The sequence below is a fragment of the Adiantum capillus-veneris genome, chromosome 28 (genome assembly GCF_014529385.1).
Source record: "Adiantum capillus-veneris isolate H3 chromosome 28, ASM1452938v2, whole genome shotgun sequence".
Lineage (NCBI taxonomy): Eukaryota > Viridiplantae > Streptophyta > Polypodiopsida > Polypodiales > Pteridaceae > Adiantum > Adiantum capillus-veneris.
This window is the reverse complement of record NC_140958.1, coordinates 53714042-53774989: the sequence shown is the minus strand read 5'-3', so window position 1 is coordinate 53774989 and position 60948 is coordinate 53714042. Positions and strand designations below refer to the sequence as shown.

The window sequence follows — 60948 nt, the reverse complement described above, 5'->3', positions numbered from 1 at the left end:
ATCTTGTATGCCATGTATATCCACTCCTCCAAAAGAAAAACCATTTATATAGCCTCCTATACTATCTTCGTAGGTAGATTAAAGGCTATATTGGCATAGGAATTCTGTGTACATTAAATTGTTGCATGTGAAGCAGTAAAAGCTTCTTTGATTTTCGACAAGTTAGTGATGGCAAACATGTTTTCTTTCTATTTTTTAGAACAGAGGCATTGAGTGACACTCTACATTTTTCTTCCTAGGTCTATCAGAGTTATTTTTTATGCACAATCTCTCTCTCTCTCTCTCTCTCTCTCTCTCTCACTCACACACACACACACACACACACACACACGATGTGCACATACATACCTGCTTCACATGCGAAGATGATGTAAATATAGCAACTTTATCCATGGTGCATTGAAAATCACGAGCAACAAGGACACATTTAAAAGCTCGCCTCTACCTCCAAAATTCTTCTCTAGGATGGCCCAAACTTGATATGCTCTGATGGCCTTTTTGAGAAATTGCACATAGTTAATGTCATAAAGAGATGGCTAAAACTTATTCATCCTTAGGTTGAAATGGGGATAATGTTGTGGTGGAATGTTGCTTTTGTGCCCTCTTTTATTGTACGTGTATGTATAAGCATCTTGGGCCGTACGCTTGTAATCAAAACAAGTGACAAGGATACCCTAAAACTTGTTCATCGTGGCTTGAAATTGGGCTAATGTTGCAATGGAGCTTTTCTATCCTCTTTTGTTGTAGGTGTGTGCATATGTATCTTGGGGTGTTCACATCTAGCAAATTATCCATGCAATGAACTCTCTACTAACATGCGATGAGGTAATAGAATAAGAACCTTTGTTGAAAAACCATCATCTTTTTCCAAATTGCAATTAAAAGCCCCCTTTTGTACATGTAATCCTATAGGATTTCAAAAATATTAATCAGATAAAATACCCCTTCTTTTGATCTCTCATGGTATGCTTATATTCTTATAAGTTACCCCTTGAGATATGTATGTGTATACGTTATCACAGGTTTCACAAATGGATAGTGTAGAAAACCCTAGGTCAGGAGGATGTCTTTTGAGTAGAAGAATGCAAAATTGACCATAAAGACCGGTCTGGTGCACCAAAGTAACCAAACTTGAACGAGGCCCCATCATAGACCGAACACTCTCACAAGCTCATATGGCCATTTGACCAAGGCCTAGGGGTTTGGTGTGTGTGTTGGGGGGGGGGGGGGCTCTAGATATTAGTCTCAATTTTTGCAATGTATCGAAATTGAGTTTTGACTTCACAGAAGGTTTCTACATAGAGGTTATAGACAATGTACCTTGTTGGGATCATGTGGAAACATCAAGTGATGTCTATGGTACTAGAAAACATTTTGGAGGTGTTCACAACATTATTTTTGACCTACGGCCAAAAATCGACTCAAAAGTGATCCAAAATTGACAGAGTAGATCCATACAACCTATGGAAAAAGTCCATGCACTTCGAAGGGGGAAAATTCACTACCACCAAGAGTCGGGGACAAAACTCCCAAGATTAGAGCGCAAAGTGGGGGGATCCACATCAAGTGAACAAAACCAAGTTCAAAAGGGACTAAAGCTTATGTACAATACCTAGTGAACACATTTGTAACTTGAAGAGTAAGTTTTTGCAAAGATTTTTAAGCCTAAATATTATTCATGCTTATTATCTCAAAGAGACCTATGAGAGGGAAGCACAACTAGAAGAGCACCATGTGGCTATCTTCCACGGAAGGTTCAGAAGTGATGACAACCAAGCAATGGAATTATAACTTTTGTTCAAAGAGATATACGTTGTGTCCAAGGCCCAGAGATCAGAAAACAAAACCACAGATTGGGACTCCTCCCATTCTATGAGATGGAGCCTTGTAGAGTGGATTTACAAAGACCATATGAACTTTTGAGTTCTATCCAAGAAGATGGTACGACCAAAATCATAGACTCTATAGGGCAAGCCACATAAGTCAATATCACCAAACAGCTAGTGGTAGATGCTTTAAATCTACCCACAGAAGGTGTCTCAATGAATTCTAAAGAAAAGAAAAGAACAAGCGTGCTCACCAAAAACACCGTAGCCACCACTTTTGTTGAGATGATCCATAAGCGGACAAAAGACCCCACACCCCTCTACCATCAACACTTTCACTTTTTAGCTAAACGGCCACCAAGGTACACCATCCCCAATCACATCATGGCATTAGCTTCTACAACCACACTAAAGATAAAACTACCAATGACAATTGATCATGCTTTGTATGTGCTCAATACCTTAAAGAATGCTAAGAAAAATAGTGGAGTCTCCTACCTCAGAGCCCCAAAAATTTGATGAGGATTGCATACCATGTTGTGGGCATGACAAATAACCTACCATCGGCACCGAACCAGAATGCATGGCTTATGTCTAGAGTCAAGAATGAAAAGGAAGAGGCTGAGACAGCTAACTCTGATACAATCTAAAAGAAAGCTTAATGGAACCTTCCAAAGGTGAAGGTGAGGATAGTGATGAGGAACAAGAAGATGAAGGAAAAGACCTCATGGATCAAGCCTCAAAAGAAATCGTTGGAGGCACCCAAGGACCTGATACAAAGGAAAAAGGAAAAGAAGTTGCAAATGAAGTATTAGGAAGCATTGGAGGCTCTTCACAAGCAACAGAAGGTGCAGAAGCCATCCGAGTACCTCGCAATCAAATAGTTGTGTAGAGGATGACCCAGGCTAGGAGGAGGAATGTTAGCATCGGGCTAATAGAGCTACCATTTTTAGAGTCCAAGGATTGTAACATTATTTTGTTATTGAATGTAACCCTGTTGAGTCCAAAACTTGCACCTTCTTTTATTCATATGGAAAGGTATAGCCAGTAGTTGGGACTATGAGCTTCTAGATTGTAGTTAATTATTAGATGTAATCTCCAATCCCATTCTACCCCAATTTTGAGTGAGATTATCACTTTACAATCTTGACTAAGGCATAAAGGCCAATTTTTGTAAAAACCTTATAAGTTTTGGACAATGAAATATATGTTGCTATCTATGAGCTCCGTGTCCTCTCCCTCTCTCTTTTGATGCTCATATCTCCCTTGTGGATTGTCTGTTTGAAGTGCCGTATGCTTCTACGAGTGAAAGCTCTACGTAACAACATAAGTCTATCGTAATGATTGTATGAATTTGTTCTCGCTAATTCTCTTACCAATTAGCTCATAACTCCAAGATTTAAGCACAAAGACTACATTTTAGCTATAGGAGCGATATTGGGGCATCAATGCTAAGCTCCTAGATGCATTCTATACCGAAATTGACTAGGTGCATTTTAGCTATAGGAGCGATATTGAGGCATCAATTTGCAAGAGGAAGATGACATAGACACTTTTCTTGCTAGTATCAAGGATATCAACGAGCAACTCATTTCTACAGGTGAAGCTATTTCTAACAGTTCACTTGTGAAGATTATTCTCGATGCATTGCTAGACTCTGGCGAATTATTTTCCCCAATCACTTCCTAGGATTCGATCCTGGCACCTAGGCTTTGAGAGGCATGTGGCATGTCCACGTGCTAACATGGGTTTGATTGAACAAAGGGGTAAACTTACTCTCATACATTAAATTGACCTTGATAAAAGTGAACTCAAACAAGCATCACCCATTGAGAGATCACATGCCCACATTTTTTGTGTTGCAAGCTGCATGTTCTAGACCCCATCACTCCCACTTCATTCAGTACGCCATGGGAGATAGTGATGAGGTTCCCCCTCTACTCTCACAATTGTGTTTTGATCACTATTACTTTCTATCGTGTGTGGAACATATATAGCTCCTTTAATGGAATATCCATATGTGGTTGGTTCTATGTATGAGTCTAGATAGAAATTTAGGAGGTGTCACACCTGCGAAGGCATGGGTTGGCCATGTTAAGTCAATGGTAAAAGTAATCACACGTATGTTAGATGGGAGACCTTGCCCCCTCGAGCCAACTTTGAGCGAATCTAGCCAATTTGCAAAGGGCAATCCAAGATGCGGCCTAATGGGGCTTGGATTCTACTAGTCAATTAAATAAACTTGGATACTCTGTGTTTAAGCATGTGTGACATTTTGCCCATGCCAATTCATTAGAGAAAGCGTGTTGTGTTTTACATAAGGCCTAGTGTGACAACATCTTGGCTAGCCACAAGTAAAATGAGACTCAAGCGGGTCTTGAGTGTGACATGGGTTCTCTCTCTCTCTCTCTCTCTCTCTCTCTCTCTCTCTCTCTCTCTCTCTCACCTAGTAGACAAAAATTCACTCTTTTGATCATAATTTCTTCATTCGAACTCTGAATTGGGTGATCTATTCTCAATCAAAGAGCATGACAACCTTTACGCATTGATGTAAAAACACACAAAAAAATTGAGCAATGAAACGCTTTGCTATAGCATCATTTCAAGTTCACAGAAGTTGACTGTCATCTCTTCTTCTGTGATACAATGTCTTTTGACACTCACAAGGGTTCTTCTTGTTCAACAAAGTCCACAATCATTGTATAAAATGATCATAAATCTCCTAACAACAGAGATAGTAACACGACCACTCACCAACAACATTGGAAACCATGATTATGGCATACTTGGTATCGTTGCAAGAGATGGTAAACAAGCAAGGTGAAGACTTACAGGCACTTTCAATGGAGAATGGCACACTAAGGGTTCTTGTTGTTGAGCATGAGCATCTCAAGAGGACACTTGAGATGTAAACAACACATTTGATGCAACTTGAAGAGGAAATTAAAGAATGTAAATGCTCTCTTGAATACTTGAATTCTTTGAAAGAGTGCATGAGCAAAGTGGAATATGATCATGTATTGAAAGAGGATGAATTTGACACAAAGAGTCAGGATGTATGCGACATAAAAAATGAATGCACAAACAAGTCTTGAATGCATGTGAATATCACTATTATACAACAAAATGTGTGTTGCAAGGCATATGAGGATAGGAATAAGAAAAACAAGGACATGTCTTATAAAAAGAACATGCTTAAGGAGGAGGCAAGTCCCTCAAGAAAATAGGAACACGTGACCTATGAGTGTGAGTTACAATTAAAAATACACTTTTAGAATTGCAATGGATACCCATGGAATATGGGGGTTGGTATAGATGAACTAACTAGAAAAGGCAATGTACTTCTCTTGTTGAAACTTGGGAGCATGATGCACAAAGGATTAACACGTTGAAGGATTATAATATACATTCATTGATGTGGTCTAAAAATCTTAAGCAACAAGGGCAAGGAGGGGTAAGGAGGGGTAGCATGTATGATTAAGAAAGGATTGGAAGATTTTGTATCACTTGTCAAAGATGATAAGCACAAACGTTACGTATGGCTGAATATTATGCCACAAAAAGGAGCACCCATTTTTGTAGCCGGTTGCTACATTCCTTACCGTAATTTTCTTTTATGCTTGCATGGATAGAAATCAACCATTTGTTGGTTTAGAGGAGAGCATTGCTTATTTTAAAGGCAAAGGTGATGCTATTGTCTTTGGGGATATGAATGCCCGCACAAAAACATTGCAACATGATACATAACAATTTGATATGTCATTCATTTCAAGGAATTTGGAGAAATTTCACTTGTATATTCTTGATTCAATGGATGAGAAAGATCCGATCACTATAAAAAGTTACTTTTACACTTGTGCAATAGCACGGGTATGCTCATTGCCAATGGTGTATTTTCCTAGAGTACAACCGATGGATTCACATGTAGAAAACACAATGGGGATAGTGTGATTGACTATATGCTACTCTCCGAAGCCATCATGTATCACATAAAGAGTTTTAAGCTTGGCCAATGAACTTTGGAATTAGACCATAAGACCTTATGTATTGACCTTACATGTGGAGAAACAACTAAGCATGAAAATCTAAGCCAAAGTGAATCAAAGTTATCTCATTGTATATATTTCAAATGAGCATCAATGTATATTGAAATGGTTGAGCAAAAGTTATGGATGACAAAGCTTCAATATGATCCACCTATGTGAAACTAAATGGGAAGCTTTCAAGAGAGTTATTTGTTCTTGTTCCGAACAATGATTTAACATAAAGCATGTTTATGGAATCAACAAAATGTAGATCATGCAAAAGCTGGTTTGATAAAGAGTGTCAAGATGCACATTGGTGCTTTTCTACAACACCAATGTATTACGGCTTGGGAGGAATCCGATAGGCTGGGCTTCATACATTACACCATCCATATAGTCCCCAACTACAAAACCATGTTCTTCACCAAAAGAGAAAACCATACTTATCCTTATATGCTTGAGCCTATCCCCTTGTTGGGTATATGCACTATCGCAGCCATTCAGCTTAGCTCCCGATTCCTTCAATGTGAGATAGGACACTGGGGTATGGGGTATCAAGAGAATTTGCACGTAATGCTCACTACAAGTTCGAGAGCCTGAGTACCGCACTACTAGATTGCTCAATTTTTGCTCACATCTCAATTTCAGAGAGGCCATTGGGGCTATGGAAAAGAGTCAAATCGACTCTGCATGTTATGCTCACTGGAAGTTCGAGTCTTAAGTACCACACACTACTAGAGTGTTCATCTTTTACTCACATCCAAACTTGTGAGACATGGCGTTGGGACAATGGAGAAAAGTCGAATCTATTATGCACATTATGCTCACTACAAGTTCGAGAGTACCACATTCTACTAGAGTGCCCAGCTCAGCTTTTACTCACATCCGAACTTGCTTCCCTCACATTCTTAGCCGTGACTTAGACTACACACTTTTCTCTCCCAACCACATTGCTCTCTCCGTTGCGACTCTCATCACCACAATTCTGGAGCATTGAGAATCACCTATCAAGCCCCTACATACTACATCACATATATGTTTGGTCCCATATGTCATATTTAACCTCCAAGGACGATAATAAAATCTCTCTCTCTCTCTCTCTCTCTCTCTCTCCCCCTAGGGAAAGGCAATCTCTTGAGTTCTTCACCTTGATATGAAATTTTCTAGGAGTTGAATTTTCTCTCTATGTTTGTGGTACTTTTAAATGTGATGCATTTACGTGATGGAATAATTGCCTGTGTGTTTTAATTTTAGATTTCCATGATGCTAGAAAAAATGAATGTGGTTGTAGTGCTAAGTGGAGAAAGGTAAAAGGATAGTTGTCTCTAGGATACATTGTGAAGTCCAAGTTGAACACCAAGTGGTTGGAGAAGACTGACATGATAAATAGCTTCAATTGTTGGATAAGTGTCGTGAGGCCTTTGGTTTAGAGCCCACCATTAGAAGGGTTTTACAAGATGACAATAGAGGAGCAACTTCAACCGCTGTCATCAAATCAACAAGATTGCGAAGCATGGAAAGTCACTTGGTTGTGTTCTTTGAATACTTAGCCAAAGAGGCTTGCATTTTTCATGTGAAGAATGGACATGTGAATTATAGTGCAACAAAGTAAACTCATAGATGTTGGAGATTCATGAGATTGGATTGGATATCTCAAGGGACTCATTAGAGATGAATGATTGCAAAACTTCAGTACAATTAGTACATCTCACATTATCAAGCAATTGGAGGTGCATTATATTGACTAAAAAGCTAAGACATGATCAATAGTTTTTACACTTATGTGCCACTAGTAAGGCCGGCAGGCTTCGCCCGCCTCTCTCTCTCTCTCTCTCTCTCTCTCTCTCTTTGCGTCGCTGTGCTCCCGGAGCTGCAGGCCACATCCGCCACTTGAAGGAGCTTCTGACAAGTGGCAATGGGAGGGAACCGGAATTCCCTTCCCCATTATCCTTAGTATAGATATACCATGGACATGTTTGAATGTCTAGTGTAAGGGACGGGTACTATCCATGTTAATTGTTTTCTCAATTGTTCTATTTTAGAATTTCCAAAAGTTGGTGATTTGTAAATGTTTGGATGTCCACTACACTAATATACAAGACGTGGCACTGTTGATATTTACACTCTGGCTTTCTAAAACAAGCTTTAGTAAGTTTGGCATACGTTTGAATGCTTCATCATTTTTTCTACTTGTGGACCTACCTTGCATGTGAAGCCTTGAAATCTTCAAGCTTCTTAGTTCCTAAATGGGTTCTTCAGTTTAGTGCCTCACATGATTTTCTTTTCATTTTGATGTTGCGAAATGCAGACGGGTGTCTTCGCCTTTTACAGAAGTAAAGAAATACTGCTAATACTCTCCGTAGAGGACCAAAGTCTCTCCTAATGCAAATAGTCGATATTTTGAAGTACTCAAATCTTTCCTTGAAACGATGTTCTTTGGCTAACTATCAGTTGGAGCGATGAGGAGGTAAAATCTAAGGCCTTTTGTAGGCCAACAAGAGTTCCAAGAGTTCCAACACTTTACCAAGGCTTTTGGTAGGCCAAAATTTTGAAAAAAGTTTTTAATGATAGTGAGGATCTACTTTGGAGATTTCATTTGTGTCAAAATGACACACGAAAAATAAAAGCAAACATAGATGCTGTTTGTCTCTTCAATGCTCGGGTAGTCCTACCTTTCAAAAAAGAAACAGCAGAACGGGGACTAATGAAAGTCAAACAAATGGATACCATCACCATTCAGACTTCTTTTTTTTTGGCTGAAGGATAGTCAAAGGATGTTTGCTGGTTGGGGGGGGGGGTAATATAATCACATAGCTTATAGCCGCATTTGTTGGGACGGTCGTAGCGGTGGGAGAGCTCTACCAAACAATAAGACCACACCTCAAAAATATTGTTAGTGAGTCTATGGTGAGGCCACCAAGGTGGATAGACAGATGATGGAAGAGTCCTTAATGCTCATTTTGCCGTCCTCTATGATTAGAGAATAACCACTAGCTCCTTCATATCCTCCTCCCATGGCTATAGGAAGCCATGGCAGCATTAGCCGTGCATAAAACCTACCCTTACATTTATTTTTCTATGCTCTCAGCTAATATAAAGAGGGGGTGGTGTGTGTAAAGCCTTCTTATATAGGCTAGAGATGTGAGCATGCAGATGGCCACTTTGGATGAAAATAAGTGTATTGCAGAAAGTCATTTCTGATAAGTGTCAGTCGGTAACTTTTGAGAATTAATCGTGTGGAATAAATTAAACTTGCAATTACAACTATATGCCCAGTAGACTAAATGAATTATCAATTAATTTCCATAATTTGCAAGACATCATTAGCTTACACCGGTACGGTGACAAACAAATGAACCCCCTTCACATCTTGAGGGGGAACTGTAAGCCTGATTACGCTTCTGAGTCCTCATTTCCTTTAAGCCATGTCTCATGGATGTGAGTCCATTGCAATGTACTTGAACTTGCCTGGGTAACACACAGAAGGAACAAGGTTGCATGTGAGTGCTCCAGTTATAAACGTATGGAATCGTCCAGCTTTAAAGAAAACCACCTATACCTCTGTTTCGATAATTGCGGTCGTCATGCGGCAGGTCAGTTTCGAAGCTGCAATAGCGTGAAACAAGCTAAGCATGAATCCTTCAGATGCAAGTGATGATATATATATATATATATATATATATATATATATATATATATATATATATATATTGACATATTTTTATGTATAGTTATATAGAAGTCGATCTAGGCCCGACGATGATGAGAGTGGAAGTACTCTCGTTATTGACGACGATGCTAGTGACTGACTGAAATTGACTGCTACAGAGAACAAATGGAGGTAGTGCAACATTTCTAGGCACCGCACCGATAGCTCAATTGGATTTAGTCCCTCGCTTCAAACTAGGTGGTTAGGGTGTTCAAGTCCCCTTTGGTGCTAGTTTGTTTGTGCAAGCAACAGACTTTTTTTGTACATACATACATTTAATTATATATTTATATGTGTCTACATGTATACTTATTTGTTTATAATTATTTTTATATTTATAAAGCTAGGCAGAAAACTTGCACTTGTATATGATCCACATTCATGCATGCATCATTTTGCGACATAAAGACAATCCAACAATGACTACTATGCAAAAATTAGAGCTTCAAATTGTATTCTCTAACCTGCTCGTTTCCAATTGTCGAATCTAACCAACCAACTCCCATTGCCCATATGCCTAATTCGAACCCGGTCCACCCAGGTCTGATAAAGTCCTGCTCTGTGTAGAGCATGATTCCTTCGCAAAGCCTTGATTGCTTCACTGGCAGTCATTTCCTCCCCAGTAGGCAGTACCAAAGGGTTTGTGTGGAGCTGTCCAAGAAAGAAAAAGTCATTAACCATGACTGAATAGGCTCCTTATGAAAAAATTGCTTCAGAAAGCTTTGGTTAGGCAATTAAAAAGAAATAAAAAGTCGAGTCACCAGAGAATCTAGAATAGGCTTTGGAATCTCTACGCTTGTTTCCACGTCACCCCGCTCCCACTTCTCGCAGAGAAGATGAAACTCTACGATGAAATGTGCCACCTGCACAAACTCATCTTTGTGGCCACTATTATCCAGAAGATGAACTTTATCTCTAGGAGAGGAATTGGGTTGCAGGTCAAAGTGATGCATAGCTTGGAGGATTCCTGCAGCACACCTCTCAGTTGCACGGAAGATACGGGGGTTACCTTGGGCATTTTCTGCATACCACTTTAGCAATTCCTCTTGGGCATTTCCAACCTGCACCATTGCACAACTCATGAATTAGGCTCCCAACAGAATTCTTATACCAACATCTGGCAAAACCTTCGCTATCCCTCTTGAAATATCCCCACCCCAATGCAATTCCAAAACCCTTCAAACTTCATGCTAAGGATGACATACTCGTACGCAGTGTTTGGAAATTTCATTTTTTCCATCATATGCAATTCCTATTTATGAATTTTTTAAAAGGAATTTTTCTATTTGCGCTATTTTTTACTATTTCTATACTAGTTTCCCCAAAATCTTGGCAGGATCTTGCTGTTTCCTCTTGCTCTCAGCCAGCATTTTTATGTTTCAAAGCGGCAGGATTGTAAGCAGAGACACTTTTCCCAAACACTACTTGTATGCAGCTACCTTAAAGGATGAAAATTTTGGATTAAGAAGCCAGCTTACCATAACTCCATATACATCAGGGACGCTGAAAAGCTCTGCATCATTACCAGAGTCTCCACAAACTAGCGTGGCATATGGGGACCTCCCCTCTGCTTTAAATTTACGCAGAAGGTAAGCTAATGCCTGGCCTTTTCCCGCACCTTCAGGAAGGATGTCCAAATCAACTCCTCCACTGTAAATGAGCTTCACTTTCAGCTGTAACAAACAGTTTTCCATTCCAGAAAATTCAAAATAAAACAGAGGCCACAGAAACGAAGACAAATGGTAGCAGCTTACCCCATGCTCCTCAAATTTGCAAGCAAGCCCTCGTTTCACTTCATCTGCATGCTCTTTCTCTACATAAAAGCTGACTTTATGTGGCCTTTGCTCTGATTCCACCTGTGACCAAATAAACCCAAAAAGAGTTGTCAATTTATCCTGCAGCAAAAGCTGTGGGTACAGCTTTAAAAAAATCCCTCCTCCCAATCTTTAATTTGCCAGTATTACAGACTCAAAATATCAGACTCCATTAATATCGGCGAAGCGTACACCAGACAAAAGAACAGAGTCAACTATTCACACGTCCTCATGATGATAGCTGGACAATGAGCAGCTATAACTGTCGTCAATATAATGATATGACGTCTTGTTGAGGGGCCTAAGAGACTTTAACTCATCCTGGCCCCTCCTCTACTAATCAGATTTCAGTGCCGATCCGCCAACCATCTTGTGGCTTCCTAGCCTTGACTCCTACTGGTGAAGGTCTAGGCCATTGGGATTCACACTGGCCATGCATTGTCCGGGCATTTCTGATTTCAAAAAGAGGGTTCCAACAAGTAAATAAAAATCTAGGGAAGGAAACCAGCTTCGTGTTTGTCACAATCTCGTGACATATCCCCCCGCAATCTCATGACATACCCCCCTCTTGAAATCGCAAACGTCCTCAATTGCATGCATGCAATACATGCGACGGATGATCTAGTGTGATTAGCACCCTTCTATCATCGCATGTATCCGCAAGAAAGACTATCAAACATGTGTACAGAGGACTTAATGGAATCTTCACACTTTGGTCATTTCTGTCTATCATAGAAGTGAGCATTGTACCTTTAACATTGGTCAGGCCATGTACACTTCTATTGCACAGAACCTGTGTGTACATGGAAGTGCTAGCTCCAGCATCACCCCCCTTTTGAGCATGTGTCAAAACCCTTGCTCTACTGAAGTGATCTGAGTGGGAATATGAGGATTGTAAACCAAAGGCTTCAAGGTAAAGTTGCAATACATTTGGTGACTCTACAAGTTCACTCTCTTCCATCCACTTTGCATCCATAGGTGGATACTTCTTGAACTTCACCAAATAACGTCTTGCAACTTTTTCCTTAACTTTTCTATCTATATGTGCCAAAATCTGCTCAGGTAACAAGATCCCATCAAGTTCCTCAACTTCATGTTGATTCGACTCGCATATCTGTCACAAAGTGATGACGTGGCCACGGACAGCAGAAACCCTAATTTCTGCCAGAAACCCTAAAATTCCTGCAAACCCTAATTTCCGCCAAAAACCCTAATTTCCGGAAATCACGGAGGTGTTATTAAAATTTATTATATAAAAAAAAAAATTTGGGAAAATTTTTAGCGACGCAAATCTCTGCTTTTTCCTATGATTTGGGAGAAAGAGAGAGAAAAAGAGAACTTGCTTTTCTATTAGCTCTCATTGAGAGAGAGAATCTGCTTTTGCTTTCAAGCTTTTGGGGCTCTGCTTTTGGGCATCCCTTGTAACCTTTAAATTAGTGGTGAGGGCCTCACTTCTCAGAGCATCTGGACGTAGAGTTTGAGAGTGAAACCCTAACCGCTCTCTTGTACTTTGATGATTGATTAATATTAAAAGAAATACCGAAAAGGGCGCCAGTCTTTGGGGCCAATATCTCTAGGCACGGAACTCGGTCGTGCCAGTGCAAATCTATTGTGATCTGTGAATTGTTTTGAAGTGGTTATTTGGTGCTGTCGCGGTTGATTCTTGACTTGGAGTGTCCAAGTCTGTTACAGTGGTATCAGAGCACAGCCGATTTCTCTTCTATGGGAAATCCGATCCCCAATTTTTTTTTCCGCGGCACCTATGGCTTCAGGCAATGATCAGTCGACTCCCTCTGCATCTGGAGATGCGGGCTTGGATCACAACGAAGATTCAGACAGAGAGTATGGCCCGCCTCGGCCTACTCAGGCGGAGCAAAGAGAGATAGAGCGTCGTCGATTGATTGGCGATGCAACAAAGATGATGCTCAATTTTGCCAAGGATCCGAAGATGGCAAAATATGTGACCCAGACCTCTTTGGAAGAGGTACAGATGGAGTGGCAGAGAACCACAACACCACTCCCGAAACCCGCTCTCAAGAAACCTTCTGCCTCCAAGAAATATACGGAGAAGGAACTGGAGAACGTGGTTGATGCACGGATTGCTCAGCTTTTTGACGCGCAAAAGAAAGGCAAAAAGCAGAAGAAAGGCACTAACTTCCTGGGATATTTGGGTCGTCGGTCGACTTTTGACAAGGCAAAGAAACAGACGAAGTGTGTTCCATTTGAAGGAGTACCCAGTTCTTCTTCTTCTTCTTCTTCTTCTGATAGTTCTTCTAGCTCCTTGAATTCGAGCGAAGAAGACAGAAAAGGTAAAAAGCGAAGCAAGAAAAAGGCAAAAAAGGCTACATCTCGCCCAGAGACTGACGGTTCTATTGAGGACTCGTCTACAGACATATACCTTCATAAGTTCAGAATAGTCTGAACTCACGAATTATAAGAGGGAATAAAGCACTCATAAAACTATAAAAGCAAGGGACACACGAAAAGAAAAGAAAAACAAAAACAAACAAACAAACTAACTAAATCACTTTGACAGCTCAGATTCCGATGACGGAAAGTTTTATGCGAACAAGAAGAATTTTTACAAAGCTAACCAGTATGACTTTCTCGAAGATAAAAGCAAGAAAGTCCGAGCGTTTAAGGAAGGTGGCCACTCAATCAAGTTTGATACTTTTTCAGGATACTCAGATGCTTCGAAGGCTTTGTCTTTTATACAGCAGTTTGACATCGCTTTCGCGGGAGGACGCTATTCAGAGCACTCCAAGATTCGGAGAGCTACCTCTTACCTTAAGGGGAATGCTCGTACTTGGTGGTCCACGCTTCTTTTAACAAGAGTGCGCCAGTTAAATGGCTGAAATTTAAGAAGCTTTTTATTTCTTCTTAGTTGACACAAGAATATGAACGAGATGTACGAGCTGCTTGGAACCATCTTCGGATGACCAAGAGCGATACAGTAAATACTTACTATGAAAGATTCTAGAAGAATATGAACGAGATGTACGAGCTGCTTGGAACCATCTTCGGATGACCAAGAGCGATACAGTAAATACTTACTGTGAAAGATTCTGGAGCTCTTTTCTACCCGCCTCTTCATTCAAGAAGATCTCGTTCAGAGAACAGATTGAGCAGTTTACCTTGGGTCTACCTACAGAGATCCGAGATCACTGCTTGGAACAGAAGTCATCTTCTATTCAGGAGTTGATGAGTCATGCGAAGCGGGGCTTTGCCATTCACTCTGGCAGTCTGACCTACCCCACAGATGAGGCCATGACACAACGAGCTGAACAGACTTCTGGGAATGAAAGTAGAAAGAAAAAGAGCAACCCATAGAAAAATGATGCACGACCCAAGCTTACTCCTGAGGAGAGAGCTTGCTTCATCAAAGAGAGGAAGTGCTTTGGATGCGGGGAACAGTGACATATCTCCGCGAAGTGCCCTACTAAGGCACAGAAAGAACAAAAGACGACGACAGGCCTGAGAGTTCGAGAGCAACTGAGGAATGTGGCAGAAAAGGCAGATAGAAAAGCAGAACTGGTACCACATGGCGTGGGACCTGCACCAAATCTAATGAATGAAAGTACAAACTTTGTCGCTTTTGGGGCAAAGTGAAGGATCAGGAAGCTCTTTTGAAGGAGCCAAGGCCAACTTCTTTTCACTTGGAATTGGCGGCTCGATTTGGAATTACGCCCGACAGAATGACGCCACAGGCGGAGGTAGTTCGACTGGCACCCGGATGGGATGTTGCCATTACACCGAGCATTGGCAAACTTTGTTTGCAATGACAGGGGTGTTCAGGGCACGCGAGTGACGTTCTACTCACGATCCCTTGGTACCACAAGAACTATGCCGTGGTTGACTACCGGGCCGAGAAAGCGACTTTGATAAATGAAGGGCTTAGAGATTGTACTTGATGAACTTCAGTTTCTTACTCATTCTTTTGGGAGAGAACTGAACGATGGATAAAGGTTGAATATGTTTTGACCTGATCAAAAGAACGCCAAGATTTTTCTCCACACTCATGCCGATTGCTTTTCAGAGGACCTGAAGATCAAACCATTGATTTGATACCTGGAAGCATGCAACCGAACCGGCCACCTTACTGTGTGAGCCGAGTACAGAATGAAAAGATTATGAACCCAGTGAAAGACCTCTTGGAAAAGGGTCTTGTCCAGCCTGTTACTTCACCGTACTGCTCTCCACTGTTGTTGGTTTTGAAGAAAGACCGATCTTGGAGAATGTGCATCGATTATAGAGCTCTCAACAAAATCACCATCAAGAACAGATTTCCGATTCCTAGGATCGATGATATACTCAACAGGTTACAGGATCCTCGTGCTTTAGCAGGATTGACTTGAAGAGTGGATATCATCAGATCAGGATAGCGCAGGGAGACGTCTACAAGACAGCTTTTCGGACGACTTTTGGGTTATTTGAGTTTCCGGTGATGCCTTTTGGCTTAACCAATGCTCCTGCGACATTTAACAGGATGATGGACAGGATTTTTCGAGAGTACAGGCTATTTGTTGGCACTTTCTTTGACGACATCATTATTTTCTCCAAGAATGAGGCAAAACACAGAGATCATCTGCTTCAAGTCTTTCAGGCATTACGATATCACACATTAGTGATTAATGCAAAGAAAAGTGAATTTTTCCTACCAAAGATACACTTTTTGGGACACATTGTGTCAGCACAGCAGGAGTGCAAATGGACCCAGCCAAGATAGAGACTATCCGTGATTGGCCCGATTTAAGGAATGTCCATGAAGTTAGAAGCTTCTTGGGACTGTGTTCGTACTACATGCGGTTCATACGAAAGTTTGAAGAGGTTGCTTCCCCTTTGCATATCTTGACACAGAAAGGAGTACCTTTCTCGTGGGGACCCACAGAGGTGACTGCCTTTCAGACATTGAAAGAGAAATTGACTACAGGACCAGATTTGACTTTGCCGGACTTGCAAAAGTCATTTGAAGTATTTTGTGATGCTTGTGGTCGTAGTCTGGGTGCGGTCTTGATGCAAGAAGGCCATGTCATACCTTACGAGAGCCGTTTGTTATCTAGGCCGGAGATGACAGCACAGATCTATGAGAAAGAGCTTTTGGCGGTTATCCATGCTCTTACTCAGTGGTGGCATTACCTACTCGGAGCGAATTTTACTGTCTTTATAGACCATCAGAGTCTGCGCTACTTCTTGTCACAGAAGCAGCTTTCGGAAAAGCAGATGCGGTGGGCGAACATCTTGTCACAGTTCCACTTCTAGATTGTCCATGTGCAGGGACAGAAGAATGTGGTGGCAGATGCTTTGTCTCGGAAGCCGTTGGTTCTGGCTATTTCCACGATACATCATAGGAGCTTCGAGGATATGGTCGATCAGTATGCCACAGATACAGATTTTGCAGATATTTTCACACGGATACGGGATGGGGAGACAGTAGCTGGATACTCCCTTCAGGAAGGCTACTTGATGAAAAAGACTATGTTGTGCGTTACACAGCCGTTGAGGGAAAAGGTTATGACTGAATGCCACTGTCCACCTTTTACGGGTCACCGCGGCATTGCTACCACCATGAAAGGGGTAGAGAGATATTTCCTTTGGCGGAGACCCAAGAAGGATGAGGAAGACTTTGTGCGCAGTTCCTTGGTATGCCAGAAGGTCAAGTTTGACAGGCATAAGGCACAGGGATTGTTACAGCCTTTACCCATACCCACCCGCCCCTGGGAAAATATTGAAATGGATTTCATTTTTTTGATCTCCCGAGAACACATAATGATCACGATGATTTTCCGATTACATGGCACGTCTGAGACGATTGTCTCCGACAGAGACCCCAGATTTATGAGTTTGTTTTGGAAGGCAATTTGGGAGAACATTGGCACGCAGTTGCACTTCTCGTCATCGTTCCACTTGCAGACTGACGGGCAATTTGAGATTGCCAATTCAGTGATTTTAGATTTATTGAAGTCTTGTATCTCGGATCAGAAGACTCAATGGAAAAAGAACTTACCTTTGGTGGAATTTGCCTACAATAACACGATACACTCTTCGACGAGGAAGACGCCATGTGAGATTGTTGAAAGTGCTACGAAGGTTCCATCCTTCCTGAGCACGAAAGATTAGATATTTGAAGCGGATGAATATTTGCAAGATTTGGATACGGCTTTTGCCAAGGTTCGCGAGACTTTGCAGGAGTCTCAAGAACGACAGAAAAAGGCAGCGGATCGCCATCGTCGCGACTTGAAATTGAAGGAGGATGATTGGGTACTCTTACTTTTGAGAAGGCACGCCTATGAAAGAAAAAGGGAAAGGAGAGGCTTTTTCCAAAGCTTAGTATGCGATACTACGGACCTTTCCAGATCACTGACAAGATAAATGATGTCTCCTTCCGATTGAAACTGCCAGATACTTGGAGGATTCACAATGCATTGCATGTGAGTCTCTTGAAACCTGTTAAGGGTGATGTGCCTGATGATGGGGAGCCTGATGAGCAACCCGAAGTGGAAGAAAACAAGGAGATCCTTGTTCCTGAACAGATTTTGGCACATAACAATACGAAGAAAGGTAAAGTCCGAAGGCGGTTCTTGGTTTAGTTCAAGAACTTTCCTGCATTTGATGTGAGGAGGAGGACCTAGCAAATACTCCTCGGATTGTGAAACTTTACCTCGATGTTTTGGTTTAGCATAGTCTACTCCAAACGGAACCAAGAAACTCAGCTTGGCCGAAGATCTGGTGCACTGGGATGCACAAGAGGGGAGTTACTCCGCTCCTTTGTCAACAGATGCCTCGATTTTGATACTAAAGTCACTGATGTCTCTTTGAGCTTCAGGGATACTGAGAGCTGACAGTATTCTGCTTGATGACTTTATGAAATGGAATTCCTGATAATGATACTGATTTTGTTCTTGACTTCTTGTGAGTGTAGGAACTGATAGACGAAATGACTGCAGCATTTTGGTTTGATTGATCTCGAATAGACATGGTTGCAATAGGGGTTAGTCAATCGGACATCGTTGAGGTCCCGATTGGACCTAGATGTGATTGCTAGCTACATTGCCGATAAATCATGGTCTAAGATCCGAATGAATGTTGAATGTCATGTGATGTCTGGTGATGTCGTGTGATGTGACTGTCGATTTTGTACATGTGCTAGATGTGTGTTCCTAGTACGTAGGTACTAACAGTCAATGTCTACTAAGACGGATTATGGCTTTTGTCGGTTTTGCAGGTGTAATCGCGGTCGATTACAATGCTTTCAAGAGGGGGGTATGTCACAAAGTGATGACGTGGCCACGGACAGCAGAAACCCTAATTTCTGCCAGAAACCATAAAATTCCTGCAAACCCTAATTTCCGCCAAAAACCCTAATTTCCGAAAATCGCGGAGGTGTTATTAAAATTTATTATCGACGCAAATCTCTGCTTTTTCCTATGATTTGGGAGAAAGAGAGAGAAAAAGAGAACTTGCTTTTTTATTGGCTCTCATTGAGAGAGAGAGAATCTACTTTTGCTTTCAAGCTTTTGGGGCTCTGCTCTTGGGCATCCCTTGTAACCTTTAAATTAGTGGTGAGGGCCTCACTTCTCAGAGCATCTGGACGCAGTTTGAGAGTGAAACCCTAACCGCTCTCTTGTACTTTGATGATTGATTAATATTAAAACAAATACCGAAAGGGGCGCCAGTCTTTGGGGCCAATATCTCTAGGCACGGAACTCCGCCGGGCCAATGCAAATTTATTGTGATCTGTGAATTGTTTTGAAGTGGTTATTTGGTGCTGTCGCGGTTGATTCTTGACTTGGAGTGTCCAAGTCTGTTACAATATCCTCCGGCACATCTCCCACAAAAGGTCTTAGAAGACTCACATGAAACGCATTATGAATCTTCCAATCATCTGGCAATTTCAGCCTATATGCAACATCCGTGATCTTGTCAATTACTTGAAAGCCCATAGTAGCGCATTCCAAGCTTTGGAGACCACCTTTCCTAGCCCTTCATCTTCTTTAATCTTGCCTTTTCAAATCGCAATAGTGTTAAGAGTTCAGGCATCTCTCTTGGTTTATCCAATTGGTCCCAATTTCTCCCAAGGACAAGTGCTAGGGAGTGAGGGTTGTTTTGAGGCTGTGCCCGGCCCAGTGTAAGGTAGGTTTCTCATGTCGGGTTGTGTCTAGCCATGTTTAGCCTTGGGTTTTGGCTCTAATCCATGGCCATTAGGCTCCTGCAGGGTGGGAGTATTTTTCCCAGTCCAGCCGGTATTTTTTCATATAGCCCACAAGGCTTCTGGTGTCCTTTTTTTCCGATTTTCCCATTTACCAAGTCGTGGGGACTGGTGGACAGCTCGCCGATGTTACAAGACTGTGACAACCACTATATATATTTGATGGTTTCTTTCCCTTGATCTTTTTAAAATTTTTGGGACTCTCTTGTTGGAATCACAAATGCCCGAACATTGCATGGTCAGTGTGAAACAGTCGTTGGCCGAGAGTTTCACCTGCAGGAGTCAAGGCCAGGCAGCCACGAGATGGTTGGGCTGATCGACACTGGAATCCAACTAGTAAAGAAGTGGCTAGGCTCAGTTAAAGTCATTTAGGCCCCTCGGCATGACTTTATAAGTTGGTGGGTACTAGGAATTAAACCAAGAGGAGCAAACTGGACACATGGCAATAGGAGAGCAACTTGCAGGTTAGCACACACTCACATCCCATTTGGGGGCATCCAAAAATGAAGAGGGGCTGATTTTGAGTAAGTGTGCTACACAATGTGTGTGTGAGTAGTGGGTGCAGGTGCTCACAACTTTAATGAAAAGCTTGCCTTCTCCCTTGTCTCATGCAGCCGATGATCTGCTCTCGCGCATCTCTCTCTCCCCTTTGCTCATATGGTAATGCCCCACTAGTAGGGCTTCTCAGATGACCAAGTACAATTCTGGGAGTTTTGTGCGCGTTTGCCAAGGCTCTTTAAGAGCCTTCTGTACAGGAACTGGATTAGCTAATTTCTAATCCCCTATAAATACGCATAGTTCCATCGGGAAGGACTGCAAAAACGGAGAGTTTTCTCACGTGAAAACTCGTCCAATTTACAAGGAAACTGTCCCATTGCGTGCGGGAGCTTCTGAGACATGTGTAGACGTGTTTTTTCCACTTAAAATGATGTGAAACAGAAAATTACAACCTGCTGTGTTTTTCTACAGGTTTAGGGTTTCACACCTAAACTGCAAGGTACTGCCACGAGAGCCTCGAGAAGGCCTTCGGTGCTTGTACAGGACAATTTAGAGAGATTTCCCACGAGGAATCTCGTCTAATTCAAAGGGCAAGTGACCCTACAGGTGCGGAAGCGTGAGGGCTACGCACAGAAGTGATCAGCAGCGAATTGGAGCACAAAACAAAGAATTACAGCTTGCTGTGATTTTTTGCAGGTTCAAGGTTTTGGCCAGTTTTGATGCCTCTAGGTCCTTGGAGCTTTGGGGAAGCTAGAAATCACCGAATAGGTGTTTTGGTGGAAATTGGGGGCCAAAAACAGAGAATTCAGCGTGCTGTAATTTCTCGTCAAGTTTTATAAAGTGCTCTAAAATGCATGGAAAGTCACTGTTTACTTTGGATTTTGTCCGTGGAGACTTCTATTGTGGTTATGCTGCCGAAATCGCATTAAAGTAGGGGAATTTCAGCCCGATAAAAGTGGGACGGCTTGTAGAAGTTTATAGATTTTTCTTGAGTGTAATAAGAATAAAGAAATACCGAAAGGGGCACCAATCTTTGGGGCAACCAGGGTGTCCTTGTCTACTCAGGAGCGCTCTAGCTACCCAAGTTGTGAATTGTTTTGAAGTGGTGAATTCCAGATACAGGTCATCTCTGACGTTACTTTGTGTCGTAAAGTACAGATAAAGTTAATCAAAGTAAAGTTCGCGTAAAAGATAAAGTCTACCGTCCCTACGGGCCGGTTTCAGCCGACCTGGGATGTGGGGAGTATATAGGCAAGGAAGGGGCACCCTGGGAGAGTAGTGTGTGCACACTCTGGGGAGTACAGGGCATCCCTAGGAGGCAACCCTGGCAGGGGCAGTGGGCAAAGGGTGCATTCAACCCTAGCGTTTTTCCCATGCAGCCCTGGGTAGCACCACAATCACGCAGTGGGAAGCAGGCATTCCTTCCTTGCGTTTTTCTCCTCAGGGCAGCCTGTAGGTGGACGATCTCCTACAGAGGTAGAGCATCTCCAATGAAGACCTCGGAAAGCAGAAGATTCCTATTCCCTCTAGAGGGCAACCATAAGACGGCAACCTTGAGCGTTGATTCCTCTCTCTCCATATCCACCTTGTTGCTGGAAGGAGATGCAGTTCAGTATAGCCCATGTCGAGACCATGTCAGTGGTCTCGTGTGCAAGAGCAATTGGCAGTGTTAATAGCACTCGCAGTTGTGTGCACCTCGGGTCTATCCAGTTGGCATGTCAATTCTATGTCGGACCACCCTTGCTCACTTGTTTGAGCAAATTGTTATGACCTGAAACACATATTTAGTGGCCTAAGTGCAGATGACTCGAGACTTTGATCCCGGGAAGGAACAGGGGTCCTGCCTCATGCCAGCCTATTAGGTGAGCAATACAATGATGTGCACCGCCAACAATAGGTACGTCTACCTCATGTAAGGTGTAGCGGAATGAATGTTGTTCTTTCTCAAGATGAGTGCTCCGAACTGTGCTCAATGTTCCTTTTGTTCTTATGGAAGGGAGAGCCTTTCGTTCTTAATGAGAGAGTGCAATGATCACAAACAAAGTGAATGGACACTATGCGTGCAAGTGTATGAGACTGAGAGATAGAGAGAGAAGAGAAATACGACACCAGAGACGTTGTAAAACCCTCCTCCGAAGGCCCCACTCTCGTCGGCGAGAGTGGTCTACTATTGATTGCACAAACTGGTACAATGGGGATGCATGTGACTGATGCAAGTCTAGATTAGGTCGATGTCCACGACGGGGGTGACGAGTCCCATGTTGTGGCTGAAATCTGATGGTCTTATCTGCTGTCCAAAAAACGCTGCTGGCTGAATTCTGCGGCTGCTGAAAACGCTGTGGAAAACGCTGATTTTTGCTGGTCTTTATGGCTGAAAATCTATTGCTACTGTGGGGCTGAAATGGCTATGGAAAGGGGCTGAAAACAACCTGCTGAAAATCGCCAAGGCTGAAACTGTGGCGATCCTTGCTGGGATGAAAAACGCTAGACTTGAAGGAAGCTTGGCGATGAAGGGAATCTGGAAACGCTAGGCTGCTGGTACTTGTTGGCGATGTGCTTGCTGATGAAATCGCCAATGGCTGGTTGATGAAAAATGCTAGGAAAGGGAGTCTTGCTTGGAGGAGAAACCACCAAGGGTTCTTGCATGAGAAGTTGCCTGTTGAGCGATGGAGCTCCTGCTGCCTCTTCTACCAATTAGTGCTAGTCTAGGTTTGCTTATATACAAACTTACTCAATTTGCCCTACCTATTTTCCAACAAAAGTCACTTAAAAATAATATGTCAAAAATGTCAAAAATAGGGAAAATAGGCTAAATGCACTGGAAAATTTCCCTGAAGGATTCTGATGGATTTTGATGGGAATGCTTATGATTATGTTGTGTGCAACTAGAGGATATGCATCTACACTAAGTGATTGAGCATGCACGGTCTCGGAACAGACTCACAAAAGTGCCAAATCACCTCTAAATCTAGACTGACTGGACTGACTGAACCCTGATCATGTTGTAGCTTGTCCACGGACACATAGGGTTGGATGTGTCACGTGACATCCCCTCCTTTTCAAAGTGAGGTACTGGTACCGAACTGTATGGCGTCGAGGGAGATCGCCAATAGCATCCGGAATCTTGGAAGGGACTCTTCGCCGGCCACTCTGATGTGTGAGTCGTGCGGTACTTGAACTTCATAAAGGTCTGCAACGCTTGCTTCTTTGGGCCGCGCCGAAAGCGACACAAAGTCTTCTGTGGCTCCTCCAATGCTTCAACTTCGTCGAGAGTCATGTTTCTTTCTTCTTCAAGAATCTCCATGGCTGATAATTCCTGAACCCATTTCCAACACAAAACCATGAACATACCTATTCCATGTAAAGTGACTGGAAAAAATCTTGTCCTCCTCAAAGACCGTGCATGCAATGTAGATGAACAAAGATACGGAATGCCAAACCGTTCACCACACACACGCAAACAATAAGATCGAATCTTTCTCTTCTGAGCTAAAGCAATCAACTGTGGTAATTCACAACGGAAATGCCCATGCTTGGTGCTCGTACTTTCATGTGCTCTTTCTACAACTGTGTCATGCCAAGGAAGAGACATGGAATGTGACTTCCTTGAATGCATACTTTTCAGCCTCATGAATAATCCGCATACATTCGTGCTCATTCATGACTGAAACGTGCTCAACGTACAATATGTCATGCCTAGGAAAATAGATCACATAAAGACGCTGACTAAAATACAGGAAACGATCACGAATGAAACACTCATCATGCGAACACACAATACTTCTTGTGAGGGTTCTTTGGACCTAGGCTTGAGAGCCAAGATCGGTTCTTCCTGAAGGGGTGCTTTGGACCTAGGCTCGAGAGTCAAGATTGGTTCGTCGTGTTTGATCAAATCTTCCTGTGGGGGTTCTGTGGACCTCGACTCTAGAGCCAAGATCGATTCTTCGTGATTAATCGAATCTGCAACGAGGTTAGCTTCTCTAGAAAAAGCATCAACTAACTCATCATCCTTGTGAACAATCACGTCATCTTCATGCAAATCATCATGCTTGTGAGAAATCACATCTTGACCATGCAAATCATCATGCTTGTCCTTGTCATCCAAATCATCGTGCTCATCGTTATCATTCAAATCATCATGCAAATCATGTGTGTCTTGCTTTGGAGAAGAAGAGACTGAGAGAGTCTCCTTTTTCCGGATCTCTTGCATGTGTCCCTGAACTTGAGAAAAGAGTCGCAAGAACTCTTGCATGTGTCGGTCCCTCTGTTCTTGTCTTGCTTTGGCTGCCTTTCTTTCTGCTTCTCTTTTTGCTTTGCTTTCTGCGTGTCTGCGTTCCATTTCTGCTTTTCTTTCTGCGTGTCTTGCTTCGCGTCCTAACTTCCTTTCCATAAACATTTGGTCCAAGGCCTCCATAGGAGTTAGTGCAATCCTTGACGTAGATGGGGAAGGGGGAGGGTCGGAAAAACCTCCTGCTGGGGAAAATTCTTCTTCGCCTCTCTCATGCACATCACCTCCAAGCGAAGTATCCATTCCGCTTCGAGTGATGACCATTCTGAAGTCGTGGTCCTTGTGGGTTCTTGTGGTCTTGGGTTCTTAAGTTCACGAGGAACTTGGGTTCTTGAGTTCTTGAGGTTCTTGCGGGTCTTGAGGTTCTTGAGGTTCTTCTTTCGCTTGCAATCAGTGTTCGAGAAGGATCTTCTCTTCACCCAAGTTCTACTCTTTTCCGCGACCGCACCCCTTGGCGGCCTTGCGCTCACACCAAGGTTGCTTTTTCCCACCTCACGTCGATTGGCCGGCCGCTAAGTGCACAGTCCGCTCTGAAAAGAGGCACAAGGGGAGGCTAGACAAGCCCTTCTTCCTTGGGATTCCTGTCACTCTTCAAAAACACAATTAGGAATCGACACGCCCAAGCGAACTTGGGTTCCTACGACCGCAACAAGCAAAAAAATTCTTGTGATTCTTGTGGTTCTTTCCTTGAGTGATACTGAACACTGCCAAAGCTCTGATACCAATGTAAGGTGCAGCGGAATGAATGTTGTTCTTTCTCAAGATGAGTGCTCCGAACTGTGCTCAAGGTTCCTTTTGTTCTTATGGAAGGGAGAGCCTTTCGTTCTTAATGAGAGAGTGCAATGATCACAAACAAAGTGAATGGACACTGTGCGTGCAAGTGTATGAGACTGAGAGATAGAGAGAGAAGAGAAATACGACACCAGAGACGTTGTAAAACCCTCCTCCGAAGGCCCCACTCTCGTCGGCGAGAGTGGTCTACTATTGATTGCACAAACTGGTACAATGGGGATGCATGTGACTGATGCAAGTCTAGATTAGGTCGATGTCGACGACGGGGGTGACGAGTCCCATGTTGTGGCTGAAATCTGATGGTCTTATCTGCTGTCCAAAAAACGCTGCTGGCTGAATTCTGCAACTGCTGAAAACGCTGTGGAAAACGCTGATTTTTGCTGGTCTTTATGGCTGAAAATCTACTGCTACTGTGGGGCTGAAATGGCTATGGAAAGGGGCTGAAAACAACCTGCTGAAAATCGCCAAGGCTGAAACTGTGGCGATCGTTGCTGGGATGAAAAACGCTAGGCTTGAAGGAAGCTTAGCGATGAAGGGAATCTGGAAACGCTAGGCTGCTGGTACTTGTTGGCGATGTGCTTGCTGATGAAATCGCCAATGGCTGAGGTTGATGAAAAACGCTAGGAAAGGGAGTCTTTGCTTGGAGGAGAAACCACCAAGGGTTCTTGCATGAGAAGTTGCCTGTTGAGCGATGGAGCTCCTGCTACCTCTTCTACCAATTAGTGCTAGTCTAGGTTTGCTTATATACAAACTTACTCAATTTGCCCTACCTACTTTCCAACAAAAGTCACTTAAAAATAATAAGTCAAAAATGTCAAAAATAGGGAAAATAGGCTAAATGCACTAGAAAATTCCCCTGAAGGATTCTGATGGGAATGCTTATGATTATGATGTGTGCAACTAGAGCATATGCATCTACACCAAGTGACTGGGCATGCACGGTCTGCGAACAGACTCACAAAAGTGCCAGATCACTTCTAAATCTAGACTGACTGGACTGATTGAACCCTGATCATGCTGTAGCTTATCCACGGACACATAGGGTTGGATGTGTCACGTGACACCTCAAGTGCGGCCGGGCACAACCACAAAACAGCCCTCACTCCCTAATCTGCACCTGGGAGATACCAGAGCTACCACCAGACAGGAAGTTGAACTCTAACAGCATGCCTTCCCGCAAGAGGAGCAAGCATGCGGTTGTTGGATCCAAAGGGGGAGCTATTCATTCCCAGCTTCTTCTTCAGAGAGAAATGTTTGGAAAGCAATAGCATCTTCTTCAACACTTCTAGAGCAGGTTTCTATGACTGTGTTTTCTTTGAGGAGATGGATTGGCAGATTTGCTATGCCTTTTGCAAATGCACAGCTCTCTTGGAATTGTCGACAGAGCTACCTATCCGATGGGTAGCATGTTGATGATTCGGTTGCACTTTTGTACCAGATTGTAAATTATGGACGACGAGAGGGGGATCTCTTTCCTTCTAGAAGGAGAGGATGTTCTTTGATTTACTCTTGTCCATCTGAGGATAGAAGTTCCAATTCCAACTTCAGTAGTCTCTTGCTCATCCGGTATGCAAGAGTTTAAGTGCATATTCCAGTGCATGTGTTGGAGTTGGTTTTGACAGGCAGAGGGGGAGACTTCTATCTCCAACACCAATTCTTGTGTGATCATCCCACTTCTTTGGATGAGGTTTAGAGGTGGAGCATGTGGTGCCAGACCCTTAGCCAACAATGACAACAGTTTGAGGAGGCCTTGTTGGAGTGTGGACTTCTCCTTTCTCCATGTTCTCTCCTTCCCCAGTGGTAGTGTGACCCTGCACATTTGGTCATTTCTTTGCCCTCTTGTGGGCTTGTCAGTATCAGTTGTGAGACAGTTTAAGATCCTTGTGAGCTAGTCTACACCAGTTTTGGGACAGGTTTGCAACCTTCTATGGCAAACTTTTCTTGATGTTCCACAGCAGATTTGTCAAGATCCTTTGAACGACAGGTTTGCACGTAGTGTCGACAGTTGGTGGGGACATCTTGTTCCTACCCCCGCAGTCAGAAATGTTTGGATGCTTCTTCCATACATCCCTTTGGAGAGCTCCAACCTTGGGGGCAACCCTTTTCGAGTGCAGATTTGGCCGCGGCTAGCTAGTATAGCAGGTTCTTCCCTTGCACTCTTTTGCACAGCTTTCTGGCATGTTACAAATCAGCCCCAGCGTTCTTCACAAGCTTGTTCCCCGAGCCGGCTCCTTTACTCTTTCTTTGAGTATTGGAGTCATGTTGTGTATTGAATATTGATTGCACAGTTCAATAGTGGGTATGTTCTCTTCAGCACAAGTATAAAGGACAGTTCGGATGAGGATTTTAAGAAGCAAGTTACAAGAGTGGGAGTATATCATATGTGATCTTCTGAGTGTGTATGCAGTTTGGCATATTATATTGGATTGTACCTACAGGTTTGATCTTGGCAGATGCAAAGAAGTGGCGTATATTTGGTTCCAACTTATGAAGTCTTGCCGAGGGGCCTAAGAGACTTTAACTTGGCCTAGCCACTTCTTTCACACTGGTCATGCAATGTCCTGGCATTTGTGATTTCACAAAGAGGGTCTCAAAAATTAAATAAAAATCAAGGAAAGGAAACCGACAAATAAGGTTAGTGTTTGTCACAGTCTCGTGACACTCGCTAAGAAGTATCGTCAATGTCCACGCTGGTAAATAGTCATACTGGGCATCTCCGATGCCAGCTAGAATAGTCTGCAAAGCCTCCGTCGATGTCCTGGTGGCCCTCGTAGACGTGGGCATCTAGCTCGCCCAATCTCAATGGCTCTGTCAGTCAATATACCTCTGGTATAGGTGGACTTTGAAGTCTACTGTGAAGCGTGCTCATCTAATTGTTGAGTCTTTGCTCTAAAGAAGTCACTGATTTCCCTCTCTGAATGTCTTCCACTATCTAATCTCATCAAGAGACTCTCCTTGTGTCTGCATAGCTCTAGCAAAAAAAACCCAAGGCATCTCTGATCCATTGAGATATTCATCTACAATTGAAAACGTCTTTTCGCCTTCAAAGTCTTCACTAGCTTTCTCAAAGGAAGTTCCATCTTCCGAACCATGGCAAAAAGGATGACACAAATGAGAGGGGACGCTGACATTGATAAACAAAGACGTAAAAAATAGTGTATAGCAATAACAAAGTACCAGCGAAAACAAACATAGGGCCTTTCCAAAAGTATGAAGTCAAAGACACTAGGGCAGCTTCTTAATCATCCAAGTTCTCAATGTTGTAGCAGTCATCATACGCGTCGTATCCAAGTTCTTGCACACCGCCCTCCAAAACAAACTAGTTATCCTCGAGTCTCTTTTGGCACAATAGACTTTGGCATCCTACGATATCATGTGCAATGTAGTTATAAAATTAATGTCTTGACCTCTGACAATGTATTACAAATGTTTGAGAAAAGGGCTATCTCCACTACTCAAGTTCTCTTCATCCTTTCATCCACAAACCATCTGGCAATCAAGTATTATGGATTGCATGGTGTTAAGACTTGTTGAAGTGCTCTATCTCTAGTCACATGTTCGAGTGGAGCAAGTATCTCATTGGTGGAGTTTGCCTACAACAACATAGCTCACACAACTACTGGAAAGGCACCTTCTGATAGGTCAAGATTAGCAAAAAGGCTCCACCTGTGTTGTGCGCCAAGGATAAGATCTTTCAAACAAATCACTTTGTTGAGAATCTGCAGACTTCTTTTGCCAAAGTTAAGGGGCTTTGCAGAAGTCTCAGCATAGGCATAAGAGAGCAACAGATTATCAATGTGCAGCCGATGAACACAGGAACACGAGAGAGAGAGAGAGAGAGAGAGAGAGAGAGAGAGAGAGAGAGAGAGAGAGAGGGCGACTCAATAACTATGAAGGCATAATGATACAAGATGACTAGTGAGTGGACCAGCCCCCGGGGCTACACTGATAAAGTGAGCCACCTGGGTCGGGCAAAATCTCTAAAAATACCTTAACACAAAAAATCCAAAAATCTAAAAAATATATAAAATGGGTAAAACGTCCGGTGCAAACCCTATAAGTGCCTACAATCTCTACCAAAAGGGTGAAAGGGTAGCCAACCTGCAACCAAGGGCCTGAATGCACGTGAGGAAAGCCATACAAAAGTGAAAGCGTCTGGCAGGTGAACATATAGCTCTAACACCCCCCCTCAACAACAGATGTTAAGAAGCTGCGGAGGAAATTCGGAGTCTCGACAAAATCTCGAAAACCAAAATGAGCACCAAGAAGCTGCAAAGGAAACTCGGGGTGTTGACAAAATTTGGAGAGTCAAAAGGAACACCAAGAAGGTGCGAAGGGAACTCGGAGTACTCGGAGTCTTGACAAAATCTGGAGAACCAAAATGAGCGCCAAGCCAAGAAACGATGAACCGTCCACAACGCCAAGGGAAGATGACCATAGTGGAGGTTGCAGAGATCAAGTCAACATAGAAGCTGAAAATAATAGCCAAAATATGGAATAAGTCGCCAACAAGGATGAAATGGAAGTGCCAAAGATGAGCATATCGTAGCCCATTGGCTAATAAGTAAGCAGGTGGATCACCTCTCTCTCAAGCGAGCTGATTAAAGACCCCCCCAAGGTTGGAGGTCAAACAAGGGGGTTTAATCCCCTCATGTATACAGAGCACCCATGTTTCAGCAACAACATTGTAATGGAGGGTTAAAAAAAATTTAGCTCTGTTATTGACACCCTAAAATCATAGTTCCTTTGATGCTTTTTTGTAAAGAGAAAAGTCCCATCATGAGTGTAATTCGTCCTTACAAACCAACCCTTTTACAAAAGCTCTCTGAGATTGAAAATCCAATTTAGCCCTAATGGTCACCTATAATGTCACATTACAAAATATATGATGCTACCAAGCTTAGTGTCAAACATACTTTTGCCCTAAGAATAGAACGCTTCATAAGCTTACCTATCAGATAATATGTGACTTGATTTTGATCAATTCATTAAAAATAAATTGCCATACACCTATTCCACACCCCATCTTGAAAAATTTTAGATTTCTGCCCTATCACTTTGTGCGATGAGAGGACTACAGATGAAAGAAACTTTGCATGATGAAGAAAAATAAAATATCTGTTGTCTGCTTTTTTTTCCACACAATTTAATGCAGGGAGGTGGAATGCTCATCTTCAAGGCTCTATAGGCTAACACCAAAAAACGAAATGAACATCTACGAAAAGTCTAAAACAAGTATTGACAAAAGACATCGACCTGAACTCGTAGTTGAGGAAATTTAGATGCCTCCTGCACAACAATGTTGCGGTTCCACCCTTGATTGAGCTCCTGCTCCCAGCCCTGATCAGGGGTCATGCTATCACCGTACATGATCTCTGTGCCTACTGACATAATGGCTATGTTGGGAGTGAGCAAGGGTTTCTCCCTTCTGAGCTGCTTGTAAAGAGTAGGGGACCTTCCGGTGGAAAAAACCAGGAGAGAGTCATGGCAGTAGTCTGCAGCCCACAATGCATTGAACCTCAGTATGGAAGTGTTGTTGTCATCATGGTGGTCTACCTGAAAAACTCAGCACAGAGCAAAGGGCAGAACATCTCTCTCTCTCTCTCTCTCTCTCTCTCTCTCTCTCTCTCTCTCTCTCGTGGCGTGGAGTGTGCATGTGTGTAAATTCAAATGTGGTATATACCATGGTATGATCCAAGTCGGAGACGATCATGAAGCGAGGGTTGGAAGGGAGAGCCATGGCTGGGGGGGAACCACAGTTGCTCCTTCTCCAATACAAGATGCTGAAGACGGTGTGTGTATAGGTAGGCTATTCCTGAAAATGCGTCTCCTTAACACGTGGCCGTGGCTCCTGTCCAAAATCCGAAGTAGAGTTCCTTTTCTCTCATTTCTGGACACGTGTAAAAAAGGCTGCCCTTTTTTGAGGAGTCCAATAATTAATTGGATTTGAACTCGCATATTCGACACTGCTCTCAAAGGGTACGCACAATGACTCACAGCTTCCCACCACATCCCATGAATCCGCCACCACAACCTGAGTGGAGCATGCTATGAGTGTGGAGGTAATCAACCCATGGTCAAAAATTTCCGCGTGACTTTAAATATACTCATCATATTGTACATGTTTGCTTCATATCTGGCAAATTGCAAAAAACCAAGCTCCATTTTCACTACATCAAGACACTAGTAGATGTGTTTCGAGTTCAATTTTTCACCTCGGTATCTCTCACACAATGATCGTATGAGCAAAAATTTAGAGGATGCAACGGCTGATTGCATGGAGTCCTACTCTCACGCACAAGACGTAGCAGCTAGAATCTACGAGCCACGTCTCCTTTTCTGGAAGTTGCGGCTCACTTTCGAGTGCATGTGCGAGCCCTTTCAGCTAAAGAGTAAAACATCTTTTAATGCCTTAGAGGGCTCCCCCATAGGCTCGCTAAGGGTGCAAATGGAGGGCCCTCAATCACCAAAGTTGCAGGTTGCGGCCTCATAGAGAGTTCTACTTTTGAAGAGTGTCGCTACACAAAACTCGAAGCCAAGCCCTACATTTTTTATGGGGGATGGTTGAAGCACCCCCTAGTTCATGATATCGCCAAGTTGTAAAAAGGTTTCACAGCATCTTCTAGGAAAGTTGAGCTTAGTTCACTAGCTGTTGCATGTTCATTTCTAGAGGCAAGTTTGTTGATAGAGAGTATGGACCTGCGCTCAAACTTGTGAGGGACCATCTGTTTGCTGAAGGGCCCTCGAAATTGGGGAAGCCCTTTTAGAGCACTCCCCATAGACCTTTAAAGGAATCTCTATTTAAACGTGAAAATGTGCACACAGCATAAAAGTAAATTGAGTGTTAAACCTCAAGCAGCCGACTATATCGGCGCATCGCAAGTGTGGCGGGTGGTTGAGCCACCCTCCAACAAACAATAATTTAGCTTGCCAATAGTCATTGCCTTCAAAAATGTAGGCAATGAAGGGTGTGGGCCTTCTTTAGAAATGTAGAGAGTCCTCCAAAGGCGCCTTTAGAGGGCCGGGGTAGCTCTCTCATTGTCGTATCACACTTCAATAGGCAGACATGACATGCTTGAGGGTGACATGTTCCTACCACATTGTAGTTGATCGATAAGTGAATCCTAGCAACCGTTATATTGGCTAGCCACCTCAATTCTTTGAGGACTTGCACAAGGGTGCCCTCCTCGCCCATCCTCCCAAGGCTGGTTTAAGTTATGTTGATTTTCATTGAAGCAAAGAAATTTTCAACAATACTTTAGTGCTTCCATTGTTATCTATGACAACATGAAACCTTAATTAGCTTTAGTTTGCTTCATACATACTAGTATGTGACCCGCGCGTTGCTGCGATCAAAGAAACATCAGCTCTATTCTCATAGGGTTGTCTTCTCTTCCAAGTGGAACACTATCAATACTCTCTTCCTACAAACTTAGTGCGTTGATTCAGTAGGAAACAAGAGGCAAAAATATCCAATAGAAAATTATGAGTAGGTGGAGTGATTTAAGCTAAACAAGTTGCAAATTATGTACAAACTATGCCAGAAATAAAAAGCCTATAGCCTAGGAAAATACCTCTTTACTTATTTATGCTTAGGGATCTATGTACACCTGAACATTAACTTAGATTTAGGGTTTTAGCCATAGAATATGTAAGTACTTCTTATTGTTAAAACATCAATTATCCTTCTTATACTTCTCAAGCTCTTCAGGTGAGAGCTTATTTTGCCCCTTGCTCCTCTTTCTCTTTTTGTTTGCCGTTGCAATTTTGAGAATTGCACTCATTGGAGGGAGTGTTCGCACTCTTCCTCATATGCTTTATCTTTATAAGGTATCTTGTTGGTACAAAATATCTTGGTAGCAACCATGGAGTGGTGGATGACTTCTAAGATCGTCTTAAGCTTTTGCATATTAACATATGTGCACATATCCTCAAAAATCCTTGCACAATATTATTTCTTTTGCTTTGAGAAGTCAATTCTTTTGAAGACAATGGCTTTGAGATGGCATTTCAAAAAATTATTCACATACTTTTGAATCAACTCCCGCTTTCAAGCTTATGAGTATGCCAAGTCATAAGCACGTCTTTTTTAGCTTTGTGATTCAAAATTGCAGCATAATAGCGATTCTATGTTGCACAAGTCTTTGGATCGGTCCCTTGGGTTTGTATGCTAGCCCACCATTGACGAGCATACTTTTGGAGGTACATAGCTATATGTGTCATAAAATCTAATATCTAACCAACCCAAATGATTTTCTCATATTAAATTGATCACTTAATGTGGGAGAATAAACGGGAACAAGTGTTAAGATATAGATATGTGCTTATAGATCTATCTCAACACGGGGCCAATAGTAAAGGGGCCCAAATGGGAGATGGTCTATCAAGAGCAAGGCTAACCAATGGAGCATAAGACCTTAGGGTTAGCTTCATTGAAGACCTCCAATAATGTGTGAAAAAGTCCTTTGACCTTAGGTAAGCTAGGGAGGTGGGAACCCGGCCCAAGCTCGAGGTGCTTGACCTGCTTGAGGTGCTTGTCGTGCTTGAGGTGTTTGTCCTACTTGAGGTGCTTGATTAAGGTGCTTGAGGTGCTTGACTTACTCCATGCTTGAGGTGCTTGACTTGCCGCTTGATTAAGGTGCTTGAGGTGCCTTGTCATGCTTGCCTGAGATGCTTGTGGGAATACCCCCTAGTCCAAGTGCTTTGTCATGCTTGATGACTAAGGTGCTTGAGCTCCTAAAGTCAAAAAGATCCCTACAAGGAGGGGGGCGAGCCTACAAGGGGGGGGGATGAGAGAGAATACACACACACACACACACAAGGGAAGCCCCAGCTTGAAGAGGCAGCAAGGACACTTGTCAAGTTCCTCCTCATGTTGCCCTCATGGTGTGCATGAAGCCTATTGGTTGGCCACCCAAGGGGTCCAATGATAATTTAGGATATTTAATTAATTGATTTTGCATTTATCAAGTCCTCTCTCTCAAAGGGGAAAGGGGGACACTTGTCCCAAGGCTACCCCTGTTACTTGTAATGGCTCCTGCTTGTGATTGACTAGGCCTAGAGGGGTCCAATGAGCTTCAAGCATGAGCTACAAGGGGGGGTCGACCCAAGCAAGCTAGGGGGGTGCTTAGGGGGTATACTCACCCACACACACTCACAAACACTCTCATTGTGTGCTATGCAAAGTGCAAGAGCTCCCTCTCCAAGCAAGTAGAGGTTGAGAGCCTACACCAACACTCTTGGCTATGGAGTGCAAATCCAACCAAGAGCCATGCTTCAATGCTTGAGCTTGTCATCTCCTTCTTCTTCATTACTATGCTATTATGTATGCTAGCTCAAGAGTTATGATAAGTGAGGAACTAGCTCTTTCTCGTATGAAATGTTTCTTCTTCCTCTTCCCTACCCTCATTCCCTGCTAGCTCTCTCCACCTTCGAAGGTGTTTGAGGTCTTGGGACTGAGGCTTGGTATAGTTAAAGCTTTCTTCAAGTTTAGGTTATGCTATGATGGTGATGCATGAAGCTTTCCATCTTCATTGCTTCACCTAGGTCACAAGGAACACAAAGAATGTATTGTAACAAGTCTCTCTTTATGGGAGAAATCTTAATACAAATGCCTATTGGAGGGGGGACCGGCTCCACATAAATCCGGTCCTCAACTGTTGTCATGTTCTCTAAATTCTCTCTCTTGCAAAAGTATTGTCTATGCCAAGTTAACTAATTGCTATGATTATGTTACTATCTTCAATTATGTCTACCCGTTATGCTCACAAAATCATTTCTTGAAAGTATTCTCATTAAATTCCGCTACTCTCAAATTGAATAGGCAAATTCCATTACATTGGTATCAGAGCATTTGGTTTCTCTTTTCTTGCTTAAGAAGAGAGGTCCTTAAGTAGCCTATAAATGGTTGATGTTGCTAGTTATAATAGAGTAAGTGGAAATGGGATCTAATATCGGTTTTGTTAAGCCCACTATGTGGGGGATGGTGCACACCTCGGGAGCTTTGGACTTAATAATGGAGTCATTTTAGACTTGCCTACGGCTTTACCATTATTGAGCCATAAGAAGTCCGAAAGGAGCTAGCCCTTGGCAACTCTGCTATGTTAGACCTACTCCTCTACTCTCTATAATTAACCACTTTGAGCCGTGGGTGTAGATACTTAAGAGCCGATTTTCAAAGGCTAAGAGGAGTGGCAACTAAGGTTTTGTATTGCCAAAGCATACACTAAGTATAAACATAAATTTTGTTAACATGGCTGACAATAATCAAGAGAGTAGAATGAACATTGATAGCTTTGATTTTGCACATGAAGGTGCTAATGATGATGCTCCCATGTTTGTGAATTATCTCGTCGCTAGGTTGCAACAGGCTATGGGCAACCCTGTTTTGCAAGCCGAAGTTACTCAACAACTTCGTGCTTATGGAATTTCCCTTCCTCTCCCAGAAGAAAGAGAGCTTAGGAGGCCTCTTGAAGAGACCCCCAAAAGAAGACTCTCTCCCATTCGAGAGGAGGAATCCAAAGAGAAAGAAAGCAATGACAGTCTAAGTTCTTCTGAGATGTGGCTCCACGAAGACGGCGGTCTAGACGATCGCCTACTCCTCCCAAGAGGAAAAGAGCAACCTATAGTCCTTCACCTCATCACTCTGAAAGGCAAGAGAGGAAACAAAGGAAGAAAAGGGCTAGGAAGAGGTCACCCTCTTCTCCTTCTTCTTCACCTTCCTCCTCTTCCGATGAAAGTTATGGCTATTCTCCTAGAGGATACAAGAGGGGAGGACATCGCAAATCATTTCCTGCATGGCAAAGGTCACAAAAGCTAAAGAAGTTCAAGGAGGGAGGAAAGAGTATCTCTTGTCTCACCTACGATGGAACCTTTGGTGCTACTGACAAAGTGTTGGCCTTCATCCAGCAATTTGATGCAGCCTTTGGGGACGAGGGCTTCACAGAGTCCTCCAAGCTACGCCATGTACCTATACACTTCCAAAAATCAGCTCGTCAATGGTGGGCTAGCCTTCGTGGCAATGGAGAAGCCCCAAAGACATGGAAAACTCTACGATTTTCCATCATGAAGCAATTTCTTCCAAGTGATACTAAAGATAAAGTTCTTACCGAATGGCGCGGCTTGAAGCTTCTCTCTCATGAGTCTATCAACAAGTATGTAGACAAGTTTTGGGATTTACATCTCAAAGCTACTGTCTTTCAAAAGATAGACTTTGTCGAACAAAGACAGCAATTCTGTGCGGGATTACCTGAAGAGATGGCCGAATACATCAACTCTCAACGGCCCGGTACTATTACCGAAGTAATCCACCACACCATGGTTGCTTCACGCATCAATTTCCATCAAGGGGCTAGACGTAATGTCAAGCCCATGGAAAACAAAGATAAAAATGATGCAAAGGGGAAATCCAATGCTCAAAATAATTCCCAAGGCACTTCCAACAACAACAACAACAATCGGTCCAAGGAGAAGGGAGTTTACAAAGGTAAAAACAAACTCTCTCCTGAAGAGCTTGAAGCTTTTCGCAAGGACCATAAGTGTTTCAAGTGTGGAGAGCAAGGACATGGCTATCGTTCTTGCCCCAAGAAGAATACTCGCAATGAGACTCCTAGGGCTTCCACCATCGAAGCTCCAAAAGAGGATGGTCATTGCAAAGGATCATCACTTTCCTATGCGTGGGGAAAGGTAAGAGAGCATGATGCCTTCATCTTGTTTGACCCAGGCTCTACTCTCAACTTCATATCAATAGAGTTGGCCACCAAGTTGGGCATTCAAGCTTTTGAGATGGGAGATATAGTAACAGCCGATGCAGCTTTCAAGGGACAACAAGCCTCTGTTACTCCCTTGATTGGGAAGTTGAGGCTTCATGTCCAAAGCTATGTCGACAAAGAAGACTTCTTCATCTCTCCTCTCCAACATCAGGATGTTATCCTAGGGGCACCATGGTTTGATCGCATGGCTGCCAACATGAAGTTCCCTGAAAGAAGAATTTACTTCACCTACAAGGGAAAGAACATGTATATAGATGCTAGTGAGCGTGGTCACACTATTCCACTTGTAAATCCTCTTTCTTTTGATAAATCAATGAAGAGCTCAGTTTCTGCGTACATGATTTATGTCAAAGAGTCTCTAAAAGCTAATAATGTTTCATCAAATAAAAATGATAGGAATGAAGAAGAGTTAGACTTGTCTACTTTTCTAAAAGGATTCCAAGATGTGTTCATCGATGATATCCCTATGGACCTACCTCCAAAACGAGGGGATGATGACCATCGAATTGAGCTCCTTCCAGGAAGCTCACCGCCTAACAAACCTCCTTATCGAGTCTCACAAGCTCAACAAGAGGAGATTATGAGGCAAGTACAGGAATTGGTAGACAAAGGGATGGTGAGGCCTAGTTCCTCTCCCTTTTGTTCTCCAGTCCTTTTAGTGCAAAAGAAAGATGGTACATACCGTATGTGTGTGGACTACCGAGCACTAAACCATATCACTATCAAAAACAGATTTCCCGTGCCTCGGGTAGAAGATCTGTTTGATAAGCTACAAGGCTCTACCTACTTCAGTAGGATTGACCTTAAGAGTGGCTATCATCAAATAAGGATAGTGGATGAAGATATCCTAAAGACTGCGTTTCGCACAACATTTGGTCTTTATGAATATCTAGTCATGCCTTTTGGCTTGACTAATGCACCAGCTACTTTCAATCGTCTCATGAAGAAAATTTTTAGACCATATCGTAAATTCACTGGAGTGTTCTTTGATGATATCATCATCTACTCCAAGTCTTTGGAGGAACATAAGCAACATCTCCAAGTGTTTTTTCAAGCCTTGAGGGAGAACAAACTTTTTCTCAACCAAAAGAAAAGTGAATTCTTCCTTCAAGAGATTCAATATCTAGGTCATATTATCTCTCACGATGGTATTCGTATGGATCCATCAAAGTTAGAGGTAATAAAATCATGGCCTAAACCAAGGAATCTACATGAGCTAAGAAGCTTTATTGGTATGTGTGCATACTATAGACGCTTCATAGCAAAATTCTCTCAAGTAGTAGGACCACTACACGACTTAACAAAGAAGAACGTTAAGTTTGTATGGACTGCTAAGGAGCAAAATGCTTTTGAAAAACTCAAAGAGAAGCTTACTTCCCAACCAATCCTCGTGCTTTCGGATCTCTCAAAGCCATTTGAGGTCCAATGTGATGTGGTGATTGCTTTGGAGCGGTTTTGCTTCAAGAAGGGCATGCCATAGCATATGAGAGCCGAAGGCTCAATAGTGATGAACGAGTCTTGGGCATTTATGAGAAAGAGCTTTTAGCTGTTCTACATGCCCTAGACACATGGAAGCACTACCTATTGGAGACTCCATTTATCCTCCGAACCGACCACCAAAGTCTCAAGTATTTCATGACGCAAACCAAGCTTTCCGACAAACAAATGAGGTGGGCAAATTTTCTTTCGCAATTTAATTTCCATATTGCTCACATAGCTGGTAAGCACAATCAAGTTGCCGATGCACTTTCACGACGACCAAAAGTTAATGCGGTGTCTATAGCTACTCACAATGATCTATCCTCTATGATAGATGAGTATGCTACTGACCCTGACTTTAGAGACATAATGTCAGCCCTTGCTTTGGGGAAGAAAGAGGAACCATTCACCTTGCAGGATGGTTATCTTCTCCACGGAAATAGGCTATGTGTTACCCATTCCCTTCGTGAGAAGGTTATGTATGAATCCCATGCTCCTCCATATGCAGGGCATAGAGGTATTCAACCTACTCTCCGAGGAGTAGAGACGTATTTCTATTGGCCTACCATGAAAGTGGACATACAAGAGTATGTTTCAAAATGTGTAGTATGCCAAACGACCAAGTATGATAGAGGGAAGCAACCTGGATTACTCCAGCCATTGCCTATTCCAAATTCACCATGGGAGAGTATATCCATGGATTTCATCTTTGGATTGCCCAAGTCTATCCATGGGAATACAGGAATATGGACAATAGTCGACAGGTTTAGCAAGCAAGCACATTTTATTCCTGTCAAAAAGACTATTAAGGCACATCAAATGGCAACTCTCTTCATATCTCAGATTTTCAAGCACCATGGATTACCCACATCCATCGTGTCAGATAGAGATCCTAGAATGACCAGTAATTTCTGGAAAGGTCTCTTTGAAAATCTAAGAACAAGATTGAATTTCTCTTCGGCCTATCACCCACAAACGGATGGCCAAAGTGAGATAGCCAATCTTACGATACTCGATCTACTCAAAACTTATGTTACCGAAGTAGATCAACGCTCACAATGGGAAAAGTATTTACCGCTAGTAGAGTATGCCTACAATAATACTGTACATACTTCTTTGGAGAAAGAACCTTTCGAGATCATAGAGGGAAGACCTAAAAGTCCCTTGCTACTGAAAGTACATGGGAAGATCTTCGCCGCCGATGAGTATAGCCGTGACCTACAAGAATCTTTTCAAAAGATTAGGGAGGCTATAGCCATCTCTCAACAAAGGCAAAAAGCTGTTGCTGATAAGCACAGAAGAGCCTTAATGTTCAAAGAAAATGATTGGGTCTTACTCAAGTTTCCTAAGGCTCGATTAATGCAAACGACGGGCAAAAATCCTACGGGCCATCAAAAGTATTATGCTAAACTAGCAAAAAGATAGTATGGTCCTTTCCAAATCTTGAAGCCTATCAATGAGACGGCTTATCAACTCAAGTTTCCCAACCATTGGCTTATACACAATGCCTTTCATGTAAGCCTACTTAAGCCCTACAAAGGAGAGCCACCAATTGAACCAATTATTGAAGACCCTCCCGAAGTCGAAGACCAAGAAGAGGTACTACAACCCGAAGCTGTCCTTCGGCATGAAGACAAGGTACTACGACATGGTAAGATAATCCGACGGTATCTTATTAAGTTCAAAAATTATCCTTTTGAAGATGCTAAATGGATGCAAGGAGTATAACTTAAGGATAATATGAACCTTGTCAATGCTTACAATGCTACATTAGAGTAAGCAAATGTACAAATTTCTTTTAAATGACTCATGTTTTTGTCTTATATGACTAGTCCTCTTTTTAATTGTGCACAAATTTAACTAGTATGCATGCTTAGAATCATGTTTGTGATGACGACGTCTCTCAAACACCAAGTAGAATTTGTCACTCTACTTTGGGAGAATGAAATGGACTAAAGAGCAGCCATGCTTGCGGCAGCTATGTCTCCCAAGCACCAAATGGATTAGTCATCCATCTTGGAAAGATGTCGTAGGGTAAAAAAGGGATCCTCTACCCGCTAAGTACGATTGACTAATGACTAAGCCTTTATCTCTTCTACCTCATAGTCGAGGACGACTATGATTTCAAGAGAGAGGTAATGTCATAAAATCTAATATCTAACCAACCCAAATGATTTTCTCATATTAAATTGATCACTTAATGTGGGAGAATAAACGAGAACAAGTGTTAAGATAGAGATATGTGCTTATAGATCTATCTCAACACGGGGCCAATAGTAAAGGGGCCCAAATGGGAGATGGTCTATCAAGAGCAAGGCTAACCAATGGAGCATAAGACCTTAGGGTTAGCTTCATTGAAGACCTCCAATAATGTGTGAAAAAGTCCTTTGACCTTAGGTAAGCTAGGGAGGTGGGAACCCGGCCCAAGCTCGAGGTGCTTGACCTGCTTGAGGTGCTTGTCGTGCTTGAGGTGTTTGTCCTACTTGAGGTGCTTGATTAAGGTGCTTGAGGTGCTTGACTTACTCCATGCTTGAGGTGCTTGACTTGCCGCTTGATTAAGGTGCTTGAGGTGCCTTGTCATGCTTGCCTGAGATGCTTGTGGGAATACCCCCTAGTCCAAGTGCTTTGTCATGCTTGATGACTAAGGTGCTTGAGCTCCTAAAGTCAAAAAGATCCCTACAAGGAGGGGGGCGAGCCTACAAGGGGGGGGGATGAGAGAGAATACACACACACACACACACAAGGGAAGCCCCAGCTTGAAGAGGCAGCAAGGACACTTGTCAAGTTCCTCCTCATGTTGCCCTCATGGTGTGCATGAAGCCTATTGGTTGGCCACCCAAGGGGTCCAATGATAATTTAGGATATTTAATTAATTGATTTTGCATTTATCAAGTCCTCTCTCTCAAAGGGGAAAGGGGGACACTTGTCCCAAGGCTACCCCTGTTACTTGTAATGGCTCCTGCTTGTGATTGACTAGGCCTAGAGGGGTCCAATGAGCTTCAAGCATGAGCTACAAGGGGGGGTCGACCCAAGCAAGCTAGGGGGGTGCTTAGGGGGTATACTCACCCACACACACTCACAAACACTCTCATTGTGTGCTATGCAAAGTGCAAGAGCTCCCTCTCCAAGCAAGTAGAGGTTGAGAGCCTACACCAACACTCTTGGCTATGGAGTGCAAATCCAACCAAGAGCCATGCTTCAATGCTTGAGCTTGTCATCTCCTTCTTCTTCATTACTATGCTATTATGTATGCTAGCTCAAGAGTTATGATAAGTGAGGAACTAGCTCTTTCTCGTATGAAATGTTTCTTCTTCCTCTTCCCTACCCTCATTCCCTGCTAGCTCTCTCCACCTTCGAAGGTGTTTGAGTTCTTGGGACTGAGAGGCTTGGTATAGTTAAAGCTTTCTTCAAGTTTAGGTTATGCTATGATGGTGATGCATAAAGCTTTCCATCTTCATTGCTTCACCTAGGTCACAAGGAACACAAAGAATGTATTGTAACAAGTCTCTCTTTATGGGAGAAATCATAATACAAATGCCTATTGGAGGGGGGACCGGCTCCACATAAATCCGGTCCTCAACTGTTGTCATGTTCTCTAAATTCTCTCTCTTGCAAAAGTATTGTCTATGCCAAGTTAACTAATTGCTATGATTATGTTACTATCTTCAATTATGTCTACCCGCTATGCTCACAAAATCATTTCTTGAAAGTATTCTCATTAAATTCCGCTACTCTCAAATTGAATAGGCAAATTCCATTACAATATGGCATAGCTTGGATTTCTCAATGAAGCTCTCACCTCCAAAGGTGGCATCCAACTATTGGATGAAGTTGAGTACCTTATTTGTATATCCATAAGTGCAATCATACAAAATGAAGATCGTGCTCTTGTCCCCTTCTTGAACTTTTGAAGTTTGTTTTCTCGCTTCTATGCATGATATGTCTTGTTGAATCTTTTTGAAGGACATTTCATTTTGCTTAACATAGCTTCATGCAGTCTAGCTTCTTGGGAATAGGAAGAAAGAGGACTTGGTGATGGTTAAGAAGATCTTCTTCTCCTTTGATGCAAGAAAGAGAACTTGGGAATGGAGAGGGAGATCTCATCCTCCTTTAAAGGAAGCAACCTCTTTCACTTCTCACACTCTCGGAAGAAGAATTGTTACTTGAGGGAGATCTTTGCCTCTTCATGGGGTGGCTAGGAGAGTAATTAGAATATTGTTCTTGGGAAGGTTGTTTCTCTCATTCAACAAGCCTCTCAACATGCACACTCCCTTGTGGAGAACCTTGTTCTCAAGGAGGAGTCTTTGTGGTAAGAACCATGTCATGTGCAAACATCAACCCTTGCACCATGGGTCATAAAGAGGGATTATGTTATGCTTCACATAGCCTTTGTACTAAATACCTTATTACATGAGTTCCTTGTGTCAAAACTTCATTTTTATTAAATTGATTTCATGCCAACCAATTTCCTTACGTGGATTATTCTCCATGGTTATCTTAAAGCACCGTATGTTTTTCTTCTTTTCTTTAATGAAATAGCTTAGATGCTAAAGGAAAGAGTACTACTCCCAAAGAGTATTTGCTAGGACCGCTGTCTACCTTGTATAAGAGAGAAAAACCTCTTGCTCTAATGTCGATAAAACCTTAAGTAGCTTGACTTTGCTTTACACATAAGTTCCCCTTAGCATAGATTACAATTTTGGGTGACTAACCAAGCATCATTTCCACATGCATATTCCTAGCATCCTTATAACCAAACTTAAGGAAAGATTATTAACATGAGATGACACAATATTGAAGACAAGATATCATAAGGTCAAACCCCCCCTCAAAAAAAAAAAAAATTTGCTCATGCTCTTGAAGTTTTTTGCAACAAAGAGAAGCTTGCGTTTACATATAGCACCGTGGAGGCTAAGATCTTCATGACCCAAGCTCCTAGCAGCTTTCTTAATCATCATATGTCAATCTCCTCTTCTTCAAGCATCCATGAACAATAAGTACAAGTATATTGCAGAAAAAAAAGTGGAACCCATAAGAATTTGGTTATGATCTTGACAAGAAGAATCTCCAACCATAATAGTATATGGAATACTAGTAGAGGTTCTTCTTGTCAAGTATAATCTCAACCATAAACCATGCCAAAAACTAGAAACAAAGTGGGAGGTAACTTGACCACTACACAATGCTCAAAAGCATGATCAATCGCATCAAAACCGATGCTCACATATGCATAAAACAACTTCACAATCTACTACCTACAAGCATAAACTGTGATAAATTGCTCAACCGAGCTAAAGTGCATAACTATATACACAAGTAGAGAACAAACTAGCTCAAAACGCATCCCACAAAGAAACTGCCTGCAAATATCTGCAAAAACCTGTGAAGCGTGTGACTAGCAAAGTCTGTGGCCATACAAGCATACATAATCCTCACTCTTGCGATAGTGGGTACAAGAACACCAAACCATGTCCAAACTGACAAAACTTGCCTTGGACACTCGATCACTGTCAAGGTGGGAGTCTAGCCCAACCACTAAACCATCATAGAGCAAACTGCAAATACGCATAAACCATGGCGAGAATTTGGAAAAATCTGTCAGAGTTTTCTCTGAAAACTGAGCAAAAAAAACTCAAAAAACTCACCAAATATGCATGAAAATAAACACTCAGTGTCTCAGTAGCAAAATCCACAAATGGCATACATAGCAACTGCCAAAAGCTTGGAAAAACAGCTCACTTTTGATCGAGTGCCTCTATGAATGCGTACCTGTCCAAAAATGTTGCAAACTTGTAAATTTGCTACCTACAAGCTACCCTTAGCTCAAGTTGTGATCCACAAAATGTATACATAGCATGAAACTGCACAAAACCGTGCTAAAAAAGCTCTCTAGAATGCCCCACACAGTCAAACAATGCGCATAAAACACCATCTAAATGTGTAAAGATCCGAAAGTCACATCCCAAAGTGTCACTTATATGCGCAAAAACAAGATGAATACTCTCTCAAATAGCATCACAATGTTCCATACACAGCCAAAGATGCAAACCGCATCACTCTCTACAATGTAGGAATCAAACTGCAAAACCTCGATATGTCGAGATTGTTGACAGGCTACTGCAAAAAATTCAGCGCTTAATATTTCAAAATTTTGATATGACCAACGTGTCCGGAACATGTCAAAACCCCATGGTAGACTCCTGGATCACATATATCCGAGTCCGGTGTGAAGGATATGCCAAAAACATCTGTTTTCGACACAAAAACACAGCATAAACTTGATACCATTGCACCTGCCGTAATTTTGATCATAATTTCAAAAAATGGACATCAACATCATGTCTGTAATGTGCCAAAACTCCAACCTAGACTCTTGGATCATATCCATCCGACTCCGTGTAACGAAGATATGCAAAAAACATTGTTTTGGGAGCCAAACACAGCAAAAACAAGCTACAACACTTCTTGTTCCTGCTCTTTCTCTACAAAATTCTGCAATGGCTTGCTACACAAGCTCTATAGAAGCTGAATATACATGCTTAAGCTGAGATCTGACGTTGTTGAGCCGTATCCACCGCCACCGACCTCAAGCCGCCATAGCCAAGCTCTGTCGCTTTCGTCTCGGCGGGAAGCCATCGCACGCGCGTCGCCAAAGCTCTGATACCACTTGTGAATGCACCTATGCATGGATGCGTGCATGCGTGCGTAGTGTGGGTGGAGCAACCTCAAGAAGTAACTCAGTATATGAGTGAGGTACTCCTTATTCTTATCCATAGAAAGAATAAGGAAGTATGTATACACAGTGGGCGGGCGGACACTAGACGTATGTCCCGAGCATAGGCGCAACACCTTTACCCCAACACTTTCTCGTAGTATAGTCTATTTTACACACACACACACACACACACACACACACACAGAGCATGAGAAACCTACCATGGTGGAATGCTCTTTAGAATTGCATGCAAAAGTGAACAACTTAGCTATGAATGTCTGTTACTTCTAAGCAAAGCTTTAGTATCAACTTTCATAGCCCCAAACATGATGTTCAAAATTTGACATCATGGCACAAAAACTAGGTATAATGCAATTAGTGATAGTTTAAGACTTCCATTGTTGTGTGTGACAGTGTGAGCAACCTACCATGGTGGAATGCTCTTTACAATTGCATGCAAAAGTGAACAACTTAGCTATGATTGTCCGTTACTTCTAAGCAAAGCTTTAGTATCAACTTTCATAGCCCCAAACATGATGTTCAAAATTTCACATCATGGTACAAAAACTAGGTATAATGCAATTAGTGATAGGTTAAGACTTCCATTGTTGTGTGTGACAGTGTGAGCAACCTACCATGGTGGTGTGTTGTTCACAATTACAGGCAAAATTGAACAACTTAGCTATTATTTTCAAGTACTTCTATGGAGTATAAATATCTAATATCATAGCCCCAAACATGATGCACAAAATGTATCATCGTGATACAAAAATTAGGTGTCATGCAATTGTCAAAGGGTGTTCAAAAAGACTCAAGCTAGATATACATGTGAATTTGAGAAGCGGAAAAGTTAGAACCAAGGCCTCTTTGTGCACATTTTTAAGCTTCACATAGCAAAAATTGTGGTCTCTCTCTCTCTCTCTCTCTCTCTCTCTCTCTCTCTCTCTCTCTCTCTCTCTCTCTCTCTCTCTCTCTGTGTGTGTGGCTACATTCATGCCAATGCCTACTTTACGCATTTGATGCAAGAAGAGGAAATATTTTTACCACATAAGATGATTTTGCCTATACATTGGCTAATGCTTGCCATGTGTATGCCCTAGCATCCTGCCCCATAAGCTAATTTTTTGTGGTATGGCCACTAACTTTTATTTCTCCCAGTTGGCATTAATTAGGTCAGTTATATGTGTTAAGTATGGAGCCTGATTTACCCTTGTAATTTTCTGTGGTAAAAGCGCACATTTGTAAGGCCCCCATTATGAGGAGAAGCCATCGTGCGTGAAGGAAAATCACTCATCCGAAACCAAAATTTTCACGGACAAGAATCAGGGGCAACTTTAGAGGCCTTGGGGGCTAGGGCCCTTGAGACTTTTTTTCGTTGGAATATTCTTTTTTGTCGGAATATTATGGCCGGACGGCGACCGGAAAGTGGTCGGAAAACAACCGGTCGGTTGGCCGGTGGTCGGAAGTCAATGGCCGGTGGCCAGTGGCCGAATTCAATGGCCATTGGCCGAATTCAAAAGCGGACTTGTCTTCTCAAGGGCGGCCACACATGGGCGGATTGGAGGGTCTGATTTGGACTTATTCACACAAGGGTGGCTACACATGGCTGCCTCTCATAAGAGAGGGCAGCCCTTTTGGCCTATAAAAGAAGGCCATTTCTACACACATTTAAGAGTGTGAAGTTGATGCAACAAGGTGAGTGTGAGGTAGCGAGAGTGAAGCAAGGCGGGAGCTCTATTAAGGGTTTAATCCCTTTGTAAACTACTTCTTCTTTTGAAGTGCTAAAGCCATTGAGTGGCTGCTTTCCCGTGGACGTAGCCCACATTGGGTGAACCACGTATATCGTGTGTACTCTCTCTCTCTCTCTCTACTCTATACTCTCTTGTGTGTGAAATCTATCTCTCTCCATTAAGTAATCTGCTAAATTATCTATTTAGCTACGTCTTATTTCCTAACAACTGGTATCAGAGCAAGGTTTGCTCGTAGCTAAATTAACTCAAGGAAAGGATTCCTTGAATTGAGTGGGAGTTATGGCGGAGGAAGGGAAGCTCAAGATTGAGAAGTTCAACGGCAAAAACTACCAACATTAAAAGATGCAGATTGAAAACTATCTCTACCAGAAGGATCTCTATTTGCCACTAGGCGGTCTTGCGAAGAAGCCCGCAACAATGGCAGATGAAGCATGGATTGTCCTTGATCGAAAGGCACTGGGAACAATCCGGTTAAGCTTAGCGTCAACGGTGGCCTTCAATGTTTCGGAGATGAAGACCACGGAGGACTTAATGAAGTCACTTGACGACTTCTACGAGAAACCATCAGCATCCAATAAGGTATTTCTTATGAAGCGCTTGTTCAATCTAAAGATGGCAGAGAATGGTTTAGTTGCAGAACACCTAAATGACTTTAACACAAACATACGTCAACTTCGATCGGTGAAAATCAATTTCGATGACGAAGTGCGAGCTCTCCTTATACTATCATCTCTACCGGATAGTTGGGACAGCCTTGTGATGGCTGTAAGTAATTCTATTTCTGGCACAAGTACTCTTAAGTTTGATGATGTTGTGGGTGTTCTCCTAAGCGAGGAAATACGAAGGAGAAGCACGGGAGAATCATCAAGTGCTGCACTGTCAGTGGAAACAAGAGGAAGGCCTAAGGAGAGGTTCAAAAACCAAAAGGGTCGTGATCGCTCAAGGCGGAGCAAGTCACGCACAAAGTCAGTTCTTGAATGTTGGAACTGCGGCAAGAAGGGCCATGTCAAGAAGGATTGCTGGTCCAGGAAGAAGAAGGAGACAGAGTCTCAAGACAACAAGCCAACATCGGAGGCCAATGTGGCAGGTAAAGTAGAGCAAGACGCTCTAATTCTCTCATTAGACAATGTGTCTAACTCCTGGATAGTAGATTCCGGGGCTTCATTCCATGCGACACCACACAAGCAACATTTCCAAGACTACACCAAAGGTAATTTTGGGTATGTATACTTGGGAGATGATGAAGCTTGTGAGATTGTCGGCAAAGGTACAGTTTCTGTCAAAACTGCTAATGGAAATGAATGGAAGCTTAAAGATGTTAGGCATGTTCCTTCTCTTCGCAAAAAATTGATCTCTACAGGACAATTGGACGATGAAGGTCACAACATTGCATTCGGAAACAAACGGTGGAAGATCTCAAAGCGATCTTTGGTGGTTGCCAAGGGAGAAAAAGTCGGTACACTTTACTTGTGTATTGTTAGCACGCAACCTTCAACTTGTGCAGCAACTACAGAAGTTGATAGTGCGGTGTGGCACTACTGACTTGGGCATATGAGTACCAAAGGAATGCAAATCCTTCAAACAAAGAAGCTTCTACCAGGTTTGAAAGAAGTGGACTTAGAGTTCTGTGAAGATTGTGTTTATGGTAAACAAAAGAGGGTAAATTTTCAAAAATCAGGAAATGAAAGAAAAAATAAAAAACTTGAGTTGGTTCATTCTGATGTTTGGGGTCCTGCAAGTACACCATCACTTGGTGGCTCATTGTACATTCATAGACGATGCGACTAGAAAAACATGGGTTTATGTCATGAAGAATAAATCCGATGTATTTTCCATATTTCAAAGGTGGAAAGCCTTTGTGGAGAATGAAACAGGTACCAAGGTTAAATGCCTCAAATCCGACAATGGAGGCGAATATTGCAGCCAAGCTTTTGAAAGCTTTTGTGCTAGCAATGGCATTCGGAGGCAAAGGACAACCCCAAGAACACCTCAACAAAATGGTATTTCGGAAAGGATGAACAGGACAATCATGGAGCGAGCACGAAGCATGCGGCTACATGCAGGCCTACCGCTTGAGCTTTGGGCGGAAGCTGTAAGTACGTCTGTGTACTTAATCAATCGGTCACCCTCAATGACATTGGATGGGGGAGTTCCAGAAGAGGCATGGACAGGTAAACCGGTGAATTATGCATTTCTCAAAGTGTTTGGTTGTGAGGCTTTCATGCACATAGATAGAAGCCTAAGATCAAAGCTAGATGCAAAGTCTAAAAAGTGTTTCTTCATTGGCTATGGAGAAGGTGACTTTGGGTATCGCCTATGGAATCCTGAAGATGGTAAAATCTTAAGGAGTAGGGATGTAATTTTTAACGAACAAAATATGTACAAAGATTACTTGGAAAGAAATCAAACAAAAGAAACAGGTGATGAGTACATGGAGCTTGAGGATGGGGAAGACTCAAGGACTACAAACGGTGACAATGTGCAACAACGTCAACCAAATGAGGAGCCTCAACCTATTCCCCGAAGATCTACAAGAGCAAGTAGACCTCTAGAAAGGTTTGTTCCTTCCTTCAACCATCTCTTGATCTCAGATTCTGGAGAGCCGGAATCATACAAAGAAGCTATGCAACATGAATCCAAAGAAGAATGGACAAAGAGCATGCAAGTGGAGATGGACTCACTACATCGCAACCAAACATGGGAATTGGTTGAGTTGCCTAAAGGTAAGCGGGTACTTCAAAACAAATGGGTGTACAAGGTGAAGGAAGAAGAAGGTGGGAAGAAAAGGTACAAGTTGTTAACCCTCACGGCTCACGGACACCCCATCACCTACGACGGACGTGTATTATGTATTTGGTAGAGTCAGGTACCGGGCTTGTCGGACCAATAGGAAAAGGGTAAGAGTGATCGCCGATGAGAGGCGCACTCTAACTGGGACATTCAAGGGATTAGTTGGTTAAGCATGGGCGCCCAAGTGTGAATGGGGTGAGCTCATATAAAAGCCAACTAAACCTAAAATTCACTCATTCTCTCATTTGTGCAATAGAAGAGTGCTCTTGCTCCATCTCCATCTCCGTCTTCTTCTTCTTCACCTCCTTGTGTGTGCGTATGTGTGTGTGTGTGTGTGTGTGTGTGTGTGTGTGTGTGTGTGTGTGTGTGTGAGAGAGAGAGAGAGAGAGAGAGAGAGAGTGCGATCGAGCATTGCGGGGGCACGACGGCGGTGAAGCGGTTGAGCGCGGCGTAGCGGCGTCTCCTTCTTCTTCGCGGCGAGGAATCCTCCACGGCAAGAGCATAAAGCAGTGAGTGACACGCCATTGCCCTCTTTTGAGCTTACTAGTTAAGCTAGTTGTGTGCTTGGAACCGTCTATGGCTCGCACACGGTGTAACGGCAAGTCCCTTGCTTCGACAGTGCGGCAAGGAGCGCACATTTTTGGCGCCGTTGCTGGGGAAACGCCCTGCACTAAGCCCAAGAGGCACTTTGTGCTTCTCCTATTAGTTGTTTGTAGTAGGAAAGAAGAGGAAGAGGAAGAGGAATGAGTTGTTTTTCTGTAAATTGTTAATTTCTGTGTTGTCTGCAAGTTCTGTGATTTCTGCATAATGTTGTGTTTTCTGTTTGCACACAGTCTTTGCACAATTAGTAGTCGTTAGCTTGTTTGCAGTGAATGAATACTTAGGAAGGCAGTTAGCAATTTCTGCATAATGTTGTGTTTTCTGTTTGCACACAGTCTTTGCACAATTAGTAGTCGTTAGCTTGTTTGCAGTGAATGAATACTTAGGAAGGCAGTTAGCAATTTCTGCTTGTACACAGTCTGCACACAGTTTCTGTCAAGGTTTGCCCGCACACAGTTTTTTGTACAGTAAGGTAGTGAGAAAGGAAGTAGGTGGACAGTTAGGTCACTGTCAGTAGGCAGTTAACAGATTAGTTAGTAGATTAGTTAGTGGTTAGCAGCACTGTTAGTAAGCAGATAAGGTAGTGAGCTGTCTGTGAGCTGTGAGCTGTTGACTGGGAGGTTAGGTAGGTGAGAGTGTGTGTGGCCAGGAAAGGGTCACCAAATCCGCGCGCGATCGTCGCCCAAAAAAAAAAAAAAAAAACCGAAAATATTTAAGCGTGAGTGACTGGGGGGCTACACTAAAATTTTGATCGGGATCATTTCCCCAAGCCCAAGCCCAAGCCCAGGCCCAGGCCTCAGTCCTCAGTCTTATGGTATATACTAGACTCACTCTTATATATATACCCTACTCCCTCAAGAGGGAATGAGAGCATGTGGGGCAAGTCCTCCACTCTCCTCCCTTCTCTTCCCACTTGCACCCTTAGACTTTCTAATTCGGGCCTAGTTCCTTACTAGAAATTGACGGTTTTAGGGATTCCGAGGGCATAAAGTGACCAAACGGAGGGTTGTAAAGCACGGCACGTCCCTCTGACCGAGACACTCGTTTTGAGCTATCATACGTTCTATTCTATAGCTGGGTGAGAAAAAAAGGGCCAAAAAATCAAAAAATAAGAAAAGACTTGGGTTGCAAAACACCCAAAATTACTAGGTGAGCAGCCTTCACGGGCCCTCACTGACACTTCTAGGGGATCCAAGTCATATGAAGCTACGCTCTGGACGAGTGTTAGAGCACGAGCATATTGGTAGTGCCTCCATTTACGCGGGCACCCATTATTCCTCCACCCTAGGTTCTGGACCTTTGGCCGGGACCCAAGGTAGCGCGACCCAAGATCCTCATATCGCGTCTAGTGATTCTTCCTCTGACTACGAAGTCATGGAGGGGTATCCCACACCAAACCCTGATAGTTCAAGTCAAGACATGCATGCCATGGGCCCACGGCCCGGGTCCAGCGTGTTTAGCCGCTTAAAAGAGACCCTTAGTAGAGCTACTTGCTCCGAACATGCGGTTAATGAAATAAATGAAGGGAGTGGGGAAGTAAATTCGTCATTCATGCCTAAAATGGACCCTATGCTTCTTCAGAGTATGCATGTGAATGTTCCATCCACTGCACCTCCTGATCCTTTAGGACTATCTCCCTCTGAGGTTTTACTTCCCGATGGTAGGAGTCTTGCCTAAGTACAAGAGATCGAACGCTATATGCAAGCAACAAGGGAGAGGGAAATTGAGAACCTACGAGGGCTAGAACAAAGTCGAGCCCTGAAAGCAAAGGCTCCTATGAGCAACAATCATGCCAGCCGAGCAACCGAGTGCTCCCAAGGTAGCAGTCACGGAGGGGCAAGCTATGGGGAGCAATAATGCTTCCACTTCAAGGGAAACCTCCAGCACGCCAGGCCTAGATGGGATATTCCTAAACGAAAATTGGGAGTATGACCTACAAGCAGAAGCTTTAACTGATCGGTACACAGGACACACCTATCATGTGGGTTGGTTAGATGTTCTACAATCCACATCGGGTGCTACTAGCATAGATGAGCAACAACAGAAAGTCTGTGATGTCCTCCATAGGATTGTCGAGTTAGAAAGACAGAACATAGGAATCAACATGCCTTCAACAGGCCTAATGAGATTCTTGGATACGGGAAAGGCAACCCTATCACAAATGGAGACTCCCTCAGTGAGCCCCATTGATCCTCCATATGTTGTTTCGCCAGGAGCCTCAGTACAATCTGAGCCCACAAGTGGCAGCTTTACCTTCCCAGATCTAGCTCACCTTTCTCTTAATGACACTACGGCTACCATGCATATCCCAATGGTGAGCATGACAAGAAGTACACCATGGAGTTCATTTGTTAACACTGCGCCGATGCCTAGTAGCACAGTGCCCCCAACTATACCTACATGTATGTATCAATCATGTGCACCTGTCGTACCTCAACCTCATGTAGCTCCTACACCTCCGATTATTCCAAGAGCTTACAATCCACAATGGAATTATCCAAGCTCTTATACAAGTGGAGCCATGCCATTTAATAATAACATGCCATATCAGGCACCCCCTATGCCTAGGGCCACGCCTGTAAACTTTGGACCACCCTCTGTTACACCACCATACGAAATTTGGGACCCAAGAGCCGCGCGTATGCCAAGGCCAAGGCCAAGGCCAACTCCCATCTCACATGTGGTTCAAGGAGCACATACACCCATTATACCTGCTCAAATAGGAGATTTGGCAGCATTTGCTCAAACTATCGGTCGCTCTATTGCGGAAAACATGCGTAGTGCACCTGATAGAGAGCCTAGGAGCAAGGCAGTTCAAGTAGCTAAGCTCACACAGAAATTCAATGGAGACGGAGATGCTAGAAAGCATATGGAAGTCTTTGAACATGTGTGCGATTCCTTGGAAGAGCACAATGAGCTACATAAGTGTAAGGCTTTGAGTTTGACCCAAGCGAAAGGCTGGAGATTGGTATAGAACCTTAAGAGTAGAAGAAAAAACGATCTACTCTACTCTTAGGAGATGTTCTTAAAAGAATACATACGAGAGGGAGTACTTTGGGGTGTAGCCTCTCAGCTCCAGAAAGCCCAATGAGAAGAAGGTGAATCCGTGAGAGACTTCATTAGTCGCCTAAAGAATTTGAATTCTCGATGCAATCCAAACGAGCGATTCAACAACAACAAATTGCTCGATAGATTCATTAGGGGACTACGACATGAAAGTATCTATAATGGCCTAGTCATTAGAGGTATCACTACTTGGGAAGCAGTCACCATGAATGAAATCCAATTGGAGGATAATTTAATGATTGCAGGAGAAAGAGTGTCCTGCCGAGCCGAAGTCTAGTAGCTCGCAAGCATCAGGGCATGAGCCAATGAAGATAAAGCCAGTCGTGAAAGAGCAAACGATATCTGAGATGACTTTGGCAGATCTCACAAAGGCCATCCAAGAAAGCCTTAGGGTAATCGTGCTCACAAAAACACTCATATGTATCCAAGAAGGGAGCAACAATGGTGCTCAATTTGCTTGGGCCCACATACTACGAGTGAATGCCCTACTTTCAGAGTAAAGTTTAATGGGACTTGTAACACGTGTGGTAGGTATGGCCATCAAGCGAAGGATTGCCTAATGCTTACACATCATGGAAAATTAGACCGCCTATAGCTTGGGCGACTCACCTCGAGTTCTGCATTGATGCCTACCCCACCCATGGAGCAACAGTTGCCATTACAGCACATGGTCCCTAGAACCCAAAATGTGGTCCAAATCACACCGTTGCCACCTCCAGTGCTAGGACCGCAACCCCCTCATCCAAGAGTTGCACCTATGAACCAAATAGGTTGCGAGTCATCTAGTACCTATGTAGATTGTGAAAGAGGACATAGACTCTAGTATCACCTATGGAGTCGACATGCTTGAGGAGTGTCCCATGTACTATATGGAAGACCATTGGGGACAAATCAAACCGGTATATCAACCTACTGCGCTAGCAGCAAGAGGCCAAAACATTAATAGTTTTGCCAGGAGACCACCTCTTCAGTGCTACGAATGTGGTGGACCACATCGAGTAGCTGAGTGCCCCATTAGAATACAAAAGAATGCCGCACTAATGCAAACAACTCAAGGGAGTGCATTGGCAATGCCAATACTCACTTGTAATCATTGTGGCATAGATCATTTGATCGCACAGTGTCCTAACAATCCAAACGCACCGAAAATCACACCATTGAACATCATAGAGATTGTTGATGGGACACCACCAACTATAAACATAGCACCAGTGAATCCACTCACACGGTCGATGCTCCAAAAGCAAAATTACATCCTCGAAGAGAGAGATGCTGCATCCATTGGCCGAGCGAGAAAGAAGAAAACACGAAGAAAGAAATCCCTTAATGCTTCTAGCTCAAAACCTAGTTCAAAGACTAACATAGGGACAGGAGAGGATCCCGTGTATATGAATGACCGTGAGGATGACTCAGATTCGATAGAGACCACGGAGACCAAAACTGTTACTACAAGGGAAAAAGCCAGTGAGGAGGATCACGAGAGGGAATTACGACGAACATCAAAAGAGTATTCAAAGTTAAACTACCCAGTTGCGAATCCCCAAGATAAGCCACGAGAGACGAAAAATGAGGATTGCAAGAGAAAGATTGGAACCTATCCAAACCCAACAGTGGAAATTGAACGAGTCCAACAACTGAGGGGTTTGGTGGAAGAAACTCAACGAACATTAGAACCTGAACCCAAACACATCCAGATATCGGACACAGTGTTTCCCACACAAGTTCAACCTCACAAGAACTACAGGCCGTTAGCTATACCCAGTATCATTCGGGAAGAGAGTGAGGGTAGGACATCTGAAAGTGGACACACACCTTTCCTACTAGAGAGAATGTTTGGTGAGGGAATGCCCGACCCCCTTGAGGAAGTGGAGATTCCATCTTCACCATTCTCTTGTCAAGGTCCTACGTCCCACAAGATGCCATTAAATGTTGCCAAATTGATGGATTTCATGTCTTCAGAAGTTAGAACCACCATCATGTCCAAACTATATAAAGACCCCGAGCTAGTCTCAGCTCTTCGAGCCTTCCTCGATGGAGAATTACATGCCGGATTACCACAGTTTGCACATATGAACAAACCTGACTCGGTAATGAATGATGAGGAACATTTAGCACCACCATCTGACCTAGCGGGACATGAATCTGTAATTGAAGTACCCTTTAACAAGTTGGGGCAATACTTTGAAGGTGATGAATCTAATGCTACTCTGCCAATCACTACTAAAGGATTGACTGTAAAGGGAGTCCTTGACGGTGGTGCGGGAGTCAGCATGGTGACAAAGAGTTGTTGGGAGTCTATGGGGCGACCTGACCTTGAAGCCACAAGCGTAGTGGTAAAAATGCCTAATGGATATATTGTTACGCCTATTGGAATGCTTAAGGATCTCAGGATCAAGGTCTTGGGACACAAGGTAAGGCAGACTTTCATTGTTATGGATTTTTCCAAGCATCCTATGTCATTTGAGATGATCTTAGGGCGTCCATTCATGAGGTAAGCAAAAATGGTGCATGACTGGTCCAAAAACCACGTCTACTTATAGTTCCAAGACTCTGTCATTCGAGTTGATCTTTTAAGTGGTCGAACGCATCCTCTAGGAAATAAATTCATCATTGATAATCGATCAGACACAACAATTCACTCAGCTCCATTATAGTATTGTTACACATGTAACGAAGACACGGATATTGGGGAGAACTCTCCTTATATGGATATCCTACCCGGAATGGCTGAGTCAGACAATGTCGATTGGGTACACCTAGCGGAAACTATAGATACATGGGGAGCTAGAGGAACAACCTGGGTAACACCAGATGGGGAGGAGATACCACACATTGCACCAGTAAACATGTTAGGTGTAGCGCATGTAACATCCGATGATAAGAAAGAGGCACACCTACCTGAGAGTGAAACCGATGATTCCTCAAAGGCTTCAAGCCAATACACATCAGAAACGGAATCTCAGGGAGAAATGGATTCAGAACCTGAGGAAACATCGAGTGAGCCAAGTATAGAAACTAAACACTCAAGGTTTAGTACGACCATCTATGGTAATTTATATGAGAGTGAAGAAGATACAAGCGAAGACCTATCAAGCGAGTCGAGTTCAAACATTTACCAAAATCAAAACCTTAACAAGAAACAAAGGTCATATAAGAGACGACGATATCGAGCAAATGTGAGAGCTAAGATAAACAAGGAAAGATCTACTGCAGAATGGCTTAGCTATCTAGGGGCATGTGATGCTCATCGAAAGCTAGTAGACAATTGGGGTGAACATCTCCAGAATGTCATGTGGTGCAGCCCGCGACCCATTGACCTCGCTCAATTGGAGGTTACAGAGCCGAAATTGAGTCGAATTATAAGAAGACGTCAAAACCGAGAGTTAGCACAACAACAAAAGGAGGCAGAACTAAAAGAAAGGTCTCCGTCAGGACAAGAGCCTGCTGACTTACATACGGCTCCTGAACATTTTAAATCTTATACCACGGGGGAGCGAAAGGTTGTGTATGCCAAAGCCCAACGAATACCTACCAATGGAAGAAGTGGAGTTTATGATAGTCCAGCGGTAGTTAAAGAGATAGAATTAGCAGAACCAAGTGAAGAGTCTAAACCAGTCTTTATTGCTCAAGACCTTACCGAAACTGAAGAGGCTGTACTTAAGGAGCTCCTCAAGGAATACAAGGATATCTTTGCTTGGACATATCATGACATGAAGGGCGTTCCACCTTCTGTGGTGCAACATACAATTCCCATGATCAACACTGCTAAACCTGTCCAGCAACGACCCTATCCAATGAATCCTAAGTACGCCAAAATTGTACAAGAGGAGATTGAAAAACTTATCCAAAGTGGATTCATATACCCTATTGAGCACTCAGAATGGGTTTCACCAATAGTCATTGTGCCAAAAAAAGTATGGGAAACTAAGAGTGTGCGTGGACCTCAAGAAAGTTAATGCAGCTACTAGGAGAGATCATTATCCCTTGCCATATTCAGAACATGTGCTTGAAAGAGTTGCGGGCAAGGAAGCTTATAGCTTTTTAGATGGGTACTCTGGTTACAATCAAATCACAATTGCATTAGAGGACCAAGCTAAAACTGCTTTTATCACACAGTTTGGAGTGTTTGCATTTCGTGTTATGGCTTTTGGCTTAACGAATGCCCCTGCTACATTCCAACGATTAATAAACACTGCGTTTAAAGAATTTCTACGAGAGTTTTGTGAAGCTTTCCTAGACGACCTTTGTGTTTATTCTTCTTGGGAGAAGCATTTGTTATATCTACGAAAAATATTTGAAAGGTGCAGATTTTATCGCATCTCATTGAACCCTTTCAAATGCCAATTTTGGGTTAAGCATGGAGTCATTCTAGGGCATATAGTGTCCAAGAACAGGATATCCACAGATGAGAGTAAGATTAAAGCCATTGCCGATATTCCACCACCTACGAACTATAAAGGAGTTCAAAGATTTATGGGCCATGTTGGTTATTATCGAAGATTTATTTTAAACTTTGTCGAGACAGTGCGTCCATTGTACAAGCTTCTTATCGAGTTTCACTGGACGGAAGAATGTCATCAATCTTATGAGTTATTAAAGAAGGCCCTAACAAGTGCTCCAATCCTGCGAACACCTGATTGGAATGTACCTTTTCATGTGCATATTGATGCATCAAATTTTGCTATTGGGTGTGTTCTAACTCAACCAGGAGAACATAAATTGGACTACCCTATTAGCTTTGCAAGTCGCCAATTAAATGATGCCGAGATGAACTACACTACTACAGAGCGCGAAGGTCTAGCTATGATTTACGCAGTAAAGAAATTTCGCTATTACCTTCTTGCTACCAAGTTTGTGTTTTATGTTGATCATCAAGCATTGCTATATTTGGTAAACAAGCCGTGTTCCACAGGTCGAATTACATGATGGTTGTTAATTCTTCTTGAGTTTGACTTCACCGTTGTTGTGAGGCCTGGGAGGAAACATGTCATGGCGGATCATTTATCTCGTATCCCTAATGGCGAAGCTCCTACGGGGGTTGATGATGAATTGCCTGATACTCCTTTGTTCATTGTTGAGACAATGCCTGAATGGAGTGAAAAGATTGTTAACTTCTTAGTTAATGGTTTTCCACCCAAAGAACTGCGAAAAGATATAGCTCGAAAATTAATCAAGGAATGCGAACCCTATTGCTTACTGGCTGGAACTCTCTATAAGAGAGAAAAAGATGATGTTCTTAGACGCTGTGCCCGCGAGGATGAGTATTTATATATTCTACAAGAGGCACACATGGGCGTAGCTGGTGGTCACTTTTCAGGAAACTTGACTGCCCGAAAGATCTTACAGTCAGGCTATTGGTGGCCCACTCTGTTTAAGGATGCATCACTTTTTGCAAAGGGATGTGATGAATGCCAACGCTTCAACAAGCCACAAAGAAGGGATAGGATGCCTCTACATCCCATCAAGGTAACCCAACCATTTGAAAAGTGGGGCTTAGACTTTGTAGGGCTGATTAGTCCGGTTGCACGTAACACGCAATCACGATATATCATTGTGGCTACCGACTATGTAACCAAATGGCAAAGCAAAAGCAACACGAAAGGCAGATGCAAAAACAACAGCTAAGTTCCTCTTTGAGAACATTATCACACGTTTTGGATGCCCCTTTGAACTTGTGAGTGACAATGGAACTCATTTTATAAATGAAGTAATAAAAGAACTCACATCAAACTTCATGATATCTCACCACAAGTCTACACCCTATTATCCCCAAGCAAATGGCCAAGCTGAGAGTACCAACAAAACTCTCATCTCCATTTTGACAAAGACAGTTGAGGCTCATCGCACTGATTGGGACCTAAAGCTTACATCAGCTTTATGGGCTTATCGTACTGCATATAAAGTTGCTATTAATTGCACACTGTTTAAGATGGTGTATGGCCAAGAAGCAGTTATGCCATGGGAATTTGTCATTCCTAGTCTTCGAGTAGCTTCTCAAGAAGGTTGGGATGGTAACCCCTTAGTGGAGCGATTATATATCCTGGAAAGGCTAGATGAAGAGAAGCAATTAGCTGTGCGAAATGCTCTAGTGGAGAAGGATAAGAGAAAGAAGTGGTTTGATAGCCATTTAAAGGATAAAGACATCAAGGTTGGTGATAAAGTTCTTATGTACGGGGTACGTAATGAAAAGAAGAAATTGAAATACGTTGGTAAGGGAGCATATCGAGTGTGTGAAATTACCCCGCAAGGTACCATTCGTGTGGAGACTCTAGATGGAGTTGAAACCATTGGATTCCTTAATGGGAGTAAATTCAAAAGATATTATGATCCTCTAAGCCAGGAAGAGTTGCAAGCCATTCATCAAAAGAAGGCTGCCAAGGAACAAGCAGAGCTTAAAAAAATCCAAGCAAGAGTTGAGGCTCGAGAACGACAACAACGTCTTAAACGCCAACGAGAGGCTAATCTGGGAATCACGCAAGCATTTTTCGAGGACACAGATGACGACTCATTAGAATCTGAGCCACCCCTACGATACCCAATTGAGCTAAATAGCCCTTATGGGAAAGTACTATACAATGCCTTATTAGATACGGGAGCTAAACACAATTTGTTATCCTATGGAGTTTTGTGTCAATTAGGGAAACCGACCCTATCCCCGAGTACGATGCAAGTCAAGGGCATTAATAAAAAGAAAACTGCTATTCTTGGAGTCCTTCAGACCCCTGTTGTCTATGAAAATGGAAGCATAGTGCAGAGGTTTCTAGTCATGCCCGCAGGAGCTATGGAAGGCAATGTAAACCTGGGACGCACATGGATGTTAGCAACCAAATGCACTATTGATTGGGATACTGGTAGTGTCACGACGCGACCACCGACTCTTACCCCTATCATTCAAGCAAAGTCACCTACGTTGCAAACTCTAGCAAAGTTGAAGGATAGCCAACATTCACAAGCCAAGGTGGTTAACTCGTCTTTGCCGGCTACCCATGAATCTAGCACTTCAACACTTGTAGTTGCAGCAAGCAGTAATACTGCAAGTACTCAACCTGCACGACCTAAGAGTACATATCAATGGGTCCCCAAGGCCTTACTTCCAACTACCTCAACCCTCCCATCCATTCCGAGAAAAAATTTCCCGGGAAAACCAAGAGCGCGCCCTAGGAGAGTCAAGACCAAAACACGATGGATTCCAAAACGACTATTAGAAGTCCAAGGCTACTGTGATGGAAATGAGCAAATTTGGGTACCTAAACGTAAAACGTGTCCTTCCCTATCGACAACAAACCCATATGAGTCAAACATTGTAACGCTAAAGCCAATGGCAGACTGTGGGAAGGGAAAGATCACAGAATGCTACACACCTAGTCTAGAGCTAGTTTGGGCTCCAAGGCAAAACCAATTTATTCCACCTAGCTCAGGAAGGGAGGAGTTCCATGAAGCTTCTAGCTCTTCATGTAATACATCCATAGAGGTAAAAGCTTCTACACAGCCTCCATCTATAGCAGTGGACCTCCATGAAGCTACAAAAGAATCCACACCTCCCAGTGTTCAAGAATCACCTGATGAACCACTTCAAGTTCGATCCTGGGAGAGTACCCTACCACCCTTGCAACTTGAC

The 60948-nt window shown here is 42.9% G+C and overlaps 1 protein-coding gene across 1 annotated transcript; it reads right to left on the bottom strand.

Moving 5' to 3' along the window:
* Nucleotides 1-9127: 9127 nt before the first annotated feature.
* On the bottom strand, nucleotides 9128-30996 carry LOC147420468 (sucrose-phosphatase 2-like). Its single transcript, XM_086505144.1, has 8 exons — nucleotides 30842-30996; nucleotides 30415-30714; nucleotides 11315-11416; nucleotides 11039-11233; nucleotides 10322-10621; nucleotides 10025-10211; nucleotides 9411-9457; nucleotides 9128-9319 (listed from the first exon to the last, which is right to left on the bottom strand). Exons 1-8 carry the CDS (start codon nucleotides 30896-30898, stop codon nucleotides 9245-9247), a joined length of 1263 nt encoding a protein of 420 aa, XP_086361270.1. The 5' UTR covers nucleotides 30899-30996; the 3' UTR covers nucleotides 9128-9244.
* Between the last annotated feature and the right edge of the window lie 29952 nt (nucleotides 30997-60948).

What these genes read in the sequence shown, in the direction of transcription:
- LOC147420468 (XM_086505144.1), bottom strand. Translation starts at nt 30,898, where the DNA reads ATGGCTCTCCCTTCCAACCCTCGCTTCATGATCGTCTCCGACTTGGAT. An exon ending in CCGACTTGGATCATACCATG is followed by an intron (nt 30,715 to 30,841) that starts GTATATACCACA and finishes TGAGTTTTTCAG; the next exon opens with GTAGACCACCATGATGACAA. An exon ending in GCAAATTTGAGGAGCATGGG is followed by an intron (nt 11,234 to 11,314) that starts GTAAGCTGCTAC and finishes TGTTTGTTACAG; the next exon opens with CTGAAAGTGAAGCTCATTTA.